General features: G+C 24.8%; 2 protein-coding genes across 2 annotated transcripts; both read left to right on the forward strand.

The window, feature by feature from the left end:
- Positions 1-18,358: 18,358 nt before the first annotated feature.
- Positions 18,359-28,973, forward strand: LOC145842576 (isocitrate dehydrogenase [NAD] subunit beta, mitochondrial-like). Its single transcript, XM_082950042.1, has 11 exons — positions 18,359-18,479; positions 19,511-19,657; positions 22,125-22,257; positions 22,706-22,769; positions 23,730-23,862; positions 24,234-24,367; positions 25,452-25,554; positions 26,211-26,357; positions 27,024-27,118; positions 28,350-28,410; positions 28,533-28,973. Exons 1-11 carry the CDS (start codon positions 18,441-18,443, stop codon positions 28,623-28,625), a joined length of 1,149 nt encoding a protein of 382 aa, XP_082806168.1. The 5' UTR covers positions 18,359-18,440; the 3' UTR covers positions 28,626-28,973.
- A 10,725-nt stretch (positions 28,974-39,698) lies between these two features.
- Positions 39,699-50,827, forward strand: LOC145842132 (serine/threonine kinase-like domain-containing protein STKLD1). The gene is made up of 16 exons (XM_082949520.1): positions 39,699-39,804; positions 41,155-41,286; positions 41,830-42,009; positions 42,881-43,064; positions 43,511-43,623; positions 44,027-44,184; positions 45,201-45,295; positions 45,484-45,609; positions 45,884-45,975; positions 46,391-46,547; positions 46,820-46,948; positions 47,003-47,131; positions 48,608-48,736; positions 49,268-49,414; positions 49,999-50,084; positions 50,549-50,827. The coding sequence occupies exons 1-16, from the start codon at positions 39,790-39,792 to the stop codon at positions 50,594-50,596; spliced, it is 1,920 nt and encodes a 639-aa protein (XP_082805646.1). The 5' UTR covers positions 39,699-39,789; the 3' UTR covers positions 50,597-50,827.
- Positions 50,828-72,089: the final 21,262 nt, after the last annotated feature.

Raw genomic sequence — 72,089 nt, forward strand, 5'->3', positions numbered from 1 at the left:
TAAAATCAAAAGTAAGTGCATTATAATACTTATTAAAAAACAACTTTTAATATGCAAAAAAACTAAGCTAAATTTTTAATAAAAACATAGCATGATAAACTTAAACACAACACCATCTCAAGATACAAGTTGTGGTATTTAGTTAATTCTAATAGGCTATGTGAACTACTAAAGTAAAATGTTGTTACAAAATTGGTTTAATTACCAAAAATATTAAATTAAATATTAGTTTATTACCTTAAACTTCTTTTATCAAATGTTTTTTAAAATATTTTTATAATAATTCCATAGTCGTAAAGAACTCACTTCTGTTTTACTTTCAAGAGCTATTAAGAGAAGTGGAGTAACTACAACTCCTGCAGCAAGGGTGAAGCCAACTGTTATGCATATTATCCTTTTCGTAGACATTTTTTCCTCATCTTTGCCTTGTGTAGTAATTGTTGTTTCATTTAATTTTTTTGTTGAGTTTTTGTTATCTATGTAAACTGTTTTTTGGCATAATGTTGAGTGTTTTATAGTTGTTTCGCATTTAACTTCGTTAGAATTTTTATTGGAGATAATGAAACAACCTTCTCTGCTAATTGATGAGTTACTATTAACAATGTTTAATTTAAGAAAATATCTTGTTTGCTGCATAATTAGCTGTAAGTTTTCTTTGATTAAATCTAAGTTCTTGAGATTTAAGTAACACGTTCGGCAAGAACTAACATTTGTACTGCTTAAAACAACATTTTTCTGTTCCAATTGGGAAGTGCAAGTTTCAGAAAATCCTACAAATTTTGAAGCAAAATTTAAAAAATAATTCTGAGATTTAAATATTTAACTATCTCTTTAATGATGAATTGTTTGAACATATATTATGTATATTTATACATATAAATGTATATTGAAGTACTCACCACCAAATGATTTTACTTGTACAAAACTGCATGTCATCATTGATACTATTAGGACGAAGATATCTTTCCTAAACAACAAAAAGCCTTAATATGATTTTAAGCCAATTGAACAGCTTAAAATCTTAAATAAAACAAACCCAACAACAAAGTAAAAATTTTAACTAAGAAAAAAAAATAGCATTGAAAATTTACCATTTGTAATGTTTTTAAAATGATTTTTAAAGTTTATAAAAACTTTTCTTTTTTTTCAAATTTATATAAAATCACTTGAAAGTAAAAATTATTTTTCGTTACTAAAATCAGTAAAAAATCCAACATCGTGTAAAAACTAAATTTTAATAATGTATATCGTAAATAAAAACTAACCTCATTACGACGCTGGTGTTATTTTCGGACTCTAACTCACAATTTTTATAATTATTTAACATGCACTAAGCTGTAAAAACCATCATTATATTTTTATTCTGAGTTCAACTTAAAAATCAGACAAACAGTCTATAAGAAACATTACTAAAAGTAAGTCATTTTTTTATTTGGTTAAATTTTCATCTATTTTTAAACTCATCTTTCAGAATTATTAAAAAAAAGTTGTTCTATAACCGTTTGTACATACTAAGTTACATACTTCCGTGTTAAACTTTTTGTAATCTAAATATATTTTTAAAACAGAGCTCTTATAATTAAGTTTTAAGATAAGATTAATCTTTTTATCTTTACGTACAACTATTTTTTATCACATTCTGTACACCTTTAAGCTTTAAAATAAAGCATAACTTCAGGTTTGATGATGTTTTTTCAAAGTTATGTAAGAACCTAAATTTCAGAGAAAAAAACAAAAAATATTTTGTTATATATTTAAACAGTTAGCAGATTTTTTGTCTTAAATAGTCAGCATTAAACCATTTAATTTAATTATGTAGTAAATAAGGCAAAGTTTAAAATTAGTACATTTTAAAATCCGTAAAGTAAACTCAAGGACAAGTTTACCAGAGCACAAAGCCCAATAATAGCTATAAAAATGGGAACGGGTCTAAATTACGCGGAGACAAAATTGCACGAGGTTACTAAATTGCATGTGGGGACTAAATTGCACGAGAACAAATTGCACGAGTGTATAAAATTGCACGAGTGTATAAAATTGCACGATGATACTTTTGCACGTAGACTAGTTTGCACGCGGGCACAAAGTTACACAAAGGGATAAAGTTGCAAGAAGACTATTTTGCACGGAAGCTTAATTTTGCACAAGTTACAATTTTGCACGGAAGGTCAATTTTGCACAAAAAGTACTAACTTGAAATAACTAAATAAAAAATATAATAAAACCTTTATATTTTATAAAAAAATAATAAATATGTATTAGTGTAATTCATTTTAATTTCATGAGCTTTAAATTGTTTTTTTTTAATTTTATTTTAATTAAAAATGAGTTATTGTGTTTATAACCTAATATAAATTAAACAAGTTTTTAATAAAAATAAAACTAGAATTTTATGTTAATAAAAGTTACCCTTATTAAAGAATAAACATGTGCTGATGTAAACTTAAATTAAATTAAAATTATACTAAACTTCAATATGAAATAAAACAAGATTGACCCACCGTGCAAAATTGTCACTCGTGCAAAAATGACCCTTCGTGCAAAAAAGTCTGCGTGCAAAATTTTCTGCTCGTGCAAAAATGTCCTGTCGTGCAAAAGTGCAATTTTGACTACGTGCAATTTTATCTTTGTGCAATTTTGGGCTCTCGTGCAAGTTAGTCTTCGTGCAAAAGTATCTTCGTGCAATTTTGTGTTTTCGTGCAATTTTGTCCCCTCGTGAAATTTTGTACGCTCGCACAATTTAGACAGCTACCCATAAAAATAGCTAACTTACACACATACCATCACATACTACTCAACAAATTATGTTAAAAAAAAGACATCTGTTTTTCAACATTTGTTTTTTATTTCTAACTGATGAAAAAAATAATTTATTCAAGTTCATACAGCTTAAAAAAAAGCAAAATAATGTTTTTTATGGTTAATTTTTTCTTCATTGTTTAAAGTTTTACTTAAACATCAAAACTAAAGCCACATAAACAGAAGACAAACGTAATGTAAAATAAGTTAAATGTGTAATATCAATATAGACATCTTGTTTTAAAATTTACAAAAAAATAAAAAGAAGCTTATAAAAACAACAAAATTATTAAATATATATGTTTATACAAAGGAAATATAAAATTTAGAAATACAAAAAAAGTATCTTACTTCTACTGTACATAAAAAGACTGACGCAAGTTGTAGTATTTCATACACCACAATGTACATATACTTGTAAAAGTTTATAAAATTTCCCCAATGAACTGTATTTGCTTTGATAACTGATGGTTTTTGCTTTGAATTGGCAGTTAGCAAAATCGAAAAATATCTTAGATTTTATTTAAAACAAATATTTTGTGTTATGTATGTTTACATTTTAAAAATTTAATATATTTATTTATATTTTCGTGTTTAGTTTTTGGTTGATTTATTATAAAAAATACATATTTTAAACTTTGCCTTACTTTTTAATAGTCTTAATTAAGTAAGTTTGTAGTCAAAATTATACCTGAATAAAAAAAATTATCTAATTAAGTTTACATTTAAATTGTTTCTTACAATTTAATCTAACTTGTTTATGTTGGTTTTTGTTTATCTTTAACTTGAGTTTTTACAGAATCTTTAAAAATATATATAAGCATAAAGATCCGCTATATTTAGAACTTGCAAAATTTTTCACAAGATTCAGAAAAAAATAAATTAACATAGTAGTAAAACATTTTTATATTTAGTTTATTTTTCTTTTATCTAAATGTTTATAATGGAGTAGAACTTTGATACGACTGTATGTAAATTAGAAAAAAAAATTACAGAAAACAAACCAATTTTTTTAAATGTTATTTCAATACTAAAAACAATTAATAAAGTTAAAATTATATGGTTAACTTTAGTTATGTTTTTATAAACGTTTTGTAAAATTTAAAAGGCTAACATATTTATATAAAAATAGCTTTATTTGTTACAACTTGAAATTTTTATGCGTAGTAAAAGTAGAAAAAATTAAGCTCGTTTAAATTTAAATTTAATTTGTAAAAAAAAGTTATAAGACTTTTTTTCGTGTTAAGAGGTTACTAATAATAAAAAATTAAAAATTACTTTATTAAATTTTCCAGGCTTATAGCTACATAACTAAGAAATTAATTTTAGGCTTAAAAGAATACCTATCCAAAGACTATTAAAACGACTATTTATTATCAGAACGAATAAATTGTTCTTTACAATACCTGAGAATCTAAAAATAAATTAGAATAAAATGATTAGGATTACTTTAATATTACTTATTAAGTAAGGAAATAACTCAATTGCTTTTAACTTTTTTCAATAGTTGAACAACTTATTTGTTTAACAAATAAGTTATGTATTTAGTATTGTTACTAGTTATGTAAAAATAAAACAGTTAAATAACTTTTTAAGAATTTATCAAAAAAAAATTTTTGTTTTAAATGTTCACTAAAGATCATGTTTTAGTTCGTTCAAAATCATACTTTAAAAACAAATGTTTTTTTTTCTCTGATGTTATGATTTTAAAAAATTTTTAAGTTTATATTATTTTACGAAATCGATTTAATCAACTGCATGAAATAAACTTTGTATAAAATAAAACAAACAAGTTAAAAGATTTTAAATTTTTGTGTATGTTTTATTAAGCTTGATTTTAAAAGGCACATTTTGTGTTAGTTTATAAATTATACAAATGTATTGAAAAACGTTTTTATACAAAATATAAGTTTCTTTAAAAAAAATTAACATTTAATAGTCTTAAATTTTTATTCAGAGTAGAATTTTTTGTGTAATATATGTTTACATGTACAAACATGAAAATGTATATGTTTGTTGTTGTGCTTTAACGTACATTCGTCCTTATTTCTTGAGTTCTATAAAATATACAGGTTTTAAACTTTGCCTTACTTTTTCAAAGCTTTAGTTTAGTGAACTTAATATTGTACATAACATAAAAGTTAATTTAATTTAATTTCAGGTGGTTTTTTTTTTGTTTTTTTTTTTTACTTGAGCCCTTACAGAGTCTTAAAAACATCTTTAAACAAAAAGTTGTGCTATATTTTGAGCTTACTAAATTCCCCATAAGCTTAAAGGTTAACAAAAAATAAATAAAGTTACGTAAGAGAAAAAAAATTGTTATGCTTAAATTAGGTTTTTTAAATCTAAATTTTTAGAAAGTAACAAAATTTTGATACGAATGCACCTAACTTTACAGGAAAAATGGTAATTAAATACTAAAAAAATCAATCAAGTTAAAAATATATAAACTTGTTTTAGCTAGATATTTTTTAGTTTTTTGTATAATTTATAAGGCTAACTTGGTATGAAACTAAGCCTAAATATTTTTATGCGTAGTAGAAGTAGCAGTAATTTAGCTTGTTTCCATTTATGCAAAGTTTGTAAACAGTATTTTATAAACTAGTTTTGTGTTAAGAGGCTGCTAGCAATAAAAATTGAAAACTACTTTGTTAAAATTTTCCGGCTTTTGGCTAAACAAATAAAAACTAAATTTTTAGGCTCCAATCTAAAGATGAATCATATGAGTTTTTATTTTTGGAACAAGTAAAAACTTCTTTACTATTTTTATTAACTAAAAATATTTGAGATTAATATGATTAGGAGTACTTAATCATTTTCTATTCATGAAAAAGTAACTTAACTATTTTTATTGCAGTAGTGAGTTATAAATTCCCATATCCTACTTAAGTGTGTATTATTATGTATGACAAGTCTTTAAGCGAATTAGTATATTAAGCGTATTTTTTTAGCCACTATACTTTAAAGTTGCACATTTAACGCACAAATTATATAGTATTAATGATACTTTGTCATTATGAAATAAAAATTTGCTGTTTACTATTGTTTGTAGTATAATAATTTTCTGCTAAATATAAATTTGTATTATTTTTTACTATTAAAAAGTAAGTAAAACTTCTGTTTTATTTACATTTTATAAATCATAAGTTTTAAACTGTTAGTTTATATTTGATTAACAAAAACAACACACTAGTTTTTATAAAATCAGATATTTTTTAAAAACGTTTCGTATTTCAGTAAAAATTAAAAATATTTTAAAAATTACTTTTAGTTAAATCTTTTTTGCAATTTATTCGTTTAACGGTATATCGTAATTTATGCAGAACACTAAAACTATCCTGTGTAATAGAATATTTCAATCAGCTTAAACGAAATGCAGAAATATAACAAGTAATAGTTGTTTTTGCTTAAAACTAATAGTTTGATCAAGTTCGTCGATACTACTAAATGCTGTTTGCGTTCACCGTCGCCTGAAGTTGCAAATTTTTCCTCTTCATGCTGACTACTACTACCGCGCAAACGATGTTTACCAGCAACGAAATGGCAGCGAAAGTGCCTGGAAGCTCAAAATATTCAGCTTTGCTTTTTGCTGCCTTCAGCGGCTGCGACACGGACTTCTTTGCCGAATCCAAGCAAATGTACCTCTTTTGACTCACCGTACATTCTGCATTTTCCCAGCCGACTCCCAAAATCGCATCTTCAACGGTATGAACCGGGCCCGGGGCAAAACTGGCTATCGGACACGGGTTGCCTCTGTTTATTTCCGAGTACACGCCTGCATACCACTCGCACTTATCCCACCTCTCTCCATCGGTCCAGGTCTTCACCAGCTTGCCACCGATGTTTTCCACGTCCAGACCGACGTGAAAATATTTGTAGCTCAAGTCGAAAGGACACGTATCGTTCCATTGCATGTTGCCTCCCAGCATCTTAAACATGGCCTTCAAGTCCGATTTCTTTTTGATGGGAGCAAGGATCTGACCCAAACTTTTACACCTCTTTTTGGCCTCACACCTTGAAACTAAATCACCGTAAAAAGTGAAGGTGCCAGTTTCGGTTGTTACTACGCTGTTGCAAGTCATTCTAATGCTTTTTAACTACGGCTGAAAGTTATGAGCTTTAAACATAAACTAAAATTTGACTTGTACGTTTAATGCTAAGTTTATTTATATTAAACTTTTTTAGTATAAAATTCAGCTAATTAAACTTACGAACAAAAGTAAAGGTATGTTATTTAAGAAGTTGAAAATAGTCTGATTATTTTTACCTAGAGACAACAGAAATAACTTCTAGGTAAAATAGATTTAATTGAATTGCTTCATTGTTTGGAATTATTACTTACTTTCTTAGAACTTTTAGAATTTTTAGATTAAAAATTTAACAAAAAGGTAACATAAACCACTATAGTAAGAATAACTTTTGTGATATTAGCAATTTACAACATCTAAACTTATGTTATGTTAACACATGATTTAATGACCATAGTATTTTTTTAAACAAAAGTGTTTTTACTTGTTGAAATATCCCAACGAACTTGTTGCGTTTGGATGTTTTAATTACAAAATTATTACCAACTAATTTTTTAAACAATAACAATTTACTAATAAAATATTTCAACTCAATTTAAAGTAATTTATACATATTACCAAAAATAAAGATCAATTAATTTCTTTAATAAAATGCTCTAACATACTTCATTAACTCCTATATATATGTATGCCGATTAGCAGATTTTGATCTTATAGTGTTCAATTATTACAAATTTAGCTGTCGTCATTTAGGACTCATACGCCACCAATCAACATAATTAAAACCAACTATTATATTCCAATAAAAAACACAGTTTAAAAAAGCAAATAAAACTGGTTACAGCTTTTTTAAATTAAATATTTTCAGTATTTAATTTTTATAATAAGTATTTTTTAGTACCTTTAAGATAAAAATTTCAATATATAATATTTTTCTTACCTATCAATGAAATATAACGTAAAATTTTTTGCAAGCCTCTTGCCATTTTCATTACAAAAAAACCTTATGGTTTTGCTTTGACAAGGCAATAAATAGTTTTATTAAACTAGTAATCAACTTTTTATACATTGTATTGGCATACGTGTACAATACATGTACAATGTAATGTACATACGTGTTTGTATTGTTTCGTTATACATTAAGCATTTGATACAACTGCAACTTTTTTGTCTTTTTCAAAGAGAAAACAGTTTTAAGTATTCTATCAGTGTCTAGATTATAAAACCGTTTCAACACTCTAGTATATTAAAAAATCAAAAAGTACAGTTGAGCAAAGAAGAGTATTAGAACTACTTACTTTAACTTTAAACTACAAAAAATTAAAAATACAAAGAATGTTTAACATAATCTAAATTATTTTTTTTTGTGTATCCGACATATTCACCTTCGCTTAAAAAAACGTGCAATAACATGGTTTTCTAAAAATAAATCAAATTCGCAATATGATTTCTGATTATATGTAAAAACATATGTTTAAATCTATTTAACTATTATTATTTTTATATTATAAAACATTTTGTGTTTTTTAAACAACATTTTCCACTTAAAACAAGTGAGAGAAATTACTTTCTTTATTTATTCATTTATTTTCAAAAATGTTTTCAACACAATCTTTGTACACTTTACAAATAAAATGGAATGTAACTTTCAGATAAAATAGAAGTTAAAAAATTTTCACGAACCATTAAAAATATTTTTTTAATACAAAAGTTTCTTTATTTAATATTTTAATATTGAAAAATAAATACAGTAACTTCTCGTGAATTTACGCACTCGTTTAGTGAGGCACTCTGGTTTAGTAACGCATTTAAGAATTCATAATTTTTTATTAATTGAAAAGTCTTTATTTTTGTAAATTTATTGTATGTTTTTAGTCAACAATACGTTTATTTTTTTATGTGTTTAAAAAAACTTAAAGTAAATATGTTGAGAAGTATACGAGGAAACAGATTTTTAATAAATTTGTGATTTTTGGATTTTTAATTTGTGCGTTCCATAAGGAACCGATTGAACTCTATGACTTTGCTTATTATATTTCAGGTGTCTTAAGTGCTTTCTCTTTTATACCTTTAAATCAAACAATGTATAATGTTTGATTTCTCACAATACCATTGGTATAAAGTTTCAATCCAACTCATTGATTATATAATTTTAACTAATTTGTTCCTAAGAGTAAACTTTCTCAGGTACCATGCAAGCCAAGTTTAATGCTAAGTGGAAAAGGATCAAAGTAAAAAAAAAATACTTTGTATAAAGTTAAACAGATTTTATTTAGATCATTTTTCACATTGATTTACATTCAAATAAAAAAAATAAACAAATGCATAATAAGACGACAGCCAAAATGGTAGGTATCAGGCACGTAGCTTGGTACGTTTCTGCTAATCTGCAGAAACGTATACTTTTTTGCTTTAAAACTTGCTTTTGTTTTATTTATTCAGCTTTAAAAGGCCCTGATTTCCTAGCTTGTAGTATTAATTAATATATAGAGTTAAATTGTGACTTTCAATGAAATTTTTATAGGTTTACACGAGTGGCAACACATAAAATGATAGTGAGTGTGGAGCAATATAAATTGCCTTGTTTACAGTTATCACTCATACTTCAACATTCCATTTCATTTCAAGTTCTAACATAACTATATACTTTCATATTAAATTTAATAACATTATAGGTAGTTCAAGTTGCTTTTTTCCGCTAAGACGGTATCACGCGTCATTTCAGATGTTTTAATTTTTTGCAGATAAGTACTTTTTGAGCTAGCTACGTCCCTGGTAAGTATATTTGCTACCTCTCGTTTAGTTACGTTCTATCGTTTGGTTACGCACTTTTGGTGTGAACACAATGTGCGTAGGTTCGCAAGAAGTTACTGTACTTCATATATGTTCAAAATGCTGACTTCCAAATAATAAAACTTGAATGTTTGCCTTAGTTTCTGTTTTTTAATTTGTATTGATTTAAAGCTTTAAAATTCACTCTGCATGCATTGTTTTAAACTCTTATGATAGTTTAATATTAGTTGTTTACTTAATGCAAATAAATCTTTTTAAAAAGAATGGAATAAAAAACTCGAACATAGCAATAACAACAGTTTGCAAAGTATGTTGTTTATTTAACTTAATATCGTAATGTAGTTCACAAGTCAAGTAATTCAAAAATGGTGTTTTATTATAAGTTATTATTAATTTCTGATCTTGCTTGTTTTGTACTTTTTTTAACTAATTTTTTTCAAGTTTTAAGTAATTTTAAAACAGTCTTTACATTTTTTAGAATTTTAGCACATAGTTTCAGTTTGCTTTAAAACTTATAATTAAGTTTTTATAGCTTAAAAAAAACAATAAGATATTTTTGACCAATTTTTTAGATAAAAATTACGTATGTTTTATTGTAGGAAGGTTTTTGTGATGTTTTAACACCAATTGAACGTAAGACAAATAGAAACCAGGGGCGTGGTTTGACTGGTTTCCTGTTTTCTGTGCACTCCCAGATAAAAAAAGCTTAGATTATTCAGTTAAAACACTATCTAAGCCAGCGGTTCTTAACCTGGGGCAAATTTGCCCCTGGGGGCAAATTCCCTTGTCTTAGTTGTAATTTTTCTTCATTACAAGATATGCATATGAGTACTTATTAGATATATTTTTAATTTAAAAGTTAGTTTTAAACTTTAAGTTTTTTTAGTTAATAAACTCTTTTTATTTTACAATTCTTTATAATTAATAAACATAAAGTTCAAAAAATCTAGTTTTTTCCTTTAAAATTAAAAATTATTTCTATGTAGGGGGTAAACTTGGTAATAATCTTCCAAAAAGGGGTAAATTTAGTAATAACCTTCCAAAAACAAGGTAAAACATGAAAAAAAAAGGTTAAGTACCGATGATTTTGACCGGAGAACTTACATATTTAAGTAGATTTAGTTAAGCTTTTTGTCTAAACTTTTGAAAAATGTTGAAATAATATGATGTGGTTTTTTTAATTTTTACGCTAAAAAAAAGTAAAATCTGTATAAAAATGTAATAATTGCAAAAGTTGTACATATGAAAAACGAAACTTTTGATACAAAATAACTCAAAATTGTTTGAAATTGTTTTTGAATGTTATTACAACTCAAAAGTTTCATTTTTAACTTTGGAAACTTTCACTTTTGCTATATTTCGTTTTTAAAAACATATATAATTTTTGATTACAAGTTGATGCTTAGCTAATTCATTTTAACTGGAATTGTTTGGTTTATCTATTTATTGAATATGTTTTACTAATATTAAGAGAAGTTAGTTACTAAGTTTTATTAGTCTTCGTGTTTATAATATTTATATTATTTATAAAGGATTTCGTTATCCATGTTAGCTTAACAATGTAAGGTGAAATTTTCACATTGTAAATGTTAAATGACCTAGGTCTATATTCTAATTGTTTTACAGAAATATAAAGAACTGTATTAATTATCAAGATTATTCATTTTAACTAAACAATCACCTAATTAAAAATCTGAAAAAATAACAATCTTATTTACCATCTATTTAATCGCACACACTGCCAAAATCAAGATTTCATCCGAAATTTTAAAGTTTTAAAAAAATGCAAGCAGAGTGAATTTTAAAGCTTTGAATAGGTACAAATCAAAAAACAGAAACCTAAGCTCAACACTTAAATTGTATCAAACAGAAAGTCAGCGCTTTTAGTATTTATTAATTAAATTTATTTTTTACTTTAAATATTTAACAGACATTTTTTTGTTTAAAAAAAAATATTTTTAATAGTTCACGAAAATTTATCTATTCCTTACTAAGTATAAAACTTTATTTTTTTTTAACAGTAAACAAAGATTGTGTCGAAAACCTTCTTGTAAAATAAAAGAAGAGAAAAAGTGTGTAATTTATCCAATTTTTTAGGTTGCAAAGACTGTTTACAAAACACAAATAGCTTTATATTTTAAACTTAATGATGGTTTGTTAATGTTTAATTTACATCTTTACATCTATTTGGAAGTCATATTGCAAAATTGATTCTAAATCAAAAAAATATTTTGCTGTATATTATTTTTTAAGCGAAAGCGAACAAAAAGAAACACAAAATCTTTAATTCAAGTAATTTTATACTTGTGTTTTAAGTTGTATAATAATTTTATTTTCTTAATTTTACTTTTCAACTCTAGATATACTACGATTTTGAAACGATCTCTAAAATTCAGACACTGTTATAATAATAAAATATCGTTTTTATTTTTGAAAAAGACAAAAAAGTTGCAGTTGTTTCAAATTCTTAATGTATAACGAAACAATGCAAACACGTTTGTACATTACATTGTACATGTATTGTACACGTATGCCGATACAAAGCATATAAAATTTGCTTTTAATTTTTTAAAGTCATTTATTGCCTTGTTACAGAAATATCATTAGATCTTATTCTTTATAATAAAAGATGGCAGAAGGTTTGCACAAAGTTTAAAGTGTATTTATAAATAGATTATTAACTATTGTATTAAATTTATTTTCAAAATTTACTTATAAAAGAAATAAGAAACTTAAAAGCTTTTTAAAAAACAAGGTCGTAATCAATAGTATTTGCTTCTTAAAGTTTTTTTTTTATTAATGTATAAAGGTTATTTTTATTATGTTGCTTAGTGGCGAATGGGTTCAAACGACGGTTAAACATTATAAAATATAAATCTGCTAGTCGACATGCGTATGTATAAAAAGATATAATAAAATGTTTATTTTATCAAAGAAACTTTTTGACTTATAATTGTAGTTTTATTTATAAATTTCTTTAAAATGAGTCAAAGTATCACTCAATATATTGTGAATGTTTAAAGTATTAACTGTTTAAAATCTTAGTTTATAAAACATTCAAACGAAACAAGTTCGTTGGGATATAAAAACAAGTAAAACACTGTTGTTTAAAAAAATACTATGGTCATTAAATCATGTGTTTTTTTTAACATAAGTTTGTAAACATATATCAACAAAAAGTTGCTAATATCACAAAAATTATTGTTACTATAGTGGTGTATATTACTTTTTTGTAAAAATTGTTAATCTAAAACTCTTAAAAGTTCTAAAGTTTACGGGTATCAAAAAAGTAAGTTATATTTCCAAATAAATGAAGCAATTCAATTAAAACACTTTAACCTAGAAGTTATTTCTGTTGTCTCTAACTATTAATAGTCAGATTATTTTTAATTTTTTAAATGACAAACCTTTACTTGTATTCCCATTTCTAATGAGCTGAATTTTATAGTAAAAAACATTAATATAAAACAAACCTATCATTATACGTACAAGTTAATAATTTATGTCTTAAAGCTTAAAGTTTCAGCCGTAGTTAAAAAGCACAAAAATGAAGTGCAAAAACTCGGTGACCACTAAAACTGGAACCTTCACTATGAGATCGAAAGGTGTGGGGCGAAAAAGAGATGCAAAAGTTTGCGTCAGGTCCTAGCTCCCATCAAGAACAAATCGGACTTGAAGGCCATTAGAAGGGTGATGAAACGCAACGTGCAAGGTACCGAGACGTGTGCTTTCGACATGAACATGAAAATTTACCACGTCGGTCTGGACGTGGAAAACATCGGCGGCAAGCTGGTGAAGACCTGGTCCGATGGAGAGAGGTGGGACGAATGCGAGGAGTATGCAGACATGTATAAAGTGACCAGAAAAACTAACATGCCGTGCCCATCAGCCGGTTTCGTTGCGGGACTTCCCATGAGGAAAAAACCTTTAAAAATCGGCCAGAAAAATAAGGACTGTACGCCGGATAAATTGATGTACATTTGCTTGGACCCGGCAAAGAAGTCCGTGTCGCAGCCGCTGAAGGCAGCGGAAAGCAAAGCTGAATATTTTGAGCTTCCAGGCACTTTCGCTGCCATTTCGTTGCTGGTAAACATCGTTTGCGCGGTAGTAGTAGTCAGCATGAAGATGAAAAATTAGCAACTTCAGGCGACGGTGAACGCAAACAGCATTTAATAGTATCGACGAACTTGATCAAATTATTAGTTTTTAACAAAAAAACTATTACTTGTTGTACTTCTGCATTTCTTATAAGCTAGTTAAATTTATTTTGTAACGTTTAATTAAACAAGATTGTATTTTATGGCTGTATACTACTATAGTTGAAAATAAGTGTTTTTTCAGTTTATTATAAGCATTTTTGCTTAAACACAAAACGTTTAGAAAATTATATTATGCTGTTTAAACTGGTATGTAGATTTTGTTATTAACAAAAACAAACTATAAATTTTAAATTTTAAAATAGAACATTAGATTTATCTTATGTTACGACGAACTTAATCAAACTATTAGTTTTCAGCAAAAAAAGTATTACTTGTTTTATCTTTGCAATTCATTTAAGCTGATTGAAATATTTAATTAAACTGGATAATGTTCTGCATGTATTACTAAATACAGTTAAACGAATAAATCGCAAAAAAGATTTAACTAGTAATAGTTGAAAACAAGTACTTATTTTTTTTTTTTAAACAAAAATACGAAATTTTACTAAAATACGAAATGTTTTTAAAATTTGTTTGATGCTATAAAACTGGCATGTAGTTTTTGTTAATTAAAATATAAACTATAAGTTTAAAAGAGTAGATTTATACAATGTAAATAAAACAAAAGTTTTACTTACTTTTTATAAAAAATAAAATAGAAACTTATAAATTACAATAAGCAGAAAATTATTATTTCATAATGACAAAGTATCATTGTAACTATTGAATATGTATTTAATTTTTATACTTTAAAGTACACTGGCTAACAAATTATGCTAAATATACTAATTCGCTTAAAGACTTGTCATACATAATAATAAACACATAAGTAGGATATGGAAATTTATAACTTACTACTGCACTAAAAATAGTTAAGTTATTTGTTCATGAATAAATAATGATAAAGTACTCCTAATCATATCATTCTCAAAAATTTACAATTATTAATAACAGTAAATAAGTATTTATTTGTTCCATTAATAAAAACTCATATGATTCATCTTTGGATTATAGCCTAAAAGTTTAGTTTTTATTTATATAGCCAGAAGCCTGAAAACTTTGACAAAGTAGCTTTCAAATTTTTATTGTTAGCAGCCTTTTAACACAAAATTTGTTTATAAAATACTGTCTAAAAATTTAACATAAATAGAAACTAGATAAATTACTGCTGCTTATACTACGTATAAAAATATTTATGCGTAGCTTTATACCAAGTTAGCCTTTTAAATTATACAAAAAACTAAAAAAATATAGCTAAAAAAATTTATGTAGTTTTAACTTTATTGATTTTTTTAGTATTTAATTACCATTTTACTTGTAAAATTAGGTGCATTTGTATCAAAATTTTGTTACTCTCTAAACATTTAGATTTAAAAAACCTAATTTAAGTATATTTTTTTTTTCTTTTACGTAACTTTATTTATTTTTTTGTTAACCTTTAAGCTTATGGGGAATTTAGTAAGCTCAAAATACAGCACAAATTTTTGTTTAAAGATGTTGTAAAGATTCTGTAAGGCTCAAGCTTAAGATAAACGAAAACAAACAACCTGAAATACATTCAATTATTTTCTTTTTGTTATGTACAATATTAAGTTTATTCTCACTAAACTAAAGTTTTAAAAAAATAAGGTAAAGTTTAAAACCTGTATATTTTACAAAACCCAAGAAATGAGAACGAATGTACGTTAAAGCACAACAACAAACATATACATTTTCAATGATTGTACATGTAAACATATATTACACAAAAAAAATTACTCTAATTAATAAAATGATAAAAGTTCTCCCATTTATTAAATATCATCTTTTTACTAGTTAATTACTCTTTTAACTTTTCATTGCCTTTTTAAGTAATGCCCCTGACAGTAAGAATTGCCCTTAAGGGGCGTTATACCCATTTTTCGGAAACCCTAGTACAATTATAAGTAATTATTTAACGTAAACTTTTTTTTTTCAAGTATAATTTTGTTGTTAAAGTAAGGTAAGTAATTTTGTCTGGGTTTAAAGTTAAACAAATATAAGTACTAAAGTTAAGTATTAGTTATGATTAGTTAAACTAAAAACTTGGGATAAATTTATTTAAGTTTACAAAACTGCAATTTTAAAGTGTTTAATATGTCTCATTGCACAATAAATAACTTAATTTACTGCAAAAGTAAACATACTTCGAAAAAAAAAAAACAATTACATACAAAAACTTTAGAGTTTTGTTGATAGTTTTTTTTTGTTGTAATTTTTTTTTCTAATACAATAATATATATGTACAAATTTAGTACACAAAAATCACCTTTATCTTTAAACAACTGTTTTAGTATTTATTACTTTTTTCCTCAGCAAGGTTTACATTTAATTAAAAGTAAGTTTTAGTATAATTAGATGTGAAGTAATTAAAAGTTAAATATATATTCTACAAAAATTTTAAACTCAGGTTATTAAATAGCATTGCTTACGGTAATGTAAATAACCACTTGAAGCTTATTCCTTTTGTTTAGAAATTTCGATTATTTAACATTTAAAACTTTACATTTTCAGGCTGCTATATTTTTTTCACTCGCTAATATTTTTCAAATGTTTAATCTTTGTATGACTTTAATTATTGATCAATTAAATAATTAATTAATATAATCTTTGCTGAAGAACGCATATTAAACGCATAAAAAATGTTAAAGGAAAATGTTTGTATTGTGTAGTTATATTGTAATTTGCAACTACAAATAGTAAAAATACTAAAAAAAGTAAAACTTCTACTATCCATAGAATTTAAAAGTGAGTATATATACATATTTATTTTATATAAAAACATAACTTTTTTTTTTGATATAGCCGTTTCGACACAAAAAGCGTCAGCTATCAAAAGAAATAAAGTTTATTGGCGAAAGTTTATAAAGTTTTACAAATTTATATATTGGGTAGACTTTTACGAACAATAAAAACAATAAACTATTAATTAGCTAAAGTATCTATATCTAGTACTTACTTAATTTTTATGTATGATTGATTTCGTTTAGTTTTACTACGTTATGATCAAAAAAAAAATTTGTTGTGTTTGAAAATGACAGAAAACTTTCTCCTAAAATCTTAAATTATGTAATATATTTAAGTATATATATATATAATAAACAATGAACTTCACCGCACGATCAACAACAATATCATCCGAGACAATCCTACGACCGGTTTCGTCCTAATTAGGACTCGACAGGCAGGAATAAACGCAAAAAAACGCTGTTATGATCTAACCAAGCGGACTTAAGTACTAAAGCGACCGTTTATGGGTAAAGTCCAAGAATTATGTAATATACGAATATTTACAAAATTTTTAATCTAATGCTACGAAAACTTAAAGTATAAAAAGCCTTTAAATTAAAAAAAGTACCTCATCTAATAGTATAAGCAAAAAATTTTAAAGAAAGCAAACGAAAAGAAAAGAAGTTAAGTTTATCTTACGAAATTAAAAACCACATAGTTAGAACATTTGTAGTTAACATTGAGTATTAATTTTACTGTTACGTCGATACTGTCTTTTAGCAAATCCGTAATTTAAGTTTTAATTTTGCATTAAAACGCATGCTAATTTAAGTTTTAAAATAATATCTTTTACAATTTATATGAAAAGTATATGTGGCTATAGTGTTTTACATTTTTCTTGAAGCTTAGTTTCTAAAAGACATCATAATTCATAACATATTTATGTCATTATTTTCTTTTAGGCAAAGACTAAAGCACGAATAAAGTACACAGATCAACCTGTTCGTGAATAGACTTGTATGTTAGAGCTGCTAGATTTGTTAAAAATAGATTTGCTGCTGTACAATAGACACTTGTCTTATAAAATACTATTAATACATATAATATGATATTCTGTTTTTTACTAACATCCGGGTTTTACTTTAAAAAGGCATGATACAAAAATCTTAATTATTTAATTCAAGGGTTGCCAGAAACACTTAAATCTTAAAACTGGTTATTTAATATTTTTTTTTAACTTTTAATTTTATATTGGAATAATTTTTGTTAATCAATTTATTTATTTATTTTTGAGTAGGTGCTAAATGTTTTTATTTGAAAGTTATTATTTTTTGCGTTGTTTGAGAGCATAAATTAATAACTTTAAAATAAGCAGTAAAAATCTTTATTTTTTTTAACTCTTTAATCTAAAATTTATAGCAGAGAAAATTAAATATATTTTTATACCCGAATAAGTTTCCAGGAATTTTTCAATAAATAATTTAACTAGTATTGTTACTAAAGTATTATGTTTTATGACATTTTACTAATAAATTTGTCATAATTTTTGTCCTTGAAAGTTGTTCAATAAATCTGTCCTTGACTAGACTTTAGTATCAAAAGAAAAGTATCAAAGGGTGTGTAACTCAATAACCAAATGAATTTTGTTCACATGGTCCTAGGACATAGTATTTTGAGAATTTTTTGTCGTTCAGTAAACTTAAAATAATATTCTCAATATTGTTTACTTGATAGAGTCTTTTATTCTCCACTCATAATGAAAGCCAACTTTTCTAAAATCGTTTTGTTTCTGCAAAGGTGGTTTTCAATGATTTAGCTCCATGTTTAGCTTGTAACATTCAAGCAGCTTAAGTAAGTTTTTCTGAAGATAACCATGGCCAATATATTAAACCGAACTTCAAGACTAATTTTGGTTAGTTATATCTAAGATTAATTGATTTTTTTTTTACAAACTAAATGCTTAATCATAAAAATTACTTAAAGTTGTAGTATAAGCAAATCTAGTATAAATAGAAACAAATATATTATGCTATTAATTATTGTGTGTTCTTGAGCAAATAATTTAATTAAAAATAAATAAATTATCTTTATTCATAAAATTCTTTCAGTATGCTTGCATTCAAAATGTTTCTCAGACCTTAGCAATTTTCAAAGTAATATTTAAATAAATTTAATTTACATATATATTGATAGATATACATTTCAAAATGGAATATTTTTCAATCAGTAAAAGAAAACAAGGCATCCAAGTTAAAGTTATATAGAAACAAGATTTTTTTAAATGAAAACATATATTTTCAAAATAAAAACTATTTTTTCATGTTTTTGTTATAACTATAAATTTTTACTGAAGCAAAAAATTCTAAGCAATTAAAATTTACAATGGTTTATAATGAAAATAGTGTTTCGAAAGGATTTTTGATGTTGTTTTTACATTTAAGTAGAAAAGTTACTTTGAGTTTTTTAAGCCTGTTATCCTAACTAAACTTTTTAAAACATGTAAAAACAAGGATACCCCTCTATGCCCTTAGTAAATTGATTAGTGTTTTTTCAGTATTTAATAAATTTATACAACCTCAAGCTAGGTTTTGGTCACTTTGACTTTTTCACTACATAATGTGACCATCTTGTAGTTTACTTCATCTTTAAAAAATTATTTTTTATAGACATAAAAAATAAGCAGGAATGAAATTTAATTTTTAATATTATTTAATTTTTTTATTAATCATATAGTATTTTATTACTATGTACTATTGATGTATTAACTATAAATAATTTCAAAAGTCACTGTTAAATAAAGTTTCTCAATAAGGTTTTTTTATACAAACAACTTTCCACTGTAATTTATTTCAATATATAAAAAAGATACATATTTAAATATAAAGATTATATAAGTAAATTTCTAGTTGTAAAATGTTCTAGCAAACTGTTATAAATATACAGGGAAGTGCATCAAATTTTAAAGTACAAAAAGCTCAAGACATAACTACTAGACTCTTCTCTGCTCTACCACAAACTGAAGATGTAGTCCGAAAAGTTACTATGATACCAGGAGATGGTATTGGCCCAGAACTTATGTATGCTGTGAAAGTGAGAATAAATTATTTTGTTTACAAAAGCAATTAATAGTTTTTCACTTAACATCTTAAATTTTGTAAGATTATGAAAATAAAAAAAAACACTTTCTAATGAAGAAATTATTGAATGTCTAAAAAAAGGCTCATAAACATTTTGAATTACTTGGACTAACCAAAGCTATGTCAAAGTTTTGGAGTTTTTACTCAGGTACTTATACCTAAGGCCATAAGGGGGGGGGTCCAACATTTTTTTTTACAAAAATTAACTTTTGCATTTATATGATAGCTTTAAGTACAAACTACAAGCCAGTTTTTATAGAATTCAAAAATATCATTTAACTTTTAACATATTTAATTTTTTGTAAAAATTTTCTGATACAAACGTATGGATGGCAAATTTTTTGGGGTCAATTTTCTCGGAAATTTTAAAATTCACTAAAAATCTATCTCCTTCTACATTTTTCAAGCAATCTTCTTCAAATTTTCAGGAAACACTCCTTATAATAAAAGGAAAAAACGTTACTTTAGAATTTTAGTAATTTAAAAAAAATAAAATCTTATCACAAAAATTAAAAAAAAAAGTATATTTTTACAATTTTTTTTAATTCCAAAGTAACGTTTTTTGTTATTGTATAAAGATTATACTGTAGAAGTTTGAAGAAAATTGCTTGAAAAATGTAGGAGAAGATAGATTTTAAGTTAAGTAGTCTTTTTTTGCTGTTAAGTTTTCCCTTCCCATAGGGAACCTATTATGCGGCCCGACTTTGACCGGTCATATCTCAAAAAATTATTTGAATTTTTTAAAACGATAAAAATCAACTTGAAGCTTAGAAAAAACTCTATAAAATAAGATCAACTTGTAAAAAAACTACTTTTCGAGGTGTCGTTATAAACTCAGAAGCTAGGTTTTTTAGTAGATAGTTTTTGGTGACTCTGGCTTTATTCTGCTTTGAAAAATGTTAAACTTGGATAAAAGTGTCTTGTTTATATCAGAAGAGTTATCAGTTATATTAAAAGTAAAATAATAAGTGTTTACATGGTTTAAATCTGTTTATAAAAAAACCAATAAATTTTATTTATCAACAAGTTAAAATAGACACTAATTATTTAATAAAACTTTTATAGTGTTTAACAAACGTTTTTTGTTAGATGTTTAATTCATTCTTGGATTAGACAATAATTAAAGCTTTTCATAGAAAGTTTCTGAAAATATAAAATTTAAGTTAACGTAACCTTTATAAATATATTTTTTCAACATTTATATAAACATTTTTTGCTAGCTTATATATTTTTATGCCATCCTTTACTTAAAGTAACAAATTTATAGAATTTAAACAGATAAAATTCACTTTTTTATTACTGATCTATAGGAAGTACTTGTATTTCAGACTTATGTAAGAGTAGTTGCATTTTTATTCAATCAAAGATTAATTTAAAGTAATTCATACTCAATTAGAGTATTAAAATAATAGTCAAACAGTTGAAAAAACTCTAAAATAAAAGCAATGTTCTATAAGCATTGAGTTATTTTTACTAAAAAAACAACATTTAATGGTTAAACTAATTTAATTAAGTATAGTTTAAGAAAATTAAAAAAAAACTTCTAAATATCCTTGAAAAGTAAGTCTAATAAAGATTTTTTTTTTTCTTCAAAAATTTCTAATAACTAACTTATATCTACATGCACACTAGGGTGCTTATAAAAAAGACAGATTCTTAAGTTTTCAGCTAAAAAAGTTTTTACATGTGGCAAATAACATAAAAACACCATTTGCAAAAGTTTAGATAATTTAAAGAAACTTATATGCTAGCATTTTTTAATTTTCTGAAACAATCTTAATGCAAACTGTATGACACCTGAAAATGTGACCTTAAATATTTTAGCTAAAAAAGAATTTTACATATCGCAGTTTTACAAAACATATTGTGCAGAATTTAAGAAAATTTAAAGAAAATTTCATGGTGGCACATCTTGATTTAAAAAAAAGAATATTTCAGAAAATTAACAAAAAGTTTAAAAAAATACATAAAAACCAGAACTTAAAACTATTTTACATGAAAAATTTAAAATTTTTGATAAGATAATAGACAAAATAAGTTATATATCATTAACAATTGTATTTTTTGTAGAACACTTACAAAGTAGCATTGCAGTATCTTTTCAGTAAATTAACTACATTTTTTTAAGCTTTAATTTAATTTTCTAATAAAAAAAAAATTGAAAATTTGTACTTTTAAGAATATGTGAAAAAAAATCACTAGTCATCCTGTATAGCCTGCATTGAGTATATTAGTCAAAACAGTTAAAAAATTTTGGTAAATACAGGTAATTAAATGTTGATACTATAAAAGTCCAAGTAATTGGTATTCAACTGTTTTTACTATTTATATTTTTCAATCTAATAGGTTTAATTGCATCAGATATTTTTTGACTGTATATAGTAATAAGAAGGTTGACTATCTAAACTCATAATTTTTAGGAAGTTTTTCAAGCTGCCAAGGTACCTGTGGAGTTTGAAGAATTCTGGATTTCCGAAGTTCAAGCAAGGTGTGATCCTGAGCTTATTGAAAAAATGGTTGAGTCAGTGTTGAGAAATAGAGTTGCTTTAAAAGGTAGATTTTAATTTAGAAATAAAAGTTTATTACAGTTTTCTATAATATTTAATTTATTGAAGCTAGATAACTGTAATTTGTAATTTAAAGTTCTGTTTGATTACATTGTTGTTTTTAAATTGTTGGTTTTAAATCAACGTCAAATATATACCTTGTATACAGTTGGTGATTTTTTTGTACTGATTATACTTTGGTTTAAGTTTAATAAAGTAAGCATTACAAACTTACAAGTATCATTAATAAAATCTAAAACTTTCAAATGCAAAAAATAAGTTTTGTTAAAAATCGAGTCTGAAATTTTTATCTCTAAACTATTTATTGTGTCATTAATATTATAAATTAAACCAATTGTTTGTAAAATGCATAATGCTATATATATATTTTAAATTATTCAATAAAGTTTAAATTTTGTTATTTAAATTGTAATTTATTTATATGTATTCAACAGGAATTCTTGCCACGCCAACATGGTTTGATGTTAGTGAGCTTCAGTCTGTCAACATGAACATCAGGTTTAAAATACCTTATAGTTTTCATTTAACATCAAAAATAGGTATTATAAAATGACTCATGTACAGCAAGGTGCATCTGTTTTCCCTCAAAAATTAAAATTTTAGAATTTTATTTAGTCCATTTTTTATTCGTAGGAAATCACATAAATAGACAGCACAAAACAAAAAGCTTCTTAGCTTTTACCACCGTCATGCTTTTTACATTTTTCTGAAAACAACCCCTATGTAAATTGTATGGGACCTTAAAATTTTGACCTTTGAGTTTTTTGTTAAACATTTTTTTACATGTAACAATCATCACAAAAACAAATTCTACGCGTTTTCAGACCATTTAAAGAAAGTTTCATTGAGATGTTTTTAGATTTTATATATTTATTTATAATTTTTAGTTAGTTTTAAGTTTCTTTTGAAGAAACCAAGAAATTCATCGGAGAAACTATCTTCGAATTGTCTGAAAACGCATAGAATGTGTTTTTGTAATGATTGCTACCTAAAATTTTAAACCAAAAACTCGAAGGTCGAAATTAAGGTACCATACAATTAACATAGGGGTTGTCTTCAGAAAAATGTAAATAGCGTGACAGTGGTAAAAGCTAGGAAGCTATTTTTTTGTTTTGTTTTGTTATTTTGAGTGATTTGCCACACACAAAAAGCTAGACTAAGCTTAACTTCAAGGTAGCGGCAACAGATGCACCCTAATGTACAGTTTAATAAAAAGTAAGTGTTCTTAAAACAGAGCTACCATAAAAGCTTTAAGTTCTGAAAAAACTTAAAATAAAAACAACTATTTCAAATATTTACTTAGTTTATAGCAGCATAGCAAATTAAAGTTTAAATTTTATTTGTAGACGCTTTTATATATTATAAATATCTTTAAAGTTTTGTAATAATGTTTATAGTACTTACTAAACTCTTTTTAAATGACTGATAAATTTTGACTGTAACTATAACACAAAAAAGGAAGAAATTAGATTTATTCGCAAATGTGGTTCGCGTTAAAAGCAACGATGGTTTGAATTTGAGGCACCAAGGTTTTGATATTGCGGTCATCCGTGAACAAACTGAAGGAGAATACAGTTCCCTGGAGCATGAGGTAATTAGTAAGCACATTCTTGTAGCCTGTTTTATTGGTAAGTTTAATATAAATGTTTATTATATTTTGTTGTGACTTCATGGATAGTAAAAGCATTTTCTTTTGCTTATTAGTTAAAATTACTATTAGTTAAAATATAATTAAATAAAACTTATTTTTTATTAGACTTTGTTTAAAACAGCGCTCACTATATTAAAGTTAAACGAACTTAAAAAAATTATTTAAAACTAGTAGAACAAACTATAGTTTATAACTAAAATTTAGAGGTTAAGCATGTTTATGAACAAAAATTTTAATATTTTTAAACTGTTGTTATATTTTCTTGATATAACTTTTTTAAAGTTTAAAATTTACCATTTAAATTTGTACAGGTCGTTCCTGGTGTTGTAGAATCGTTGAAAGTGGTAACACGCGAAAACTCGGAAAGAATCGCAAAGTTTGCTTTTGATTATGCTACCAAGCATAAGAGAAGTAAGGTTACTGCAGTTCACAAGGCCAATATTCAGTTAGTAATACTCGTTATATGTTAAATATGTTACAAGCTTTAAAAAAATATTAACTACAAAAGATAACATATTTTTACGGGATCCAGTTTTATCATTCAACGACGATTAGAATAAGCTTTGTTTTTGTTATCATTTATTCAGCTAGACTTTGTTGTTTTTTTTGATATTGCAAATTATGAAACTAAAAATTAATCTTTTAGATTTAAAAGTACATCATTTGGCTTGTATTGAATTTTACTTTTCAATTGATACAATACTATCATTAAACTTTTTTGATAAATGATAATTTTATCTTAATTAAATTTTAATATTTTGAACAATTTTCAAAACTCATTTTATCTAAAAAACGTATTTTTTTCTTAATCGGAAAATAAGTTGCGAAAAAAGTATATACTAAGTTTTTTTTATTGATTTCAGTTTTCATTTTACTTTTTTCTCAATCTTTTATCGTTTACCTCATAAGTTTGTATATAGTTCATGGTAGTTTTTATGAAAGTATATTTTACATAATTTGTTTTATTTCGTTTGTATTCTAAGAGATTTAAAGGTTTAGATTATTCACTTGCTTGCTTAAATAAGCTTTTTAAAATACTTTTTTATTGTTAATAATAATGTATTTATAATAAAAAAATTTATCAAACACTTTATATGTATCTAAACTTTATAAAATTTTACTAATAATAAAGTATTGCTAATAAAATAAAGGTTTTATAATTAGTATTCGTTAAAGGCTTAGATTTTAAAACTTTTTGTATTAGTTTACTATTGAAAACAAAGACACAGAATATAAATCTTTAATGCAAAAAATCTTAAATGCAATTTTTATTCTCTGCAACTACTCAGTAGATGCGATTTGAACAATATATTGATCTTCTGTTTTATTAAATAAAATTTTCAATACAGCTTTTATTGTAAAAAAAAGTTTCTTCAACTAGTTTTAGAAGTGTATGAAAATAAAATATTTTATTTTTATTTTTTATCTTACCTTTTTGATAAAAGGTAGTTTTAAAAAATTAATAAATAGTTTAGTATATGATTTCTTCTAAAAAGTTGATGAAAGTTACAACAAATAAAACCAAACAGGAAACTAGCTGATGGACTGTTTCTCGAAACATGCCGTGAAGTGGCAAAACTTTACCCTAAAATTGAGTTTCAGTCAATGATTGTCGACAACACTTGTATGCAGGTATGTATGCTATCATCATAATAGATAGCTTGAAAACCAGTCTAAAAATCGATAAAAAATAATTGTAAAATTTATTAAAAGTATTAATAAATATTTAGCATTTAAAACATTGATAGATTGTAAATACTTTTTTTAGTAAAAAGAGTTTTTTAATCTTTATACTAAAAGTAGTGTATCCCAAAAGAACACCTTTGTTCAGTAGTGTGCATTAGAATTATATAGATAAATTGTGAAAAAATCTGAAAGTCATATGCTTAATTTATAAGTCATGTACCAAAAATTGAACTATAATAGTCGTAGCTTCTCTTAAGTTAAAAATGTATTTAATAATTCAGTGTTTATTAATTCAATGATATGCTGTCCATATTAAAGCACAAAACTGTTTCGCTGTGAACAGTAAATTGTTGAACAACAAAAGAACAGTTTTTTATTTTATTCCTAATTTTGAACTCTTTCCTTATATTTTTTTTTAAACAACTGAATAGCAATATTATTTTTCAAGTCTACGCAAAACTATAATCAAGCGTGCACAGTATCATTTAATGATATAACGTACAGTGTGCCCAGTCGTTCAAAAGTCTAGCAACTACTGCTTCAATATTAAACACATAAGAAAATGTTATAAATTTGAAAACAATTGAAATTTGTTGCAACAGTTGACGGCCAACCCGCAGCAGTTCGACGTGATGGTGATGCCAAACTTGTACGGCAACATCATCGACAACTTGTGCGTGGGACTGGCGGGAGGCGCCGGTGTCGTTCCCGGTGAAAGCTACTCGTCATCCGCCATCGTATTCGAAACTGTTAGTTCTCAAGTTTTCACCTACTTATTTTAGTTTAATTTGTCTTTTTTATTTTTTTTTGTGTAGTTCTTAATTTTATTCTCTATGAGGTTTAAATTTAAAAGAAAAATGCAAGCATATATAATTTTGGTTACCTGAAGTGTTTCAAAGATGTTTTTAGTTGTTTCCAATAGAAAATATCTGCTATTTCGGCCTGTTTGAAAAAAAAGTTTAGTAAATTGATAAGTTTTAGTATGTAAGTGGAATTAGGAAATTCTACAAACTTTTGAGTCTTAATAATTTTTAATTCTTCTATACTTAGCTTACTTTAAGAAACGAATATTATTAATATAAAATTTTTAAATTTAGTTAAGTTTTAACAAAATTAGTTTTTAGCATGACTACAAAACAAACTTTCAATAAAATCAATGATTATTTCTGTGTTGCAAATGTAATTTCAAAAATTGATTATTGTTAAAAAAAATGTTTGGTATTTAAAAATTCTAATTGAAAAATTTAATTAATAACCAAAAGTACCTTTACATTTTTTTTACTTTGCTAACTTGGTTCTTAATATATCATTTAAGTTATTAAGTACTACCACACCATTGAAAATTAGTTCATTAACCTAACATCTCTAAGTATTTCCATTACAGTTTGATAAAAACTTGACTTAAATTTTTACAGGGTGCAAGACACGCCTTCTCAAACGCAGTGGGTCGAAATATCGCCAACCCAACAGCCGTCCTTCTGTCTTCGGCCAACATGCTTCGACATATCAAGTACGTTACATAAGTACAAATAAATATTTTTAACTATAGTCTTTTTTATTGTCATTTTAAGCTTTTTAAAGTAATATGACACATTAGTTATTCTTATTATTATCAATTTAAATTAAAACAAAATGTCATAAAACAAAATGATTATTTAACGAATAAGTTTTTGCTACAATAAATATACATATGATATTAGATCAAAAAAGTAATTATGTTTTTGTTTGGTAATTTGCTACTTAGCGGCTATTTTGTATACACTAAAATTTCTAACAATAATTGGTTTCAATACTACTCTCATTATGCATTTCCTTTTGTATTGATACATCTTAGTTTGTTATAAGCTACAAAGTTTAGCTAGTAGGTTCAAACGAAAATATAGTTTTAGGTTTTATTTTGCTAATAAAAAAATGTTTAAAAACTAAACACTGTCTATCGTTGTACAATTTGTAGTTTGCTAATAAACATGAATTTAAAAAAATATATTTCAATGATCTCGAAAGTAATTTTAATGTAAAATTAATTTAAAACTTTAGTATTTTTTGTTGCAGAGCTGATAAAGCATAATTTAATATCTAATCTTTTGATCAGTTTAACATAATTAATTTTTTAAAGGCAACTGTTTGATAACTACTTAAATACCAAAAAATAGTTTTGCATTTTTGAGTTTTTAATTGTAGCAAGCAGAGTTGCTACTAAGTTAGGAAAAAAAAAAGTCAGGAAAAAATGGGATTTTATTAAAAAAAGTCAGGAAAAGTCAGCAAATCTAATATAAAAGTGATGTTATCAGTAAGAAAGTTTATCATCACTAAAATTCTGCATTTTGCTAATGTTATTTCTAAAAAAGTTTTGCTTTTGCATTTGTAGTTCATCTTTTTTCACGGTCTAATTGAATTATTGGAATAAGTTTTAATCATTCGAGGTTCGAGTTATATATTTTTGAATCGGTTTCAATTAAGAATTTGATTTAGAAAAGTCAGTAAAAGTCAGGATTTTATTTTAAGGTCTGTGGCCACCCTGAACAAGAAGGAATACAAAAATTCTAGCAGACTAACTAACATTTTTTTGTATTCGTTTTAAAAATATAAAATTCTATCCAAGTTTAGCTCAGCTTTTTTACAATTTGTTAAACTTGTTTTTATTAACAGAAAAAATGTTAAGATAACTGTTTTGTTCATTATGTTTAAGTAATTAAAGTGTTTTTATGAAAGTGATAAACTTAAACAATGTTTCTTTTCAGTTTGCAAAGTCATGCTGATTTGCTGCAAGACGCTGTGTTCAAAGTTTTACAAGAAAAAGAGGTAATTAAAAACCTACTGTTGAATTTTAGAAAAACTAGTTTTGTTTATTAATGATTTCTAATAAATTCAAACTTAAAAACAAAGTAAGCCAATACTTTGACAAACATGTTTAAAAATTTCAGGTGAGAACGACGGACTTGGGCGGCCACGCGACCATGTCTGAATTCACACAAGCAGTCATCAGCAAAATGGGAAGATTTGACAATCTGGTGTGAAAAAGTTTTATTTTACATTTTATTTATTTTATTCATACTCAATTCAAAATCTAAAGCATGGAGTTTTATAACATGGAGTTTGTTACACAATTGTTTTCTGATCAACTACCTATTTTTATTTTAAACTAAAATTTCTAATCTAAATTTATTATTATTATTCTAAATAAGTTAATATTTGTTTTAAAAAAATTATTTTTTAACGTAATTAGACGTATTTTTTTATTGATTAATGTAATAAAAGTGAAGCTCTAATATACCGATGTATAATAAATTAGTGTTATGTTTATCAAATTAAAATTTGTCTTGACAAGAAATTAAACTGTTATTTAATAAACGTTCTATACAGTATTTCAAAATTGTTTTCTGTCATGGTAGCCAAAAAGCAAAACTAAATGTCTTTATAAATTAAAAATAAAAAAATATGATTAATCAGTTAAAAATTGTTTTCGACTTATTTTTATTAAAATAAATAATTTAAATGTACTTATGAAAAAAGAGTAGCAAGAATTGCTGCTTTAATAAATTTAAAAGTTTAATAATAAAAAAATAACTTCGTTAAAAAAGTTTTTCTGGAAACCTTAAAAATGTATTCTAAAAAATTTTATATGTTAACTTTTAAATTTTAACACTCTAAGGGTAGCCACAAAACTTGAACCCTGAAATTTGAAGATTTAGGCGAAAAAAAACCTGGAATTTTAAACAATTTTCACATGCTTAGTACTAAAATTTCGATTGACCCAAAAAACCTATCATACAGATAATAAATTGTTGTCAACATCAAAATTATTTTCTGATTAAAGTAGCTTTAAAGCATCTTTTCAATGTTTTTACATTATATAACATAGTTTTTACCTTTAACTTAATTTTAAGCTAAGAGTAGACCCAAAAGTGTTTACTTTTAAAAACTTAGAGGAAATTTTGAAAATCTGGAAAAAAGTTGCCAGAAATTAGTTGCAAACCTGCACATTATTGTTTTTTATAAATGTATAGTTGTTAACTTTTAGAAATACGTCCGCATTCTAAAACTAATAAAATATTAATTTTAAAAAACCTAAAATTTTATTTTCTATAACTTAACTACCATTTATTAAAAAAACCAAGTATTAGTTAATCTACCGTATCCGGATTTTATTTTGAAATTGGGATTTGGCTGGATTCTAATTTCAAAATTTGCGCTTAATACCTAGTGTAATTTTTAAAACTCCCCTCAAATACGCATAAGCCCCTTTTTGCTCTTTATTAAGAATTCAACAGGGTTCGTGCGCGTCAGGCTAAATCAGTTTTTTTTATTTAAAAATTTGAGAATCTCAGTTTTTCTCAGTTCAAATGCTTGAAAATCTTAGATTAAAAAAAATTAGAAATATTTTTATGATCAAATTGAAATGTGTTTTCGTTTCTAAATAAAGATATAGTTATTAAAGACAAAATCAGTCAGTATTTGTAAAAATAAATGCTTAAAACCTTAAATTTTTTTAAGAACCTTCATTATTTTGTTTTGAGTAGATTATATATGTCATAATTTTAAAAATTCATAAAAAAATACAGTTTAAATATTACAGTATAGTTCAACAACTTATCTGTTTGTTTGAATTTGTTTGCATCAGCTATGTTTTTCAGAGCTTAGTTGGTTGAACTGTTTTAATTTCTAATATAAAGGCTTTATACCAATACTTTCTAGATTAAAACTCTTAGCAGTTTATTCATATATTTTACTGCTTGTTTAAAATTATTGGAGATATTCACAACACTAAAACTTAGCTTTAAGTACTAGGTTTTGTGGGAGTACAAATTTTAGGTACAATTCATTTTTTTTTACAAGAACAAAATTTTAAACGTTTTTTCAAATTAAAGTGTAAGCTTTTTTAATCTGATACGACATCAACAATTACTGTATTTATTTAGAGTTTAGGATTTATAATTATGTATCAATTTTAAGAAATAGTCAAAATACTATAATAAACATGTTTTTATTATTGTTTACTCGTGTAAGTGATACATTTTGAATGTTAATAACACAAGACAATGCCCGTCGTTTTATTATAAATCTTCTGGTTATAATGTTTTTACTTAGTGCTTAATTAAGTTGAACAATTGTGGGTAGTAATGTATATTAAGTTTCTACACTAGTAATAGATTAGATATAACACTTATTTTAAAACTTATCACTGAATTTGTTATGTTAAGGGCATAGGGGTGGGGGGTCAATCACCTTTTTCACAATTTAGTCTTATTTTATTGAGTTGTAACTAAGCTATGAGTTGCTTTCTGCATACTTTTGAAGCTCAAAATATTTTTGAGATAAAGCTGGTTGAAGTCGGAGACTATAGTAGTACTTATCAAGCCCCCCCCCCAAATATCTAAAATGACTTCTAAGAGGATTTTCCTTACTTTGAAAAAATGTCAAGCTAAATTGGTCTCAGTCAGGCTAAATGAAAATATTTCGCGCACGAACCCTGATTAAAGAATATCTAGTGTAACTTTTAAAATTTTCCGTAAGGTTTAGTGTTATATCCACGTAACATCTTGTATAAGTTTCAAGACTATACTAAAATACACCTAAGAACTTTTTTACTCCTTGTCATGAACTATAGTATATCTAATGTAAATTTACCGTATTATCTTCTATGATTTTCAAAATATGTCTAAATTTTTTTTTTCAAGCCCTTCGTTTTAACCACTGCTTTAGAATTTTCTGAGCAATATAATAATAACAAGAAAGAACTAAATTTAGTTATTATCGGATCCATAACATTAGGATCCGGCCGGAAACGGACATTTTCTTAAACTAGAATCCGGCTGGAACAAGATTTAAAACACATAATCTGACCGGACAAGGAAACTGGATCTGGTAGACCAATATTAAGTATGACTGTCATTAAACAATACTGTTATATTAGTTGAACAAAGTTCGTACTTTTAACTATTGCAAGTTAAATCTTTTGATGAACTTTTTCTAATCACATCAAACTTGTTTCCGATCGACCAAGATCCATTATTTTTTGTGTTAAAAGCTCAAACTTTCTACTAACTGAGTCGCAGACTTCACATAGTTTACAGTGTATTCATATTCTTTTACCTTGTACTCTAGTTCTTCATCAAGTAGAACTTTACTCTAACTAACTTAAACGGTTGTATAAGTTAAACTTCAAGTAATTTTAAAGCAATTGGTATATTACTAAATTAATTACTAAAATAATTACTAAATTTCATCGCACTAGCGTGAAACAATTGTTAAGTAATAAACTTTTTAACAATTTAACTTTTGTCATAATTGTATAAAGGCTCCTTAATTGTGAAGCTCTTTAAAAATTTATTGTTAAAACAACTTCAATATATTACTAAATTATTTACAAGAATGAAATTATCAACTAGTACATAAAAACGTAATATATCTTTACCTAATTGATTGATTTACAAAAAGCCAAGAAAATATGACGAAATTGAACAGTACAAGCTACTCGACGGTTTAATTATTCTAGTTAAGGACGTCATGATATATCTACATTTAGTTCTTCATTATAATAAAGATTCATAACTAAAATTCTTGGTTTAATTCTTTCTGTTCTTAATAAATTATTTTAATTTAGTTGTTAATGAAAAAATTATTAAAAGAAACAGATAAAATTATATTTATATGAACTACTGTAGTAAGGTTTTTGTAAGTGTTTGTACACCATTTGCAACTAAGAATATAAAACTTTATATCGATTATTGTTTTATTTTTTTATTTTCACAAACTATTTTAAAATTACTCAAAAACTGTTTAGTAAATAGACTAGGGTCGTGTTTTTACGAGTTTGCTGTGCGACCTCTGAAAAAAAACTGGAATATACGTAATAAATATATTGAACATGGTTTTATTTTAAATTATTTTACTAAAAATTCATTTCTTTACTTCAAACATTAGGTATAAAGTATAACTAAGTGTATATTTTTTAAAACTACGTCAAAAATGTTGTACTCCATGCTAAAAGAACGCCTGCTAAAATGACTTTCTATGCTAAAGTGTTACTCCATGCTTAATTGACGAACCGTCCTAAAGTGATGCTGTACTTTTCTAAAATATACTATTTAAGTTTATTATAATGAAACTTAAACCTACGGCACTTTAAACTCCTAGAGCTAATCAAATTGTGTAGAATAAATACTTTAAAGCACAGAAAGTTGTATTTTGCAATAGCTAAATAAGTATAATTGATCAATCTATTAAATCTAATTTGTTTAACTACAAAATAAAAACACTCCAACTACTTAGTCCAAAGAATAGGTGTACAAAAAACCTTTTGGTTATTGAGTCGCACACCTTCGACACCTTTTAACGTTTTGTCTAGGATAAGACAACATAGATTTTTTTTGAAAGAGTTTATCAAAGTCTAGTAGGTAGAAGAAAATAAAAAACAATAAAACTTTAGAAACAAAATAAGCAAATAAACTTGAAAATATATACTTTTTATACTTGATTAGTGTGAAACTAACCAAAATATTCATCGTCGATTTAATTTTTTCCTATTTACACTTCTTAGGATCTTATATGTTTCTTCGCACTAAATAAACTAGTAAATAATAAATTTCAAATTAAAATAATTCTAAATTAGTTGTGGATTAATTTTAAGAAAACATTTAAGTAACTTAGTTTACTTAGTCAATTTAAGTAAAATATCAATTTAATGATAAATAGTTATTAAAGCTATAAAGTACATTAAGACATAATAAATCAAACAATATATAAACGTTTTAATAATAAACTTGCAAAAACATCCCAAAAATTGTTTAAGTTTATTATAAAAATTGATTTTTATTATACTTTAAAAGTAAATTATTTTAGTAATGAAATATAAATTAATTGTCTTAATTAGACATTTTTACAATAATAATTTAACAGAAGTGAATTACATGCAAAAATAGAATAAAACTGTTTAATATTATTCTTTGTAAGTAATTTCAAAACTAATAGTTTAACTTTAATGTATTTTTGTTGTACCTGTGAAAATAATTTTTATACTACATTTTCCAAATATAAGTAGTTTAGTTTGTTGTATTCCTCTTATTAAAACTTTGGTCTAAATTAAATTTCCGATTAGTTATTCTAAATAAAGTACCAAGACTTATTTAAACGCAGTTTGCTTTTAAATTAATGCAATAAAAACCCATTATATTGTAAGCTATAGAACATTAAAATAAATCAACCACCAATCAAGTAATTTGCTTAGGTGTATGAAAATAATAAAGTTTAACTTTACTGTAAAGTGATATTTTATCTACTTAAGACATCCTACTTTGTAAAGAATTTTTACATGTAGTTAAAGTAAATACATAACTTTCCAAGATGCAGTTAAACTTATCTATTTAAGTTTTTAACTATTTTAACTTAAAATTCAAAACTTTAGTTACTCATCTCATAGTTTAGTACCATATTTTATTCTCAATTTAAGTCTTACAACTAATGAACAACTAAAAATTACTTTTTATCAGATATTTACATGCATTTTTCTGTTGATAAAGTAACTTTTATAATGTTCATGTAAGTCTTCTACCAAGATAGTAAGAAAACTTAATAAAGATCATTGTATAATAGTTCAAATAGTTAGTATATGTTTTTAGTTAATGAATTTGTTTGACGAACAGTTAATAGAGTTACAAAACTTTCCATTTCATATTTTTAGTTAAGTGCATTTTCAACATACCTGATTTTAAATACTATACTATTAAATTTAAAAAATAACTCCATAACAGTAAGTCAATCTTTGACTTTAGTAAACTACTTAAATGCACACTTTTTACACTATTTAAAATTAAACTTTAATTGGAACAAAATAAAAAAGATTTCTTTGTAGTTTAGTTTTTAAATATTATGATTTGCTTTATAAATTTTTCAAAAAATATATTTTTATTAAAGCACTTAAGTTAAGCTTTATAAAAGTTAACAGGACTTACTAACGCAAATCCGATTATGTTTTAAACATGTTAATCATTAGTTACTGTGATGGTTTAAATATTATGTAGATATTTCACGTTTGATTTTTTTTCACAGATGTTCACCAGACTTTTTTGTAGCTTGATTCAATTTTAAAAATTACAAGTTATTATTAACTTTTTAGTTAAAGGATAGCATTCTAAAACTAGTTGGCTAGTCAAACTGAAATAACTAATTAATTACTTGAAATTAGTCATTTATACTTCCAAATGAATGGAGATGCCTTTTAAAGCTTAATATATCGAGGCTGTTTTTGTAGTTGAGATTTATTTTGTAACATTTATCTTAATATTTAATTTTATTTCAATATGAACTAGTTAAGCATTATAGTATATCTATGCAACTTTGTTAAACATGTAACCTATATTGTAAAAAAAAAATCTGTACTTAAGATCTAATTTTAATGTTTAACGTAATTAAGTATAAAACATTTATGAAATAAAAATATAAAAATTAAAACACATGTTATGTTCTAGGAGTATCTTTTTTGCGAAACTAGTATTATGTGTTCAAATAAAAGCCCTGATGACAATTTGCCTTCAGCTTCTAACGACCAAGAAGTTCAAAGTAACCAAGTTGCTCGAAAGTGCCTAGATACTCAAAGGAACAAAGATTTTTCTAGTGAACACAATGTCTCAGATGTCCAAAATAATGTTCCAGTTAACGACACGCATCAAAAAAGGCCAAGAAAAGAGGACCAATGTGATTCTGACCCTAAGGAGCCGCGAGTAAAAAAAAAAAAAAAACATCATTAGATGAAAACCGGAAACACAAGCCACTACTGACAGTCGACTAGCATCACCAATTACTGTTAATAGTTCATCTTCGTCTTTAATTAACGCTGATAGTAGGTCTCAACCATCAACCGGTATTAAAAACAGTTCTAGATAGCCAACTAGAACTATAAGTAGACCTTGTCGTCAATTAACGCAGACAATCGACTAGCATCACCAATTACTGTTAATAGTTGATGAATAAATGAATATAAGTTTGAAAATTTGGATATCATTTTACCAAAATTATGTAAACAATATAAACAGGGAATTTTACCTAACTTGAAACCCACTGCGCTTCGAGTTTACTGTCCTCAAATTACAAGAAACATGCATAACTTTTATTTATAAAGTTAGTATAGAAAGTTCAAACGGAATCTTATTATCTCTGCTAACAATTATATAACTATATAATTATATAATCTGCTAACAGTTTGTGGTTATTAAAAATTTAAAACTATTCTCTTTAATAAAATATTGTAAGTAATACTAGAAACAAACTAATTCAACAACATTTCTATATATCAATAATTTAAAAGAAAATTAAAAATTGTTTTTGTTTGAAATTTTTGACAAAATAAAGCATTTTAAATACTTTTGTAAGCCTTTTTATAATAGGGAAATTTTATCTATAATATATAAATTTGTTACAATTTATTGTTTTATGTATATATGTTTTTAATTTTCAGTTTATAGTTAAATTTCTAAAAGTTTTTAGTAGAATACGAATTATTTGTAATATATTTTTTACTATATTGCAACAATTTATTCTTTAATTTGTTACTTATGTTAAGTTTTATTGTTTCTTTTCATCGTTTTTCTCCGACTGACCATAAAAAAACAACTAATAGCTGTACTTATTCTATTAATTACTTTTATCTTAAATTATGCTCAATATTTCCTTAGCGATTTACGTTTTGTGACTGCAATTCTCCAAGTTTTTCTTTGCTGCTTCTTAGTGGAAAAAGCTTTTTAGCAGCAAGTTAATGTGAAAATAAAGATTAAAAATCTAATTTAAGTCAATGGTTATAATATTTCATAAACTTAAAAGTTTAAGCTATTGTTTTACTTGTTCTTCAAAAATTTGAAATAAATAAAATTTAAATTTTAATAAAACCAATAAATACAAAATTCTATACAAAAGTTTAAAAAAAGCTACTGACAAAAATGTTTCAATTACAAAGTTATTCAAGACTAATTTTTAATCAAAACTTTGAATAACCTGGCAAATTAAAATTCATAAAGTATATAAAGAAGATATCATAAATATTTTAAAAAATATTAAAATTAGTTCACTTAATATAAAATATACAAAACATAAAGAGATAAAATTATCTAGTTTTGGAAAATTCTACTAATGTAATCACTAAAGTCCCCAATTTTTCTCATTGAAAACTCTATTGTGCTAATAACTTGATAACTCTTGTTTCCTTACAAGAACATACTAAAACTCATTAGGTGCATTGTTTAAGTATTTACTGCCACCATAGTGTTTTTGCCCATCTTTTCTTCCTTTGCTTTGGTTTTGTGTGTCTGCAATCTTCACATTGATTTCAGCACCATCAACAATGCAATAGACAGACAGAAGGATTCAAAACTTATATCTATGGATTTAAATAAGCAAATGCTACAAAATCAAACCTTTTGGCTTGCCACCATTTTAGTCAAACATGACTATGCTGTCTGAAATAACCCATATTGATGGAAGTACTTTATAAAACTCAAGTAATCAGTGTTATTTGAAAGGTAGCTTTCAAATAAATTTTTGAAACTGTATGTATTTGTTAAAAAAACCCTTAACATAGTCACTTCAAACCTACACTTTGTCTTTCTGGGTTTACAACTGACTTTTCAGCTTTTAAACTTTTAAAAAAAGTTTTCAAACTCAGTTTTTAACTTTCTTCATACCCATCTAAATTCTGTACTAGCATTCAAAAACGCTTTTCAATTAAACCTGTATTAGCAGAATCATCAACATTTTGTGAATTTGATCTATCAATCAAAAGTACATTTGTTTTAACAATACACTTCCTGTCACTTTGTTTTTTTTTCTGGTAGACTTTGTTCAGCATTGTTACAGTCAAAAGATTTAACAAACTAGCTATTTTTCTTGTTATTGACATCACCACACAACAACTAACAATATTTTAATGACTGTAGAATGATGGCAAATATGTCTCAGCTTTCTTGAAGATTAAACACATAATGCTACTTGTTTAATCATCAAACAAGTGTAAACTACAAGTTCATATAAAAACTAACCATGTATTTACAGAAACAGAAACAGTCTTTTCTTGCAACTATGTCTGCCCAATGAATTCTAATTTTAACAAAGCTGGCTGTAGATAAACTCAGAAACTTTTGTTGATGGTTGTGCAGTGCTATTTAGTTCGTTATAAGTTATGGCAAAAACATTTCTGCTTTGCAGAAGATACATAAAAGAGTTAGAATTGTGGCACACTCCAAGTACTCAAAAAAAAAAAACTCAGCTAGTTTCAATTTTTTAAAAACTGAGGTTAGCTTAGGCTTTTTTGAGTTTTTGCGCAAAACTCATGCTAGTTTAGATGTTTTTCATATACTCAAACTGTTTTTTTTTCTTGGAATGTTGTATTATCAAGTCATTTTGATTTTTTATGGGTTTAAGCTTGATTAAGAGTATTTTTTCAGACTAAAACTACTTTTAAACAGTTTTGTTTCAATTTTCTCATGAACTTAAGCTAGATTTTGGTCACTAATGTTGACGTTTTATGCATCAAAGATTTACAATCCTGAAATTAACTTTTAAAGGGCAGCAAATGATGAAGTTTTTTCTGTCAAACCCTGTCTTGTACTGAGGAAAGAACTGGACAGCAACAAAAACAGCATTTATAGGTCAAAAACAACTCAAGTTTTATGTATGTCCTTTTGTTATAGCATCACCTAAACATAATAGCAACATAGCATCTCACAACAATTTTATTTTTATAATATTAGTTCTTTGTGCTATATTTAAACACTACCCAGTTTTGTAAAGTTAATTTCTAACTTTTTCATAAAATTCTATTTCTATATCAGAACAGTTCATCTTTAGAGACGTTTGTTTTTTTAAAACTTGTGTTTAAATGTATAATAGCCACAGCTTTATCTACACCTGGTGTTGAATATGTTGAATTCTTTAGTGGGCAATTAACAACTTATTTAGGACACGTTCAAAATTCAAGAACCGCTTACTGATTGAGGGTAAGGGTTAGGGGTAACAGTGATAGTGAAAAATAAATTAATAAAGTGCAAAAAATATATAAAATTAATTTATAAAAATAAAAAAAATTCAGGTGGGTTTTGATTGGATGGGTTTTGAACAGGGGTGGATTTTGATAGTATATTACTTATTTCTACAATGTGATTTTTTACTAAAGTATTAATCTATGTATCTTACCTACTAACATTTTGTTTGGTAAAAATGAGAATGATAAGGCCATAGGGGTCAATTTAGTTTTTTACAGGCTAATTTTATTTTGTAAAATTTGGTTTTAGATATTAGATACTTTTTACTGCTCTAAGTAAGGCTAAAGGCAGCTTTTAAGACATAAGTGATCAAAGTTGGTAATTACAAATGGTTTCTTATGGAAGCAGCAGACTAAAAAAGCAAAAAAAAATCACTAAATTTAAGTAATTTTTCCTTCTTTACTACTTTTTCTTAAAATTTTTACTATTTATTACTTACTAGCATGAAAATTTTCATTAATTTTTTTTTTAATAAATTAAGTAACCACCTATTTTATGTAAAGATGATTTTTTTTTGTTTTTTAACAAATTCCAAATTGTCATTTCTTTTCAAAATATTTGGAGGAATTTTTCTATAATTTTTAGGTCTGTAGCTCTAAAAAAGGGTTATAGAATTTTAGTACTTGTTTAATTTTTCTAGAAAAATAACACTTAAAACTTGATCCATATGTTTATATTGATAACGTTTTGAAAAAAGACTATATTTCAATGTTTGATTAAAATGTTTATGTTGTATAAAAATTAATTTATAGTTTAAGCTTACATTTAACAGCCAATGTCAATTTTTATAAAAACTGCACTTTTTCCAAAAAACTTGTTTACAAAATAAGTATAACATTTATCTTAAAATACACAATTAAGTTATATATATCTATGCTAAAGCTTATACATTTATATGAAAGTATTTTTAAAATAGTTTAAAATAAGTTAATAAAATCATTATAGCAGATAATTTAAAATTTGCATAACTAAAACACTATGTATAACGTTTTTTAAGTTAAATTTTTTCAACACCTTTAACAAATATTTAAGGAATTAATTATAAAGTATATTGATTATTGCAGACATACTATTTGAAACTTTGGTCTTAAACAATAAAAGTTGTTGTAAAAAAATATATTTTATTGAAGACGTCAATCTGATCTTGTAGGAAATGGAAAATTATAATGTTAGTTTTAAATGCTAAGAAGTTTTTAGTTAATTTAAGTTTATTTAGATTATTTAGCTTACAGTCTTAAGTATTTTTTAATATTATTATGTGCTTTGAGTTTTTAAAGAATTTTATTCAAGCTAACTAGTTTTTGTTGCAACATTAGTAACTAATACTTAAGTTTTACAGTAAAAGTACAATATATAATACGTTTTACATCTTCAAACTAGCCTTAAAGAAACATGCTTTAGCATTTTTTTTTAAAACTATGTTAATTATATTAATCCACAAAGAAAAATAAGCTACTTAAAACTCTTCAATATCATGTGCAAAAGCCATATGGTTCAACAAAAGTTCAACAAAAGTAATATATATTTTATCAAAACTATGTAACTTTTACTTTTTGGATACTGATTCTTAAGTAATAAGTTAAGATAACTGATTCTTAAGTCTTATTACTTAAGAATCTGTATCCAAAAAACCTTATAGAGTCCAAAATCAACAAATTTCTTGAAGCTCACAAAATTGACTATTCAACATTTAAACAAAATGAAAATATTAACACAAAAATGAAAAGAAAACAGAAACCGAAAACTACTCTTATTTCACAACAGTTTATGTAGGTAGTTGTTCAATAAGATTTCAAAAACGAATAGCATACATATCAAAAGCAAAACATTAATATTAATCCGGCCTACACCAGCAAAAAAGTTTCTGACTACTTCAGCAACAAAAGTAAATGCTCGAAAGTATTTGACGCAAATGTTATCTATAAATACACCTGCTCTGCAGATCAGAGCATCTCTTACATTGGAGAAACATCACGGCAAATATTCTGACAAATTACAGACCACTGCGGAACAGATAAAAACAGCGCAATATTTGAACATCTTTTAATTGCACACCCTGTCAAAACTCTGACATAGTTCAAAACTTTAAAGTTTTGAAACGATGTAAGCAAAGCAAACTCTACAGCCTGGAATCAATATTGATTGAGGAAGAGCGACCTTATTTAAATACGCAAATAGCATTAAATGGAAAAACAAAACTATTAAGAATCTATTAATAAATATATCTTTATTTTTACTTGCTAAATCTCTAAATTTTGTATTTATTTGAATTTAATCATACGTTATAATTTAAAGTTATTTTTTAAAGCTGTTCAATTACCAAAAATTTTTTCAAATTTCATTTAAAATTTATCACTTGACAATGAAACTCGTATATTTTTAAAGAGCTTTGTGTAATGAAATATAAAACAAAATGAATAATCTATTGATATTAAGTTTTAAATGGTTTATAAATACATATTAAGCACTTATTGCTTTCATTATTTCACGCAAATGTACAATTCAATCTAATTTCTAGCTTCTTCAAAGACTTGGTAAAGGAGCACAGGGATCTGTATACCTAGTTGAACACATAAAAGAAAAGAAACAATATGTCCTTAAAAAAGTAGAGTGCAATGATGAACATGAAGCTAATAAGGCTTTCAAAGAAGTAGTTTTTGTTTTTGTTTTATTACTAACTCTTCAAGTGTTTAAAATTACAATGTTTAAAATTTTGGAATGAAAACAGTAGTTTTGTACCAAAACTAATTTAATTGTTAAAAAAAAAGTTGAATATGATCATCATTGGTCTTTAACTCTTAATTGTTAGTAGTATATAGTTAATTAAGGATTTATTAACCATTAAAAAATATTTCTGTTTGAAATATACTTTTATAATAAATTTCATAAAAACTAATTTCAGTCAAAACAAAATTCATAAAAAAAACTCAGTCAACAAAGTTGTTTTATCTAAATCAGGGTTTACAAAACTCACTTTCATAAACGCCCACATGATAGAAATTAAAAAATATATATTTACCCCTTTATTAGATTTCCCTGTGACTAGCTAATTAAGCGGATACTTTTTCGCTCCTTCATTACGTATAGCCCCAGATAGTCAATATCAAGATTGTTCACTTTTAGGGGGACCCTGGTCTAAATACTAGAACATAGTACACAACTACTAAATTAATTAGCTTTTTAACTTTTTTAGGCAATGGCTTTGCAAGAGTTGAGACACCAGTTTGTTTGTGGATACAGAGAGTTTTTTGTGACATGGGACAAAGAGGAAGAAGCCATGTTTGTTTGTATTGTGATGGATTATTATGAAATGGGAGACCTTGCAAAAGTTATAAAAACCAAACGAAAAAAGAAAGAAAAGTTTGATGAGCTTGTTAGTCTGTTTTAAAATATTTTTTGTTTAAGGTTTGTGTTAAGTTATAAAGTTTTCTAGTTTTAAGTTAAATAAAATTATCGTAGCTGTATCTAAAAAGTTTTTATAAATGAAGATGAAATAGTTTGTTTGATAATGCAATTATCTAATAGTACTTTTTTTTGTAAAGTTAATCTATAGAGTTGTTAAGTTACTTAATTTGAATAGTTTGGTTTTAATTTTTTTTTTGTAATAAATTCATAGATTTTAAATCATTAAAAATGTTAAAAGCATTTTTTACAGAACAAGATAGTTTGATGTTTCATTGTAATATTTTGCTAAAACTTCAAAGTGCAGCTGATTTTATGCAAAAAATAGTTATTCGTATTTTTATTTTTGTTTTTGACGTTTTAGTTTTACTAATACAAATACTTTGAACTAAAGTAAACAGTGGAATTTGTTCAGTTTAAACTAAATTAGTTAAGATCTTACTTTAAAAGCATGTTAGTTTTTTTTATTGTATAATGAATATCAAAAGGTTGTTTTATTAGTTATTTTGTATTCTGTAAATTTTTATCAGCATTTTTATATTAGCCTAAAGCTAGACAAATGTAATTGATGATAAAATATTTAGCTGCTTTTTGAAATTAGAAGAGAAAAGTTATTTTCAAACTTTTTTAATATTAAGAAATTGACTACTTATTTATAAATGAAGTTTAATTTTAACATTTTTCTAAATTCAGCTTGTACTAAAATATTCAGTTCTTAATAAAATTTTTGTTTTTACCTTAACTCAGCCCTAGTTTAAAAATGTTTATATTGTTATATAACAGTATTTAGAATTTCTATACTATGATACAAATAAACTTTTTTGTACATTTACTTTTGACAGATACTTAAGAAATGGTTGGGTCAAATAATCGAAGCATTAGTGTTTGTACATAATAAGAGAGTGATACATCGTGATTTGAAACCTTCAAATATCTTCATGACCACCAATCTGAGTATCAGTTTAGGAGATTTTGGTGTTGCCACAGTTTTGGGAGATGCCAGGACAAGAACTAGAACTACAGTTGGTTAGACATTTGAAAATAAACAACTTGAATCAAAGATTAAGATAATATAAATGCACTTAATTTATGATTTTACACTACAGTTATGCTGCATTTTTCAGATGCATTTAGTTATATACTTTTTTAGTATATCAAGCGATGTAAATAGTTTAAAGTTTTTTCATTATCATTTATTAAGTTAAAAAAAAGTTTCTTAAGTATTTATCTTTAACTTCCAAGGAGTAATTTAATTCTATCAAGACTATTATATAAGAACTTAACTGCATTGTCATGTTCACTTATGACTTATGTGTGTTTTAATCATAGAAATACTTGTAAACTACTACTACACCTTATAGATTTAAGTGTCAATGTGTCAAAAGTTAAGTCGGTTTAATATGAATAAGTTTTAAAAAGTACATACTAATGTATAAAGATGAAAAGGTTTAAGGAGTCAAAACCGCTTGTAGGTTCGATGAACTGGATGGCGCCTGAAGTGATGGAGCGCCCTTATGACGAGAGGAGCGACGTGTGGGGAGTCGGATGCATTCTGCTTGAACTCGCCACTTGCGGCATACTTGATGTTAGTTGATTTGCACTTATTGATCTTCTTTATTTATATACGTTGTTCTATTATTACAAGTTTAAATCTTTATTGATCTGAGTTAGGTAGTCTTATTCATTTTTTGTGATGAAATTTTTTTTAGAGTTAATTTTTTTTTTCTATATTTTCACATACTTTTTATATGAAATGTTGTTTTTTTAAGTTACTACAAAAAAACTTGAAGACTTAATAAGTTTCTTTTACTGTGAGAATAATAGATCGATTAATTAAACGTTACAAATACTTTTTAAGATTTTTAAAATTTGTATGGTTATCCCTTTAGCTTCTGGAAACTGTAAAAAAAAACTTAAAAATATATATTAGTTAAGAAAAAACTAAGTAGACATGAGGTATAAAACTTTCATTTTCAAAAACCGTTCAGTCCCAAGAAACCTCTGGAGTTTTGTTCGAAATCAAACAAAATCCGCAATGTCTGGAAGATAATTTCGCGAAGCTGATGCATAACGGGTTTTCTTCTCAAATGTGTCAGCTGATACGAGATATGCTCAGAAGAAACTTCCAACAGCGTCCCACTGCAGTGTTAGTTTATTTAATATTATTTTATTGAAAAGCTTTTCTTATTAAGCCAAGAGTTAATTATTATAGTATTTTTTTATGAAATAAGTTTGTTTTGACCAGTAAATAGAAGATTTAGGGTAAAGTGTTTTATATGTAAGTGTTCCTGACATGACCAACATTTATGCGTCTTATTGTAAAATTATTTTATTGAAAACTCAATTTTAAACATCACAATTACGTTGATATGCGTTGAAAATTGACAATAAAGTTTTAATAAATATAACAAATATTTACATAGTTGTGTACTTAAAAGTAAAAGTTTGTAAGTGTGTACATAAAAGTGTCTCAAAAGTAAGTTTTTATTTCATGGCTTTATATTAAATAAAACCAAAACTAATATAATAAAATGTTTATTACTTACTTGAGAATTGAAATTCTAAAATATTTTGCAAGTTTTATATTTTTTGGTTTGTATTATCACTGTTTAAAAACATTCAGTTTTTAACTTTATAATATAATTTTCAAGTCTAAGCGTCTAAAAGTGTTATTAAATTTGTTTTTAATTTAATTATATACATTTGCTGAAATCACACCCAAATGACACAACTACCTAGATTTTAAGTTAAAAGGTTCTATACGTTTTTTCTTTTTATAATTTCTCTTTTTTAGAGAACTTTTTCGACAGGTGTAAGTATTATTATAAAAAAATGTTTTCTTCTATGCTAATACAAGGTAAGTTTTATCGAACCAAAACTACTTTAGCTTTATCTTGTGACATTTAAACTGAAAAAAGTTACAAAAGAGCTACAAACAAGTTAGCACTTTTTCTGTAGAGTGCAAAATAAAGTTCAACACTTTTAGATACATCATATAAACATTTTACGGCGCTTAAGGCCTTGTAAAGCTTGTTTTTATGTTGCTTAAAAGTTAGTTTTATAACGTAGTTGGGTTGCATTTGTTTCTACTATTATGACTACGAAACAGTTATCAATAAGAAAAACATTGTGAATTAAATGTTAAACTGCTTTTATTCACAGAGATTTGTTAGCTTATCCTTATGTGAAGGAGTGTCTTCAATTGAATCCAGATTCGACATTAGCCAAAAAGAAAACCAAGAACTCAAAACCTGTCGGTCGGTTATGTTTTAGTTTACTTTTTGTTTAAAAGTTCAAGTGTTGTATATTTTTAAGCTATTTTTTATACTTAAATATATAAAAGCTTACTCGGAAAAATTTTTTATTATATAAATATGCATAACAGCGCTTCGAAAATTTTTTATTAGTTGTTTCGATTATTTAAGTCTGAGTTATTATTTAACAGAGCCGATTCCTAAGGATAAATCTCCACATAAGCTATATACTTACATGGACAAAAATGCTTCAAACTCCGAAGCTCAAAAACAGTTGTTTGAAATTTTATTAACTGAGACAAACAATAAAAATTATTGTGAGTTTAATAAACAACTTTTAACTAAAATAGTTATATCTTTTGAGTTGATAGTTTCGTCTAAAATATTACTTGTTTAAAAAGATACAAAGAGTTATATTTGATACTAAAATTAAATATGAAGTAAAATATAGAAAGTTTGTACGTTATAAGTATTTAAGATAAAATTTAAAAAAATCAAAATGATTTTAGAAAAGTGTGTGAATTTATTTGTACTTTAATTTGTATTATATTAACTTTAACATTTTTAAAGTTTACAAGCTATAATTTTTAGGTGTGAAGGTCGATTCGAAAATGCGTAAATTGATTGGGAAAATTATGAAAATTCACACTGACGTTTATCAAATTCAGTTGAATGGCTGTAAGGTTTGTATAAAAGTATATAGTCAAAATCATATATTTCAATGAGTTTCTTTAAAACATATTTTAGGATTTTTCAAAGTATAACTTTTATAGCATAGAAATTTATAGCATAAAAAAAGTAGAAATTAGCGTTAGACCTTGATTTAGTTTTATAAAATATATATTATTTAGCTGTTAAGATACATATAATAAATATGTTCCTTTTGATTTTTTTTTCTTTGATAAATCGTTGTAAATAAAAGTGGTTTTATAAATCGTTATTTTTTGTATAAAAATATTACATGTCCTTATAAAAAGTTTAAACAATAAGACAACTACATGTTTTAATATTTCATTACCTACTTGGTAGTTTCATAGGTTCAACTTTACATGCATGTTTTTAAATTTTCCCCTTTAAACAGAAAAAAATTAACTGCAGATATTGTTAAACCTGCTGGAGAAGAGCGCATCGCAGAGTGAAGTATTGTTCGAGAGGGACACAATAAGCGCGGTGATATCAGCTATCAAGTGCGACTCCACGAACCGGGATCTACAGCTCAGTGCTGCTTCGTTGATAATGACCTTGTCCGCTGAAGGTTGCTTGTTTAGTTTTTAGCCTGAATTGATGAAAGCTCTATTCTAACCAAGAAATTTAGAAACCAAGTGTTTATATTTCTACATGAAAATAATTAAATTAAACTGTACTAAAAAAGAGTGTAATATTTAATAACTGTTTAGTGACATTCATTAAATATAAACAAATTGAATTGAAGCAAAACTGTTTCAAATCAATTTAATTTGCCGTATTTTTTTCAAAAAGAGGTTACATTACAAACATAATCAAAATCAACAAATACAACACAAACAGAAACGGCCGCGGAGAAGATAGGAAAGCAGGGAGGCGTGCAGGACATTTTGTCCATTCTGCGCCAGTTCAAGCACGACGCTGAAATCTGCATCAAATGCTGCTCGGCGCTGTGGAGCCTCTGCGTGAATGGTGCGGTATTTGTATAAAAAATATAGAAATGTATTTTACGTTAAAACTGAACAGAAAACAACGCGGGAATAGTGACCGAGGAGAAGGGAGTGAAGGACATATGCGGGGTGATGGAGAATCACCAGAGGAACGTCAGTGTTATCGAAACCGCCTGCTCAGCCATATGGTCGCTGTCGCTTGAAGGTGAGATTTGTTTGTATTGGCATACCGATAATTGATGTAAAAATGTGGTTTTTTTAAATATTTAAATGAAATACATATATATATATATATTTAACTAAAAAAGCTTCAAAGTATTTAGGAAAGTTCAAATGTATCAGAAAACTAATAGTCAATAAATTTAGTTTAATTATTATTATTCTTTGACAATTTATTCTTTTTTTCTCTTTTTTTATTTAGTTTTACCTGCATGACATCTTTTAATAACTCAAAGGCAATTTTTGTTCAAAGTTAGCGGGCTACTTTGGTAGTCTTTACAGCCCATTTTATGTGCAATGTCACTTTTTTTAAAGTGGTTTATCTGATAACAGTTAGATTTTGGTTATTTAAACAAGACATCAAGTTTATTAGATTATTTTAATCTAGCCACGAAACCATGTAAAATAAACAGTTTTTAAGTGTTTTAAGGTAATTTCTGCGAAATAAAAATGATGTAATTTATTTACCTGAATTCAAGTTTTTTAGTTTGATTTATTTCTATAACCCGTCTTAAATACGTTTGTGTTGTTTGAACTTGTCATTTACGACTTATTTGTTAAGTTTCTTCACTGTCAGTTAATTTTTAACTTTCTCCAACTTGAACACTCAATTTCAAAACGATTTTATTTAAAATAAATAAACAAAACACACATTATGCTGAAATTTTCTTACAAAAAATAATTTTTTTTTTCATTACTGTATGTTAAATATTTACAATTTAAACTGGTTATTTGTATATGAAAAGGAAACATGCTATATAAAATTTAATAATTTTTGGTGATAATTAGATAAATTTTGAGTTGTAATGATATTTAAAAAGTTAGTTACGTTTAAGATTTAAATTAACAAAAATGTAAGCTTATTTATTAGATTTCACAATGTACTTAGTCTTTATGGCACTATTTAAAAAATGCTTACTTTTTAAAAACTTGAATAAAACTTGCTAAAACACAATAATTTTATTAATGAAAACAAATTAAATCATGTATGACTTTTTTTCATAATTTAAAAACATACTTTTCAAACACCATTTATAAAATTTATTGAAAAAGTCTTTGTGTTTTTAAACAAAACTAGTTTTATTAAATTATGTTATTTTACTGTTGCTTTTTACTTTAAGTTTATTTAGTTTTATAAAAGTATCAAGATAAGTTGTGACAAAATATCAACTTGTCAAATCTATTTAGATATTTTATTATACAATTTTTAAACGTTATTTTTGTTTATTTATATATTATTTCAGTAAAAATTTTTCAATGTATACATACTTTAACACTTTTAAGTTTAAATATTTGGTACGTTTGACACATAAACTTACTTCTACCTACTAGTTATTTTTTTAAGATTATTATTTCATTAAAGATTAAAACTTAAAGTCCTTTTTTTCTTTCTTAAATTTTAATGATAGAAATTGTTTTTGTAGAAATGAAGTTAAATTACAAAATTTAAATGTTATTTTAGAAGGAAATTTGGACGTTTTATCGGAAGTTGCGATAATACAAATAATAGAAATATTGAATGTACATCACAAACACGAAAAATTAGTGAAAAGTGGAATGATGGCACTTGCTTCCATAGTTACTTTGGATGGTTAGATTTACACTTTCAATAAATTAATAATTTATTATAAATTAGAAAATAATTTTTTAGTTTTAAAACTACTGTTTTAGAAATTTTATTACTGTTTTTTTTTCAAAAAAAAATTGCTTGTAACAAAAATTTTTATAAAACAATTTACTTTTAATTTCTTATAAACGAATTAAGTAGAATAAATGTTTAGTTATCATCTAATTTTTTGTAAAATTTTATTTAACTTTTTACTTAAGTAACAAAAATACAACTTTTAATGAGTTTTTTGTTTAAAATAAAACAACTTAAAAGCTTTTAAAAGATTTTAAATTTTATTATGCTTATTGACTGTTTTGCAAAATTTTAAAATGAATTTTCTAATGTTAGTGTTGAAAATCATTTTGTTTCGTTTATAACAACATGTTTAGTTTTCTTAATCTAGCCCAAGTGTTTATTTAAAACCTAAGTTGTAGCGGTTTAAAACAGTTATAGTTTTAATACTTGAATGTAAAGTCTTAAATCAAGAATAAGTTTGAAAAATATTAAAAACAGAAGAGTGTGCTTTTAAAATACTGAATCCAAATGGAAACGGGACAATTCAGGGAATGGAAATATTGAATAAATGTTATTCACACCACAAAAGTAGTGAAGAAATAGCTGACAGCTACACAACATTGCTGCTCGAACTTACCGAATATGGTAGGTGTTTACTAATTTCTTCATTTTTTGATATAAAAATTATAAATCTGTGTTGAAGATAGTTCAGTTTTTCTTATACTTTGATAACTATTCTTTTAATCTTCTTAGTTTAAAATCTTGTTTTCAAATGGTTTTAATGTCGAAAAAAATGTTTGAGTGCCATCGTAATTGTTTAATGTTCATTATAGTTATTGTTTTGTCATTCTACTACCTCAGCCGCATAGTAAAGTGTTTTAAAACTTATCATAATTTTAGTAGCAAGTTGAAACAATCTAACTACAGACACATAAAGTACAATTTAATACAATAAATTAAGCACACAAGTTATTTTTAAAATAAACTTAACTACATCATGTATATAAGTTTGAAGAACTTAGCTTTTAAAAAACGCAAAAAGTGATAATGTTTTTATGAACCTTTATTAAAAGTAGATATTATAACTACAACGAAGTTACACTTTTCAGTCAGTAATTTTGCATCATAATTATAACTTTACAATGCTTTCTGTAAATTTCAATGTTTTTTCTCGCAGTAACATCTAACAACATGATAAAGATTTAAAAGATAATTGTGTTTATTAACAGACGATGTAGTTGATGATTTAAAAGCTCAAAGTAGTCGGCTGAAATCAATTGTAGAAGAAATTTCTAGTAAATACAGAAGCAATACAGTAAGTTGATTTAAAAAGATAAGTATCTGTATTTATAGTGTTATAAATTACAATAATTAATTTTTAAACTAATTGAAAATTAATTAATACTGTATGATAAGATTCTTAGATCTATTCTTAGAGCTTTTTGAGACTCCTTAGATCTGTTCTTAAATTTATTTGAGAGCAGTGAAACGCCGTTAGTTGAAATAACATTTGTGGTTAATACTGTATGCTTAATTTAAACTTTGAAAAAATATCATATATTTTGTTTATAAATAAACTAACAAAAATATTTATGATACAGAGCACTTTAAAACAAATTTAAGTTTGAAATAAGTTATAAACTTTTAAAATCCTCTAGTGAGAAAGTGCTAACATTTTTCTGAATTAGTTTATCTCCATAAGTCTATAATACATATTCATAAACAAAGTTAAAAATCATTTGTGTTTGTAAACACAGTCAAATAAGATTTGTTTTACAGGAGATTTTTTCAAGCATGGAAGAAGTATCTGAGCGACTTAATTTTTAACGTATATTTTTTAGTGCCAATAATGATGTTTGCTGTTTAATTTCAACATTTTTGATAATCATAACTTACTTCACTGTGCAATTTAGTACTCACTATATAAAAAGCAATATAGTATTTTTTTATAAAACACTATGCACCTACTTCACTAATAGATGTTTACTTTTATTTCTAAAATCGCAGTTTCAATATTTTTCATTCTTTTAAACTGTGTTTTTTAAACTAAACATAAGTTTACACAAATTTTACATATGCATGTTACTGACAATTCGTTAGAAGGTGTATTTAACTGTTTTGTCTTAATCTTAACTATTTTGATTGTTGTATGTTTGCACTGATGTTTAAACCAAAAAAGAAGGTTAAAACCATTTAGAAAAATCCATTTAACAATAGTTTAAAACAATTTGAAAATAATTATGTTTGTTTCGAAACAAGCTATCGATTGAAAATATAATTCAAACAAATATTGGATTTTAGTTATAAATGTTTGATGCTGACTGTTTTCGATTGTATATTTTGATTATAGTACAGATTAAATTAAGATTAAAACCTTAAGCACGTTTTTAAGTTGAGAAAACACAAAAAATCTTTATTTATTTTGTTTTCGATGCATTTTATTACAACTGCAGTTAAATAACCAGTATATTATATTAAACCCAAAGTCTAAAAAATGGTATTTTTCTTAATCACTACAGTAATTAATTTAAATGTATGTCCAAAATATAGTACTCAACCCTAGGTTTGTAGTTATGTTGAAGAATTGTTTTATATATTTAAATAGAATAAATTTTATTTTAATAAAATTCGATTTCTTTGCTGTATGTTTTTGACGAAAATTCTTAATAGCTATTCGGACATACGAAGTTAATCGTGTAATAAAGATTGAAGCTACTACAAAAAGCAGTAAAAAGACATTATTTAACGTGAACCTTTAAGTCTCTTGCTTTAATGAGACCAAGAATGCTGATAACAATTTGGTTTGCTCAGCTTTCTTCCTTGTGAATTTTTTTTTACTATTTAAATAAGGTATTAAAGTAGTTTAGTTGAATGTTTTATGTTTAAAAACAGTTAAAATTAAACAAAAATGTTGTAAATAAAAAACTTAAGAATGAAAAACACTACAAAAATAAAATCAGTAAATAATGATATTACATTAAAATATAAATTTACAAATATTAAACACATTTTACTACGAATACACCATGGTAAGTTTTAAAACCTTCAAAATAAAAATTTATGCTAAAGCATTAAAAAAATAATAACTGGCTCTTTAAACTTAAGAGATTGCTAGTATTCTCACATTTGAAAAATAAAACATGCCAAACTATGAGTTTATCTAAGCGCGACAGTTTACATAAACTGTTCTGTTGAAGGATAATTTTTTACTCTTATACCATAATTAAAGCTAAGTTTATACCTACTACTATTTATATTCAAATGTGATTCTTAAATAGCTAAACCAAGTAAAAATTTCAGGAAAAAATAATTGAGAAGTATTATGTTAAAAAACAATTTATGAACACAAACATTATAAAACAAGTAACTGTATAAATAAATCATCATTTAAATTAAAAAGAAAAACATTAGTAAAGTTTTTTAAACTTAAATCTACTATTAAGCAGTTGAAACACATTTGTAATATAAAAATAAGTACTTTTTAAATAAAATATTAATCCAAGTAACTTTGATTTTACAGCAAAACCGTGCTTAAAAATACACTTTTTAAAAATTTTATATAAACTACATTAGGATAACTTAATGTAAATCGTAAGTATTTTTTAATGATATAAAACCATTAGTCTTACTCTAATTACAACGACAAACTTTTTTTAAAGGTCAAGCAAGTAAGTGTTACATTACCTTAAAATCTACCTGCCCCTTTTAAATTGAATAAAAAAACTGTCCATTTTTACTGTGATAATAAGTAAACCCCAAAATGTCTAGTGTACATTTAAAAAACACGTGAATTCTACCGAGAACATTTTTTATTATTATTCATTACTAACTCCGAACTGTCTCGTGAAAGTAAGTTTGTAGAAGTCCTGATACATTGGGATTGAGATAACTGGTATACTTATGTATTTTCAAAGATATTCTGATATAAATTTATATTATTTCGTTTAATTGATGGGTTTATTACTAATGATTTAGATATTTAAATCTTGAAAAAATATTGTAATAGCTCGTAAGAAATTTTATAAGCATGTGGTGTACGACTCGATAACCGAAAGGTTCCTTTGTACATCAAGTCCTTAGACCAAACTTTTTGAGCGCTTTTTATCGTTTAATAAACAATATATATATGTTCTGTTTTTTTAAAAGTTGCTCTTTTAAATTATTTGGATCCAGCAAGAGCTTAATTTCAGAAACAGAAACCACCGCATCCAGAGTCCGGTAGATCGCTAGCTAAAAAATATTAATATTCTAGCCTAAACATTATTTTATGTTAAAGGTTTAAATTTATTTGTCTTTAATTCGTTAGTTAGTTACTTGATGTTAGAGAATATTAAATGTTCTAGTTTTTCTAAATGAAAAAATTCAATATTTGATCAGTTGATCAATGCCTCCGTTTGAACCCACAATCAGCTGTTGCAAATCTAAATAAACTAGTATCTAACTTGTTCGGGGTTATAAGGCCACAAGTTCTGAAAGAACAAAGAAGAGTGATTAAAATATAAAAATTAATCTAATGTCGTAATGCTTATAGTTAAAACACATAAAACGAAAGTGTATCTATTATGATTTTTCTATTATCTTTATAATTTAAAAGACTATTTAATATATAAACTTCTGAAAATTGAAAAATTCAAGTTCTATGTTGTTCGATAGTTTATCAATTTTTTTTTATTTACTACATCTATTAATTAGTATTCTTTAAAAAAATAATGCTTTTTTTGTAAAAAATCATTTAAAGTAATATAAATATTTTTAATCTTAAAACACATTTTTTAAACATTATATCTATAAGTTTAAGAAAATTCTAAAGTAAAGTTTTAATAAAAAACATGTGTTGTTTTACTTCCACACATACTTTAGTAAATCGTTTGTAGTTACAATTTAATGTAAAACGATGTTAACTTTAAAAAATTTATGAAAATTATATCTTATCATGAATTTTGACCAAAGTTTATCTTTACAGATCTATTTTTGTAGTTTTATTTTGTATTTATTAAGAAATTTAGAACACATAATATTCTTTAACATCAAGTCACATAATAGTGATTTAATGATAAATAAATCTAAACCTTTTATGCAACATAATGCTTAGGCTAGAATATTAATATTTTTTAGCTAGCGATCTACTGGATGCGGTGGTTTCTGTTTCTGAAATTAAGTTTTGGCCGGATCCAAATAATTAAAAATAGCATTTTTTATAAAAACAAAACATCTAAAAATTTATATCAGAAAATCTTTTAAAATACATAAATATACAACTTACCAGGGGTGTCGCGTGGGGTGGAACGCTGGAGCTGTAGCTCTACCTAAAAAATGAAAAATTATGCTAATTTTTTTTTTGATTTTATAGTTTAAGCCTTTAAACACGCTGCTTTAAATGAGTCTCTGCTTCTGCTGTACAACCCCAAACTACATCAAAGTAATTTTATTTAAAAGTTAAGGAATTGAGCTTTAAAATGATAGAAAGCTTTTTATATTAGCTTAAAAAATAAGAAAGTTCTGTAATCATGAAGTTGTACAAAAAGTGCAGCCAAATGTGTGTATGAACGTCGTTAATTCCCTGCTAAATTATTTTTTTTCAAATCTTTATATTGGATGTTCATAATGTTCGTCAAATTGAAGATATGGCAAGCTCAATCTGTGTCAGCTGCATCTTAAATGTTAACAAGTTTTCAATGCAAAAAATGTTGAAAAGTGGAATTTTGGAGCTGCATGAACTTTCAGCAGCATGTGTATTAAATCATGATTGTTGTTTAAAATTAACTACAACGCGAGAATAACTAGACATGTTGAACTCGAGCAGAAGAAACTCGAGAAGGTAACACTCGAGCAGAGACAGCTCAGACTGAGAAAACTTGAGCAGGAGCAATTTAAGCAGGGAAAACTCGAGCAGAAAAAACTCGAACAGGGAAAACTCGAGCAGCAAAAACTTGAGTAGGAACAACTCGAGCAGGAAAAATTTGAGCAGGAGCAACTCGAATAGAGGCAACCTCGTTTTTTGAAGTTACTTGCATGTTTTTTTTTTTGTTTTTTATTACTAGTTAGACAAGTCATAAAATTAAGTTAGTAAATTTATTATTGTGCAAATACAGAAACTTACATGTACATAAATAAAAATAAAAGTAGCCATAGTTGTTAGGAAAGGGTAATGATATACAAAGGTATAAGATAAGTTTTTTTTTAATACTTATTTTTTTATGTTTTATATATTAATTAAACAAATATGTTCAACTTTTTTTTTAATTGCTATTTCTTCATGTTACCTTTATGATTTTAATATAAATGTTTCAAAATAGAGGATTTTTTAATTTGACAATGTCAATCTGCAGCACCACCTAACAAAAAGACCACGCGACGCCACTTCAACTTACCCCTAAGTAATAGGACTTTTACAAACCTATTTACTCTAGACATTCCGGGGTTAGTAATAAAAAGTAACAAAAATATGCTCTGTATAATTTACGGCAGGTTTTCAACTTACACTAAGTATTTCGGGGTTTATAGTGAAGAACTAAGGATAGGGTACTATTGACAATAGATTTCAAATTTAAACAGAATACTTAGGGGTCAGTTTTTAAATTGAAAATATTTGTTGTACAAAAACAAAAACAGTTATAATAAAATAAACTTTGTATTACCATGAGTTTTCAATTATTTTGAAGAGTCAATGAATTAGATTCGGGCTCTAACAAGCAAAAATCGATCGATATTAGTTTGGAAGTTTAACAATTATTTAACACTTATCATCAATTTTTATAATATTCCAAGTACATATTTTTAAAATAGTTTTTTAATTTTAAACAACTAAACTGTAACAAAACAACTTAAAATATAATTAATTTTAAACAACTTAATGTTATTTCAACAGCAAATTATCGATAAGTAGCTAAAGTTAGCATCATTTTTTTGCGCCAATAAATTTTAATAAATGTCAAAAAGTTTCGCGCCAACAAACAATACTCTTATGAGAACTTAGTGCATAAAGTGTAAATGCTTACTTGTAATATACACTTCAATATACTTTTTTGTAATATGAAGCATTATAAACCAGTTTTAAATAAAACAATTTTCAATTTTTTTAATATTTTTTGAAACATAGGAATATCATTCTGAAAATTATTAAATTGACAACAAAGTATTACAAACTATATGTAAATTTGTTATTTAAACTTTTATCAAAAGCTGTTATTAATTAAGTACACCATAGCCATATTTAAATAAAATTATAAACTGAAGCTTAAAGCTTTTTAACAAAAATATATACAAAACCTATACAGTTAAAATATACCGACATAGTATGACCAGGTTGTTGCTTGGTAGACAACAAAAAATTAATGAATTATATATGAGAGTATGAATAAATAAAAAATCATTAATAACTTCATGCTAACCTATTTTTGTTTAAATTTTATAGAAGTCTTATTTTAGAACAGCTCTTTTAGTAATAAATAAAAGTTTATGCTTGTTACTTTTATAAAAATTTACATTTAGTTATTAAATAATGTTAGTTATTATAGAATGTGTTCAACTTTTTCTGTAGTTTAGTATAAATACCTATAATACTCTAAAAACAAACTTCGTACTACTACGACAACACATCATTACTAAAAATTTAAGTAGATTTTATTATAAAAAAAATAAAACGTAGTGATTAAATTTTGTGTAAAAGAATTATATAACTTTTCTGGAATTAGGAATTTTTATAAACTTTTTATAGATTTCAATTGAAAAAAAAAAAAAACGTATTTTATGTTAATATATACCTACTGGTATTTATATTTCAAAATTTATTTTGTTGACCATACCATTTTTGAGTAATATTTTTTCTTAATAAGACTTTGTCACGCCTCTAGCGCAAATAATACACGCATAAAGTTTTTAAATAAAGAAATGTTGTTCAATATAAACAAAGAGCAGTGTGATATATTTAACTTTGTGTTATCATGAATTTTCAATTATTTTGAAGAGTCAATGAATCAGATTCGGGCTCTAACACGAAAAAATATCTAAATGTCTATGTCAAGTTTAACTATACTTTATACATTAAAAACAAACTTTATTTTGAGTGCATATAATATATTTATTATATTAATATTAAATATTTAGAATGTATATAGAATATACTAAACTATATACTTTCTATAACTACCAATACTTAACAATTGTTTTAAAGTTAGTTGTTTATGCTAAAGTTTTTATCAGCTTTAAATTTATTTGCGCTATTTTTGCGCAAAAAGTTTTAATCAATGTCAAAAAGTTTCGCGCCAACGAACAATACTCTTATGAGAACTTGGTGCATAAAGTGAAAATGCTCCATTGTTTTATATACTTTAATCAATTTACTTTTTAAAGTAAATTAGAGTTAATTCTAAACTTGTTTTAAAATAAAAAAACGATTAATGTTTTTTAGATACTTTTTGAAACATAGCAGTTTCATTTTAAAAGTCATTAACTTGACGAAAAAATATTATAAAAAGTATATATACATTTTTATTTAAGTATTAAAGCATTTATCAAAAGCTGTTATTACTTAAGTTCAACTTAGAAGTTTTAAAATAAAAGTATAATTTTTAGCTTAACACTTAAAATAGATATATATAAAACACTTATTTTTTTATTTATATATAAAACACCTATTTAGTTAAAATATATCGACATAGAATAAATAGTTTAATGTTGGGTTGACAACGAAGTATTTATGAGAGTCTGAATAACTAAAAAATAAACTTCATGCTAGTTTAGTTTTGTCTAAAACTTTTATAAGTCTGTTACTAGATCGTCTCTTTTAGTGGTAAATAATGATTAATTTATTTATATATATAACTTTTATGTAAGTTCAAATTTAGGTCTTATAGAATTTTAGTATTCAAAAAGTTATTTTTTTAGTTTAGTATAAGTATTAATGAAATTTTGAATAAATATGTATGCTATATTTCTTGTTTCTTATTAAGACTTTGACACGCCTCTAGTGGTAAAAGTTCACACAGCAGTTTTTTAATTAGAACATCTTTATTGTACAAAAATAAGGAAAATTTTAAGAAATTTACTTTGTATTATCATGAATTTTCAATTTTTTTGAAGAGTTAATGAATCAGATTCGGGCTCTAACAAGCAAAAGTTATTCAAAAACAACTCTTATTTAGGTATTATACATATACCCAATTTAAAGTAGTTTTCGAAAAGTAGCTAATAATGGTAAGTATAACTTATTTATTCAAACTGAACTGTACTTATTAATATTCAAGGTTTGATATAAGATTTACAACTAGTTATAATAATTATTTAATATAATACCTAAAAAGACAAACACACATTAATTCTTTTTGTTAAAATTTTGTTACTAGTTTTATAAAATTAAGACTATACTGCATAGAAAGTAAAAACTAGGATTTATTTATAAAATACTAAGAAATTTTCTAACATTTTTCAAATATATAAATTTACTGCCCAACGATATTAGTTCAAAAAAAGTATATCTAATTAGGTTTTCTTATTTTTTCTTTTATTACATCTCAATCATTAAAAATACAAGAAACAATTAATAAACAAATATTTATTGTTTAACATAAAAATACAACTTTGTATATTTCACTTGTGAAATATGAAGATTAATTAAAGAGTAATAGATCCGGGTTTGGAATCTAACATAGAAATTTTCTTCAGTTTTTTCTAAAATTTATAGGAGTCAAATAAAGCTTTTATTATTACTCATAGTTGGTAGTATATTAGTACACTTGAGCGAAATTTTCTTATTTTAGCCAACTTTTAATAATATAATATTTTTTAAATATACTACACTTTCAAGTATAAACATTCTACTGCTGGTTTAAAACCAAAGAAATAACATATACAATCAATAAAAGTATAAATAACTTAAAAACAGAACTAAGTTTTAATTAAATTTTGTTAAAAATTATGATGTTAGTTTTCTATATAAGTGAATTTAAATGTTATAGATAATTGTTTAAGTCCTGGAAAAGACGTTAAAAGGTATCCAAGTGTGCGACTTGATCAACGAAAGGTTTTTCGTGTAGTAGGTTCTATAACCAAATATTTTGAGCGTCTTTAACTTGTCATTCAGTAAACATTACATATTTAGATTTAAAATATTTTAAATATCTACATTTAATTCCTATTAACTTAGAAATTAACAAACAAATTACTTTTAAATTTAGTTAATTACTAATGGAATTTTTAAAACAAGTATGTTCGCTATATTAATTATTTCCTACTAAAATTTTAAAACGCTTCTAGCGGTAAAAGTATAGGCAGCAGTTTTTTAACTCAAAAACATTGTAGTACAAATACAAACACAGTTATAATATACTAAACTTTGTGTTATCATGAATTTTCAATTATTTTGAAGAGTCAATGAATCAGATTCGGGCTCTAACAAGCAAAAATCAATCTAAAGTTCTAAACTTAAATTACTGTTAAACATTTATCATGACTTTTTATACTAGTACATGTACATACTTTAAAGTAGTTTTTTAATTGACAATAATTAAACTGTAACAGAATAATAAGTTCAATGTTAAACAACTTAATGCTATTTCGACAGCAAACTATTAATAAGTAGCTAACTACATTATAGTCTTTTTTTTTAAAGCACACCTAAACTTTGATAAAAATTTGTTATTAGTTTTATAACGATAAGGTCTAATTATATACAACAACTTTTAAGTCTTGATTTTATCATATTTTAAATAATTTAAGAATATTAACTACTAAATCCATAAAATAAAATCCTTATAGAAACTGCAAGTTTTTGCTAAAATTTTTATTTAATTTATAAAGGTTATTTAACAACTTCATACTAATACGATAACTCTTCATTATTAAAAACTTAAGTAGATTCTTTATATAAAAAAAAGAAAACATAGTGATTAAACTTTATGTAGAAAGTTTAAATAACTTTTCTGATAGTAAGAATTTTTATATACATTTTAAAAATTACAATTATATTAAAAAAACAACGTGTTTTACGTTTTTTATGTAAATATATACCAATAGGTATTTATATTTTTAAGCTAATTTTGTTGACCATAACATTTTTGAGTAGAAATTTTTTTTAATGTGTCTTATAAAACTTTTTCACGCCTCTAGCGCAAATAATACACGCATAATTTTTTTTATTTAAGAAATATTGTTGTATATGAACAAAGGACAATTTGATATAATTAACTTTGTGTTATCATGAATTTTCAATTATTTTGAAGAGTCAATGAATCAGATTCGGGCTCTAACAAGCAAAGTCAATCAGTATTAGTTTGGAAGTTTAACAATTATTTAACATTTATCATGACTTTTTATAATAGTCTAAGTACATATTTTAAAGTAGTTTTTTAATTTTAAATAACTAAACTGTAACACAACAACTTAAAAAATAATTAATATTAAACAACTTAATGCTATTTCAACAGCAAATTATCAATAAGTAGCTAGAGTTATCATCATTTTTTTGCGCCAAAAAATTTTAATAAATGTCAAAAAATTTCGCGCCAAAAAAACAATACTCTTATGAGAACTTAGTGCATAAAGTGTAAATGCTTACTTGTAATATACACTACTTTTTTGTAATATGAAGCATTATAAACCAGTTTTAAATAAAACAATTTTCAATTTTTTTAATATTTTTCAAAATATAGCTATTTCATTTTGAAAACTATTAACTTGACGACAAAGTATTATAAACAATATATAAATTTGTTATTTCAATTTTTATCAAAATCTTTAATTACTAAAGTTCAACTTATCCAATTTTTAATTAAAGTATAAATTTAAGCTTAAAGCTTTTTAACAAATATATATAAAACACCTATTTAGTTAAAATATACCAACATAGTATAAACAGCTTATTGCTGAGTTGACAACAAAAAGTTAATATATTATCTATGAGAGTCTGAAAAACTAAAAAAAAAACAATTCATGCTAGTTTAATTTTGTTTAAAACTATGTAAGTCTGATACTAGAACAGCCCTTTTATTAATAAAAAAAAGTTTATGTTTTTGACTTTTATAAAAATTGTCATGTAGTTATTATAAAAATATAATTTTCATTTTTTTTTAGTTTAATATAATACCTATTATATTTTAAAAATAAGTATTTATGTTAAATTTATTGTTTCTCACTAAAACTTTAACACGCCTCTAGTGGTGAAAGTACAAAAATCAGTTTTTTAGTTAGAATATCTATATTGTACAATAATAAAAAGAATTTTATGAAACTAAACTTTGTATTACCATGAATTTTCAATTTTTTTGAAGAGTCAATGAATCAGATTCGGGCTCTAACAAGCAACAGTTATTCAAAAACAGCTCTTATTTATGCATTATACATACACCCAATTTAAATTTTCAAAAGGTATTTACTAATATAAGTAAGGATTATTTATTAAAACTAAACTTTACCTTAAATATTGAAAATTTTGATATTAGATCTACAACTAATTATTAATAAGTATTTAACTTAACATTTTAAAAAGAAATACATGATATTATTTTTTGATTAAACTTTGTTATTATTTTTCTAAAATAAAAACTATTTTAGATAAAAAGTAAAAACTAGGGTTTAACTATAAATAAATTTATCATATATTAATAAATATTCTAGTCTTTTTCAATGTTATAGTTTATTTAATAATTATATCATTTTAATAAAAGTATATTCAGTTAATGTTTCTTTTTTTTCACATCTCAATCGTTAAAAATACACGCACCAATTATTAAAAAACATTTCATTGTTAAAAAAAAACTTTGTAACTTTAACTTGTGAAATTTAAAGAGTAATAGATCCGAATTTGGAATCTAACACGCAATTTTTTTAAACTATGTTCTAATTTGTAAAGGTGTATTAACAAAACTTTTAATATTACTTCTAGTTGGTAGTGCATTAGTAGTCTTGAGCAAAATTTTCTTGTTTTAGCCTATTTTCGATAGACCATAAAATATTTTTGAAATAAACTAAACTTATAAGTATAAACATTTTACTGCTGGTTTGACATAAAAGAAATAACACATATAACCAAGAAAAGTATGAATAACTTGAAAACAGAACTAAGTTTTAATTTAATTTTGTTTTAATCGCTGATATTAGTTTTTAAGAAAAGTGAAGTTAAATGAAGTTAACTTACAAATAAATATTTAGATTTTTAATATTAGACGTTTAATCTAAAATAACTTATAAATTAATAAACAAAAAAACTTTTAAATTTAGTTAGTTACCAATGGAATTATAAAGACAAATAAATATGCTAAATTTATTGTTAATTGTTTTGAAGAGTCAATGAACCAGATAAGGGCTCTAACAAGCAAAAGTCATAAATAAAAATTTTAAACTTTAGCTACTGTTAAACATTTATTATGACTTTTTTATAATAGTACATTTACATATTTTAAATTAATTTTTGATTTATAATAACTAAACTGTAAATACTTTAAAAAAATATAAACAACTTAATGCTATTTCGACAGCAAACTAATAATAAGTAATTAACCCGATTATAATTTGTTTCATAAAACAAGCACACTTAAACTTTGTATAAAAACTGTTATTAGTTTTATAACGATAAGGACTTTTTTAACACTAAGTCTTTTAATCAAAACTATTAAGCCTTGATTTTTTGTCATGTTCAACAAACTAAAAACAATCATTGAAGTAGCAACTTTTTAACCAGAAGAAAAATATTAAAATTAAAACTATAAATTTGAATGTATTTAATTTATGTATACCGATTAGTAACCAATCAATATTTTTAACTGGTTTTAATTGTTAAAAGTATTTTATAAGAGTTAATATTTAATTTCATTAAATCTACTAACTAAAAATATGTAAAGTCTTCAGCGGAAATAGTACACGCAAAACTTTTTAAATAAAGAGTCTTTATTGTAAACCAGTAAAAAGTAACTTAATTTATAAAAGTTCTCATTATCATGAATTTTCATTTATTTTGAAGAGTCAATGAATCAGATTTAGGCTCTAAAATGCAAAATCATTAAATATAATTTAGTGTTAAGTACTCTAGAAAATTATTATGATTTTTTAATGGCATTACAAGTTGAAAATTTAAGTATTTATAGATACTTTTTATAAAAACTTTAGAGTTTACACAACTAAATTGAAACACAACAACTTTTTGTAAAAATAAATTTTTTTTAATATTTAACAACTTAATGTTAATACGAAAGCAAGTTATTATTAAATACGAAACATGATTATCAACAATTTAAAAACATAAGGACGTTCTACTTGTCGTTTTTAAAAACGTTGTTTTTGTTTTACTATATTTAAGACATTTTTTAATACAAGTCCAAACTTAGTTTAAAGTATTTAAAAAAAAATTAACTTATCTCCTGCGGAGTTATAACACACCAGTAAATATTTCAACTTTTTTATACTTTTTTAAATTTAAAATTATTAATGACCAACAGAGTTATTTTGACTAAAAGAAATATTTTGTTTACTGTTTCTAATTTTCTTCTGTCGTTCTTAAAATACCCGCAACAGTTATTAAACATAAAACTTCTTAGAAATAATGATGTACTACAAAGTAAAAATTAGATTAAAGGTCTCACTAATAGGTAGTTAAAACTTAATATTTAAGTTAATATTTTTTTGCTTTTTATATCCCTTATCTAAATAATTGATTCTTTAAATCGAAAAATTAATCTAATGATAACTAAATTGTTTAATCTACAAAACTGGTTTGTTTTTAGTGGCTAAAGTTTTTTGATTAACTATTGTTGCAAGTATAACATAGTAATACAAAAGCGAAATCTGGTTATAAGTTCATTAAAAATAAACGAAAAAAAAAAACGAAAATGCTTAAAACAATGTACGAAAAGGTGTACAGGTGTACGAGTAAACCTTTTAGTCATCGAGTCGAAAAGAACATTGTCAAATCAAAATTACAACGAGTTAAAAAAAACAGTCAATACTCTAAAGAAAAAAAATCTTACAAGTAAGTTTATTGAACACGATAAAAGATCAACACTTTGAGTAAACTTTTTTCTTTAAAGTATAATAACTGAAAATAAACATTAAATATAATTTAATGTTTAGTGAATTTTAATTAATAAAACTTTTTTATTTACTAATATACACAAAGAATTATGCATTAAAACAATTTGAAGTTATTAAAACTTTTAAGAAACAAGTTTTGTTTAAAACTAATTAAAAATAAGAATTAAAAAAGAAATAGAAATAAAATTACATGTTGCACAAAAACTACATTTAAGTTTTATTAACAAACCTTAAAACTTATTTTTATCAAACGAAAAAGTTTAAAATTTGTTTGATATTCCTTTTAAAGTAAAACTTTTATAAATTGTTATTTTATTAATAGCCATGTTTTAAATTGAAAGGCAGAACTTGTAGATACACACACTCAGTTATTTTTGTAAAGTAAGTTTCGGTTAGTGTTGGTTTTGTTGCTTAAATTAACAAACATATTAATAAACTTACGTTTAGTAGATTTGACTTTATTATAAAATATACCCAAAACTGTTTGCTAAAAAAATCTTAAACAATGCAGATCAAATTATTTTTATTAACTACAGTTTAATTAGAACATTTATAGTTTTTGTATAGGATATTTTTTTTTTAAATCTAAGTATAAAAAAAAATCAAGCAGTTACTAAATCATTTCAAGCAAAAAGAATTATTAACATGACATACTTAAAACATATTTTTTAACTTAACATTATGTTCGTATTAAACAAGTTTTTTGTTAACTATAACTACTATTGTCTATAAAAAATAAAATAAGTATAAGATAGCACATATTTTAGCCAGTAAAAATTTCTAGTACTTTTAATTTGCATACCTTTATATCTGTTGTAAAACCACAAATAAATGCAACAATCAAAAAAAAAAAGAATTTAATCCTATCTTAAGCAAGTTAAGCTTACTAAAAACAAAAGTACTTATTTATATACAAAATTTAAAATCATTTAGTTGAATTAAAAATACCAATAATCATTTATTTCTTTATTGAAAAGAGTTTTTTAGTATTTTTATGACGGCAAAGTTTAAACAAGTTCTTACAATCAAGATAGGTTTATATAAGTAGTTATAAGAACTAGTTTAGATTAAACTGAAAGCTTTTTTTTATTTTAGGATGTTCAAAAATAAAAACTATAATAATTTACTTGAATTAAAAGTAGAGTAAATTTAAACATTTAGACCATTATTTTTCTATTACTTAGTAGTAGTAGAACGCAGTTTTGTTAAAATTTATAAATAAGACTTCTTTTAAGTATCTTAGGCTAAATAAGGAAAATACTTTGTATTAAAATTTGTTACTTGCTTTAGTTACGAAATAATACTTTTTTTAAATAAAAAAGGTAACATAAAAGTTTATTGTTTGTATAATAAAAACGGGTATAGTTAAAAAATTTAAATGGCTTTGAATGAAATTTGTAGTCAAGAAATTAAAAAAGACGCTCAAAAGCAAGTTGATCTTTTAGAAAGTTTCGATAAATCTCTTGAAAAAGCTTGCTTTTCCTACTTTGAGTATTCTTATGTAGTTACAACATTACTACACTACGAAGATAATATTTCTGTTAAGGAGCAATTACAAACTAAATTTGTTAACAATAACAAAAAATTTAGAGAATTCTGTGAATACTATGAGCGTTATATAAAATTTAAAAAAATGATAGTTAAACTTAAAGAATGTAATGAGAGTTTTGAAATCGAATATAACTACAACACAAATCATGAGTTTATAAATATATCTGAGTTAGAACAATTAGTTGTTAAAAATAAAGAAAGATCGGATAAGACCCTTAGTCTACAACACATTTACTTTGTCCATCAAACATACTTTTCTATGTTAGAAACTGTAAGATATATTATCAATAACAAAGAAAACTATGAAAGTGTGGTTGATGAATTTAGAGACAAATTAAGCAGGTTAAAAGTTCTAATCAAGAATAACAAAATTGGTTTGCGTATATTTACTCTAAACTTTATACGAAAAGAGTTACACTTTCAATGCGAAAAGTTCTACAAAAGCAGTTTTACTCAAGTTGTGATGAAACGACAAACAACTTTCATTTATGATGAGGCAAAAACCAAGATAGATGACGTCTGCTCAATCTGCATTGAGGATTTTGAAAAGGGAAATTCAGTTACCAAACTAAAATGTAATCATTACTATTGTACTAATTGCATCACAAAATGGTTTTCTTCTTCGGCAATGTGCCCAACTTGCAGAAGAAAGTACTATTTAGTGTGAAACTTATTTTGCTGGCGCATTAAGTCAAACATCTAATAAAAACTTAAATAAAGTTTAGTAATATGTACTGTACAAATGGTTTAGAATATATGAACTGTTATAAAACTAGTTTTAGTCTTTACAACCTTGTGAATTTTAAAAATACAAAGTTAACAGTTAAGTTTATATACGGCAGAGTTTATATTTAGACTCAAGTTTAACTATTTTGCTATTCTTACTTGCAAAAATTTTTTTTTTAATGAATTAGAAATATAATTAGTAATTATGAACAAGTTTATTGACATATAAGGTAGTAATTTAGTGCTTAGTATAAAAACTTTTGAAAACTATATTAATAAAAACTAGCTAAACAAATTATTAAGTTTCCATAAATTTGTAGCAATCGAATAATTTTAGAAACCTTTTTGGCTAAAGTTTATGTTAAGCAATTTTTATATCATATGTTAAGTAAATATCTTATTATTTAACTTATAAATTAAAATAGATGTTAGTAACTTAAATAAATAAGAATATTATTTATAAATGCAGATAAAAACTTATAGCTATTTTTATTTAACAATAATTTACCAATTTTAAATGAATTTTAGCTGATGTTTTTTTTCTTATAGTGAATTCAAAACACTTAACTAATTAATTATATAGCTGGTTTGAGTTTACGAGCTAGGTAAGTTTAACTTTAGTATCTAAAATATATAAGTTGACTTATATTTTACCTTATTTTTAAAGTCTACTACCATGTAAATAGATTTTCAATGAAATTAAATTTTGGTTTTTAGTTAGACTAAAATATTTTTTTTGTATGTATTTTTATTTAGTTTAACATTATTATTGTACGTTATTTTTAAGTTCACTATTGTATGTTATCTAATTTAAATTTGCATATAAAAATGTTATCAATGCAGAAAAGTTGGCGGTTTTTAAATAAATTTTTCTAGGAAATTTACAACCAATTCTTATTGCAGACAAACTAAGTAATAAAGCCTAAAGCAATATATGAAAAAAAAAAGATTTATAAGTCGGCGTCGCTGTGATAAAGTTTCGTTGCTAAGATAGGTTGTAGATAGCAATGTTGTTTCTAAAATCTAATGATATAAAGATAAGTTATTCACAATTCACTTTTGACTACTGTGAAACGCTTTGTTAGTAAGATAAAAAAGTTGGATTGCTTATCAACCTAAACAGAAGCCCTGATATAGGGAAGGTATAAAAGAATTATACCTAATAATTTTGATTTAAATTTTAAATTCTATTTACTTCATACTTTGAATAAAAAAAAGTTTTATAGTTTTGAGTACAAAAAATAGTTAAAACTTTTTTGACAAGAATTTAAAGCATTATTGAAAACTTAGTTTAAAAGTTTTTCACAATTTTTTCAGTTTTCAATCAGTTTTCATTACAATTTTTTCGTTTGTTAAAAAGTCTCTTTTAACAAGAAGAATCTAGTAGCTTTTTAGGTTAATGTTTGTTTAGGTTTAATTTACTCCTGCGAGTAACTTTAAATCAAAATATACAAAATCTAATGAGCGAAATGAAAAAACAAAAAAAATTAATAGAATTTTTTTTTAAACACCTCAAAAAATATTCTGAAAATGTTCAAAACGAATTAAACTCCCATCATAAAAATAATAGTAGTTCAACAATTACGTCATTCGAATAAAAAAACTGTGTACAGTGTATCCTGGCTATCTGGCCCTCTATAGTTCGGTCCCTCGCTAATACGACCGGTTTCAGTCGAAAAGTAAAGTTCAATAGTTTAGCTAAAATCATTTTTTTTTACTTTAAAATTTAAAACCGATACAAATCAACTTGTTTACTGTGTGATTAATTTTAGCCGAATTTATTTCAAACTAATCCAAGTTTTTTTTTTTTTTTTGTAATAGTTGTTTAATTCGTTGAAAAATTGAAATTAAACAATTTTAACAGAAAATTTAGTGTTCTTTTTATTATATGCACTGCATAATTTAAGATAGATATATTATTAAAATAAAAAAACGATGTTTTGTTTTTACCCGGCCAAAGGCTAATTCGGCAATAGTTTTCAAAAAGCTTACCCAACATGGCCAGATTAGCAAGGATCAACTTTAATTAGTCATTTCATTATATGTTATCTTATTCTAAAGGGTTACATCTGAATATTACAAAACGAAAAAAAACAGTATATAACATTCAAGTTTAAATTAGTTGATTTCAATTAATTGACAAAACGCTAGTTATAAGTTTTTTAGCATTCAATGAATAAGTTTGTATAACTTGAGTTTATAAGTAATATAACCAAAATTAAATGAATGCAATTTAAGTGACTGTTATCGTATAAGTTGTTATTTTTAATTAACTTTTTATTCTGCAAACCAAAACAATCTGTTTTATTAAAGCAAGTATTTATAGTACTTTTGATTAAAAGTTTCATAAAAACCTTGAATATTTAAATTTTAGATTTTTATAAGTTTTTCAGCTTGACAGTGGAAAACCGCTTAAACGATTTAAATAAAACTAGAACAACTGGTTTTTGGCTTTAGCATACTTCAATTGTGTTTTATACCTGTTTACCCGCGTAATAAAAATTTCACGTCTAATTTTTTAATCCTAAACTCAAATTAAAATCCTAAAATAAGTAAAACTTATTACGTTGTAGTTTTTAAACTTAAAAATTAATAATAAGTTAGTCATATTATTTTTTTAAACTGTTTTTTTTTTATCTCTTAGCTAAATTTCGATATACTTTACAAAAGTTTTATAACAAACGATATTACAAAAAATACTAACTGTAAAAAATACATACAAAATAACGCATTCATAAATTTGAGCTGAAAAATGAGAGTTAAAATTTCTTTTTTAGTAATAATGCAGCACTCAAATTTATTTTATGAAACAGTGTTTTTTAAGTGTTAAAAGAAATTCTAGCATCAATTCTAAGAAACAGTTGTTTACAAGTACTTTAAAGTACGCTAAACTTTATTTTGACTACAAACTTTCTTTTCTAGATATTTCAATATTTAATTTAATATTACGTTTTTAAAATGTATGTCATTAAAATAACTCAAATTTGAGTAAATATATTCTTGTTTTGAAAGTATTTAAAAAATAAACTTAAGTAAAACACAGGATTCAAATAGATAAACGATCAACATGATAAATGTTGTGGCAAATATTTTTTATGTTTTGCTATTAGCCAACATCGTGTTATGTGACAACGATTGTGCTCCATACAACCAATTGGTTAGAAATAATCTGAAAGGTATTGCTAGTGACTACTTGGTATCGATCAATGCTTCCATTACGGAAGATAAATATGCAAGCTTTTATAGGGAGTCTGAAGGTCAAATCTTCGAAAAAAAGTAGTTTGTTTTAAACAAAACAATTTCAAAAATGTGATTAAACTTAAGATAGTTTGTTTTTACATACCACTTTAAAAGAAATATTTTTAAGTAACTTTTGTTTAAATACTTAAAAAGTAATTTTTTTTATAATATTTTGACTATCACTACATATTTATACATACAGTTTATAATGCTAATCAGTAATATTTTTCTAACTAGGGTATACGTTTATAAGTACACTTTATATAATTTTACAACTTATCTTAAAACATTTATTTTAGTTTTGGAGTTATAAGTTCTTCAAGTCAGTTTGTAAAACTTTCCTTAATCTTATCTTATTGTGACGTACCAGTCCATGGCACAGACGAGAACATACTCAGGCAATCTATGCATGAGCACGTTAAAAAGAAAGATTTTGAAATTGGAGCAGAAAAGTTGGGAATGCTTCTGTTGCTGCGCAATAAACTTTTCATGGCACCAGATGTTGGAGTGGAGGACCGATGTTTAACAATAAAAAACAGAAACTCTTTACTTTTTACGATGATTGAAGAATTTGAAGTGTTTGTTTATTAAAACTATGTAAAATTTGAAAATACTTATTTGAATTTTATTAAAAAATTAACTTTAATGGTTGTACAATAATTTAAGGTTTCGATTTTAGAACCTTTTCTTCAAATAAATAGCTTACCATTTAAAAATAGTACAAGAAACACAATAAAAAATTTAAATGAATTATAAAAGAATTAATTATTTACTTTTATAAATTTGCTTACAGACTGCGTGAGGAAGTAGAAAATACGATTTTTGATTATTTCTTTGGGTTTATTAATTCATCAGATGAAAATAACGACTTTGTTGATGACAACTATTTTAATGTATTTTGTTCGGTAAGTATTTAGAACAATTTAGTTTTATTAACGTGAAAATAACAAAGTGTTACGAATACGACAATAATTCTGGAGCAGAACTTAGAATATAAATATTAAAAGAGTTTACTACCAAAACAAACTACCGATATAAGTCAGGGTCTCCCAAAGTGGGCAATAACTAGCAAGACGGTGAAAAAGTAAATGGGAAGTTTACTAGTAAATGGAGAAGATATTTTTTTAAATATTTATTTTTATTCTTTTTTTACTATCACTATTACCCCTAACCCTTAAGTTTGGTTGGTGTTTTTATAATTTTTTTATAACATTTTTTCAATGCAAATGGGAAGCTTACTAGTGAAAGGAGAAGGTAGTTTTGTAACTCTGAAAATGAATTTCGGAAAACATGATATACAATGTTAATAAATTTGTAGCTAAACCTTTTAAGTGGATTAAAAAGGATTAAACTTATTTGTTTCATAAATACTTGAAATATTAAATTTAATTTCTTTAAACGTGTCTGAAGTAATTGTAACTTTCATTTGAAACTTTTTATCAAAAAAAACTCTACTTAAGTAGTCTAGTTGTATACATATATTTAGGTTTTTTAAAACAACATATATAATTGAAAAATAATAAAATTTATTATAAATAAAACTTCAGTAAAAAATAAAGAATCCTTTTTTAAATAACGCAAGTTTTTTTTTCTAAAATTGTTTATTAACTAACTTTAACTTTTGATATTATCTTAAAAATAGAACTGCTATTTAATACCAGAATTAGATTTCAGTCTGTTCATAATGGGTTATGTGTCAAAATTCACGAAGTGACACTTTTTCGCAGCGTTATTTTTGCACAATGAGTCACTTTTGCACGAAGGCTCACTTTTGTACGAAGACACTTTTACACGGGACAAATTTTTTCAATTTTTTTTTTTACTAAATTATTTTTTTAAACCATTTCTGTTACCCCTAACCCTTACCCATGGTCGGTATCTTTTTTTCTTACTGATTTTTATTAATTTACTTTTGTTTATAAAATCTTTTTTTTCAACTATCACTGTCGGTTTTTTTTTTTTTTTACTTGCAAAATTTTCACTTATTTAAAGTTAACCTTTCATACAAAAGTGTCTTTGTGCATTTTTGACCGTCCCCGTTCAAAATACCAAGAAAATTATGTTAGTTACCTATATTTTAAGTATATGTAAATAAAAAGTTTTTGATGAACGAAAAATGCTAGTGTAATCTATAATTTTAGCTTTATCGTGCTAACATTTTCTACTTTAATATTTTGTGCCACCCTGAAAACTGTGATAGCGTTGAAAATCAATTGCGCAAGTATTTATAAATTATCCCTTCGTCCTTACTTTGGTGTAACTTCATAAAAACCTTTTTTTTAACTAGTAATACTTAGATACCTTACCTACACCTGTACTTAAATAAAAACATTTAGTTTTTAGATTTGTTAAAGTTTATAGAACTTATTGTTTTTGTTAGCTTTAAAACTAAAGTTATATATTCAGTTAAGCCAGCAAAAATTTAACTAAAACGATACTTAGCAAAAACTTTTGATAAGCTGAAAGCTTAAAAAATTAATACAAATTAAAAAGGACTTTAAAGTTTCTGGACAGCGTAAGAAGCGAGATACTGAAAAAACAATACCATCTAATAAAGACTACGTTGTAATCCGTAAGCAAGAGTTTGTTGTTCAAGGTTTGTATGCTTAGATTGTTAAATATCATATACAGTATAACATGTTTAGTTAAAATTAAATTACATATTAGTTATATAAAACAATTTTCTACTTAATTTTATACTAATATAAAGTTGAAAATTTTAGTAAAAACAACTAATTAGTTTAATAACGGCTAAGATTAGAAAAAAACAATTGTTGAGTTT

Source organism: Thalia democratica, chromosome 8 (assembly GCF_965202585.1).
Source record: "Thalia democratica chromosome 8, ktThaDemo2.hap1.1, whole genome shotgun sequence".
Taxonomy (NCBI): Eukaryota; Metazoa; Chordata; class Thaliacea; order Salpida; family Salpidae; genus Thalia; species Thalia democratica.

Coding starts and splice junctions, on each gene's coding strand:
- LOC145842576 (XM_082950042.1), top strand. CDS start 18,441: ATGGCCAATATATTAAACCGAACTTCAAGACTAATTTTG. Junction 24,368..25,451: donor GTTCACAAGGCCAATATTCA/GTTAGTAATACT, acceptor AAAACCAAACAG/GAAACTAGCTGATGGACTGT. Junction 26,358..27,023: donor CCGCCATCGTATTCGAAACT/GTTAGTTCTCAA, acceptor AAATTTTTACAG/GGTGCAAGACACGCCTTCTC.
- LOC145842132 (XM_082949520.1), top strand. Junction 43,624..44,026: donor CCACTTGCGGCATACTTGAT/GTTAGTTGATTT, acceptor AAAACCGTTCAG/TCCCAAGAAACCTCTGGAGT. Junction 45,610..45,883: donor GACAAACAATAAAAATTATT/GTGAGTTTAATA, acceptor TATAATTTTTAG/GTGTGAAGGTCGATTCGAAA.